This window comes from Bidens hawaiensis, unplaced genomic scaffold (assembly GCF_021521415.1).
Source record: "Bidens hawaiensis isolate Kalapana, Puna unplaced genomic scaffold, B.hawaiensis_p1.1 tig00037179_1, whole genome shotgun sequence".
Lineage (NCBI taxonomy): Eukaryota > Viridiplantae > Streptophyta > Magnoliopsida > Asterales > Asteraceae > Bidens > Bidens hawaiensis.
Window position 1 is genome coordinate 1 of NW_027505462.1, and position 72,089 is coordinate 72,089.

Genomic DNA, 72,089 nt, shown 5'->3' on the forward strand with positions numbered 1-72,089 from the left:
GGGGGGGGGGATTTAAGGGGTGTTAAAAGCGCCCCACTACACCCGGTCCTAATAATCGATTTGCAATCAGGAACAGATATAGTCATATAAGTTTAAATCAAGAATAATTAAAAATAAAAAGCAGCACCTCTTTTTGTCTAGCTCCAGTATCCAGAATATCAAGAACATCAATATCTGTCTTCAGATCATACTTGGCCATAACTTGCGGCTCACGAAACTCCACCAACGGGATCAACGCTAACCTCGTACACGAAACCAAGCCAATTATTATACTCACCAAAAAAAAAAAAAAAAACAGAACAAGTTATAATAATAATAATAAGTAAGAGATCGAGGTTACGAGAGCCATCAGTCTCCCAAAGTTTGTTCTTAGACTCGTTGTCGGAAGAAGACTTGATATGGATGATGTAAAACGTGTCTCCTTTGTCAGCTAAGTTATCGATCGCCCATTGCAAGGCAACTTTGCTGCTGCTTGAGAAATCCATGGCTATACCCACCTTACGATCCTTCACCATCGAGATTCAAAACTTTTACAACAACAGATCTTTAAGGGTTTGATGAGAGTTTAGAAAAAGTGAAAAACCAGAGAGCACTTCCCAAATGGGATGTCTTACTTTTTTGGTTTTTTTATAATATATAAGATGAGAATAGAATAATTTGATATAGAGACACACACGCAATTAACTGGCACGCGTTAATTAAGAATTATTATTATTATTAGTTTTATAATTTTATCTTAGTAGTTGTTTACGTAATATATCCGAAAGTAAGAAATACGTGTACGCAAATAAAAACTAGGTATAAAAGGTAATAAAGTTTCAATTTTTGTACTCATTGGTGACTTAAATCTTGTTTGTCTTAATTAGGTGACTCGACTTTCATATAATATGTTAATTATAGGTTTTTGTAACCTCTTACAACGAAAGCAACTCCGATTAATTACAAATTTATCACCACATCAGTTCTAGTCGTTAAATTAGTTGCTATATTATAGACTAGATCACTTAAAAATTTTACTTTCACTCAAAAGACTATTTTACTTTCACTCAAAGTACTTTATTCAAATCGTTTGAAAACTTGCTTTGATTGCTATCCTTTGATGTGCATAGCATTCAAAGTCCTTTATTCAAATTGTTTGAAAACTTGCTTTCATTGTTATCCATTGATGTGCATAGCATATGCGTCTTTGATGGAGATTAATGCAAATGATAGAATTAAATGAAGTTTTCAATTAAACGACTTTTTGCGAAAATGAGTTTGATTAGCACAAAATTAAATGAAAAAAAATGTAATTTAATCTAGAAAATATATATACAAAGATGTTAATATATAACAAAGGAAAGAATTTTCAAGTAAAGGAGATTTTGATAATTTCTGCATTAAAAATATAGTTAAGATTGATATAATAGCAAATTTTAAATATATTAATATATTTAAAATTGATCAGTTTTATTAATCAATTTGATGGAAAATTAAATATGTTTGAAAAGAAATATATTAATCATTTTTATTTTTTTTGAAAATTAAAATTGATCAATGCAATATTTTTAGTGTTTTATAGGGGTGTTTATGCCACTCGTCGACTTAGACCATCATTGTGGTAAGAATGAAATGTGAGAAAAATAGAAAAGAAAAAAGCCTATCACTTAGACTATTCGCTATGGGGCGCTGATGGTGGGTTTTTTGGGGCGCGGTGGGCGACAAACACCACAGTGGGGGGCCGTTGAAGGCTGGGCAGCGAGGGTGGGATTGTTTGATACGGCCAGCGCGGTTGAAGCTCCACTCTCTCACACACACATACATATGCACACCACACATATATATATAGCGACGCCTTTGGGCATTGAACCATAGTGAGACGTCTTTGTTGGGGCTTTGATGCCGCGATGCTTACGTGGCGCTTACGTGTCACGGTGGAGGGGCTTTGAAGCCCCTTTCCATAGCGGATAGTCTTATGCAATAGGTGGACCACCCCTGCCTCGAGCGCCAGGGGAAGGGGGTTGTCATTTTAGACTCTAAAACATGTGATGTGATATGATAAAATGATGGTGTGACAGTTGAGGTGGAGCTAAAATGCTTGGTTATATATTAAAGTAATAATAAAAAATCAAACAACTCGTCACACATGTGGTGACAAGCCAAATCCACCGATTTATCACAAACACAAACTTCTAAAATAATGAACGGTTAAACTTGGCTAATAACAAATAAGTGAAGAAATGTTATACCAGATTGAATTCATACACCATGTTCCTGTTACAGAAGATTAAAACATCATGTACAACACATAAAACACAATTTACAAATGCTTAAAACTAAGTGCATATTTAATGCGTCATGTACAATACCTTGTACATGAATTAAAACACCATGTTTAAAACTTAAAATACCATGTTTAGAATCTTAAACACCGTGTGTAGGCCTGTAAACAAACCAAATGTTTGGTGAACTGTTCGTAAAACCATCCGACGGAAAGTTCATTTATGTTCATTTCTTTAATAAACAAACGAACATGAACAAAAAAAATTGTGTTTGTTTAATTAAGCGAACAAACACGAACACATGTTCCGTTCGTTCATTAAGTTCATGATCATATCGTTTACGTTCATTTATGTCTAATTATTTATGTTTGTTTATGTAGTGATAGAAAATAACTAAGTATTAACCGATGAGTCATTTACTTAAATGCTTATATTTGTTAATTTGTTTTCATTTAAGTGTTTTCATTTATGTTCGTTTATGTTTGTGTTCATTTACATAAGTTCATATATGCATAATATGCTCATTTATGTTCGTTTATCTTTGTTCAGTTATAAAATATTTGGAAAAGGAAAGGATATGGGGCGTCGTTAAAAGCTTTGTCATTAGGGAAATCTCTTTCTACCGGTAATTCAAAAAGTTTTTTTATACGACAAACAAATAAGTCCTAAAATATCGGAATAATCAGAATGGATTTTACTAAAAATCAAAAAAAGTCTCAGTAATTTCTTAATGTCAAAGTCAATCTAAAATGAACAATTATTTTAAACAAACGGACATAAACAAACACTAAATGTTCATTTTTAAATTAACGAACATGAACATAAATATTTGTTCGATCAACTGTCGTGCTCGTTTAAAGTTAAATGAGCGAACACGAACATGCCCTTGTTTGTGTTCGTTTAATTCGTTTACAAGCTTTCATTATTCACATTGATGAATGCATCGGCTTCAATCTCTAGGCTTTATCGATTTTATTTGTGTTCATGAACCGTTCATGAACACATTCATTTCCTTAATTAACGAGCACGTCCATAAAATATCGTTCGGTAATTATTCGTGAACACATTATTACCTTAACAAACATAGGAAATGCCGTGTTTATGTTTGTTCAGTTCGATTCATTTACAGCCATAACCGCCATAACCGTGTGTAAAAATGACGGTGAAAAAGTGAATTTCAACTCTCAAAGCTGGCTAGAATATATGGTAGAACATGGACGGACGGACAAAGGGCACGTGGAATAGAAGGAAGTTTTGAGTGAATTTTAAGTACTCTTTTACTTTTTTATAAGCCTAAAAATGAGAAACGTTTATTCCTTTTTTTAAGTAAAATCGTTACGTTTAATTTTCAAGTGTGACCAAAATATATTTTTGAGAACGTTTCGGTTTTGTTCAAACCTCGAGATATATGTTGCAATTTAATATAGTAAATGTTTTCCTTCAAATTTATCAGGATTTTTTTAATAATTAATTCTTTTTTTTTCACCTTTCAACTCATATTTTAAATAAGACTAGAATTCATAATCATTTGACTCAAGACTTATACCTTTACTACAAGACCAAGTTATTGAGAAAAAAATTATTTGAGAAAAAAGAAGACATGTTAAGCATAAGAGATTTTTTTTTGTTTTTACACTTACCATTAGGATAAGAATCAAGGATATAGCCATTTTGTGTCACGTACCAAACCGATGCCGACAAAATACCTTATGTTTTTGGTTTCGGTGTGTGTAGGTTATATATTTACTTATGCAGTTTTCTTGATTGCCTATACATCAGGAAAATTTGGTTAATTTTTTAATTGAATGTTTTGTATCCGCGACAATCTCAACCATCACAGATCTTTACGGAACCAACAAAAGTGTTACGCTATATGCAAGGTTTGGAGTATTTTTAATAGAAACATTTGATTGTAAAAAAAATGTTTAAATTGGCTATTTATTAAAAGATTTTGTAGTTATGTTTTGTCCGATTTAAATTGTAAAAGGTCTTATTAACTAAAAGTTTCAAAAACTGAAGTATGAACTATAACTTTGAGTATTAGTTAGATAAATACTTACTGAAAATCTTACTCTCTCGTCCCCCACCCCTCCCTTCCTTCTATCGAGCTACCATATTACTTGATTTTTAAAATAATAATAAAAAATAAGTGGGTCATGGTTCTCATCAAATCCGGATAACGCTTAAACAGATTATAAAATCTCATTCATTTGCGAAACTCTTTCATCATCAAACAATAACTTTCATGGGCCATGGGACTCACCAAACTCGGAAAGCCCTAAAACGGATAACATCTCTATTATTTGTGAAATCCTTTCATGATTATATCCTAATTTAATTTCTCTTCTCTACATACTCTCCATCGCCGGTCTATCCTCTCTATCACCGGTCACCTTCCGATTTCCACCCACCATCGTAAATATCCCATCTCATGCATCAACCATCATCGTCACTTACATCAACTACCCCTTCTTTGTTGGATTTATCCTAAATTGCCATTATAAACAGTTCATTAACATAAACGAAACGTATACACACATAATTTTACAAAGGTACGCAATAAATGAACATGCATGAACAAACGTAAACGAGTATAAATTAACACGCTTAAATGAACACAATCGAACAATATAAAACATTAAGTAGATGATTCATTCAATGTTTTACCCAAAAATGAGCATAAATAGGCTAAAATAGGTCTAAGTATGTTACAAACTTCCTTACAATAAACTAAACTAAAATCCAAAAATATATATTCACAGTATTAGAAATGACAAATGTAAAAAGCGCCCTAATAAGAGAGATAAGCGAGTGGTTTAATAAATTAATAAACTTTTATTGTGATTTTTCTTCTCCAATTCAAATGTATGACACCAGAATCATAATTAGGTAGTGTGAAACGTGGTTTTTGTTTTTGAATGACATTTATAACACTTGACACAAGTGTGCACACATTATTTGTTTTAAAAATTTTGAATGATATTTTATAATTGTATTTTGAATTTTAAAGATATAGCGTGCAAAGATGTCTACACTATCAAAGAAGCGGAAACTGGAAGGATCTACATCTTCTCAAAACAAGTACAACCCAAATGGTTTGTATTTATTTTTTAAACTGTACAACCCAATACAAAAAGATATCTCTATTATAATTTATTTTGTAATGAATAATGCTATTATGTATATATTTAATAGAATAGTATGTTTTCACATGTAGTTAAATCTCAATGGTTACCATTGTCTTATATTTCAAAGAATACACACTCCATGACTTATCAAGCTACACCAATTATGTCTTCTAATGGATATTCATGTATCTACATCCCATATCCTGTTGTTGGTAACACTGTCCCAAGTATGTATTTATTTATTCCATACATTGGAAATATCATTTAAGTTTGTTGCTTTAACATTCACATTTTTAATACAGGTTATTCTAATATAGTCGGTGATACTTATCAATATAATATTCATGGTCTTTCTCCTATTCCAAAATCAAATACACATTCAAGTTATTCTTTATTCGCCCCTTGTGTCCGTGGTATGTTCATTTCACATTGTTACAGTTGAATTTCTAATATGTAAACTGTAACAATTAATAAATCTTCAACACTTTGCAAAATATTCCTGCATCAAGCCAAACGTTCACAATATGATAAAGAGAACGTTTGGGAAGTCTTCTTCTGTTAGATGGTCGTAACCTTAGTTTGTTCAACTCTATATCTACGACGCTGAAAACGAGATTTTAAATCATCAACGTGTTTTTAGGTATTTTAAAAAAATTGATAACTTTTCTTATTATTCAATTCATTTAAGTTTTTTAATGTATGTATTGTTATTTTGTTATAGTGAGTCTAAAGCAGCGGCCGTTGCTCAAAAAAAAGGATATAATTAATTATCTGAAGATGGTGTTAGATTCACAGAATCGTTTGGTTCAAACTTATTGGATGATATGAGATTGTTTTCAACAAAATCTACAAATGGATTTAAGTTTCGTATTATTGGAACAAGACAATATGATGCCGGGACTTATAACTTATCATCTGCTTTCGAAGTCGTTGCGTTAATCGTTGGTGATATTGGTGATATTAATAACATAGATAGATATAATTGTTGCAAAAAATCCGGTTCATTAAAGTATTTACTTTTGATGTTACAGAAAAATTTAAATTCTTTTGTAATATTTTTCTATATCTTGAATGTTGAATTTTATATTTGAATTAAAATAACTATGTAATGTGTTATAGTTCAAGTATAATATTCTTTTTTAAAATAAATATGGCATTTTCATTTTTTTTTCCACCTGTGTCTAACACGGGTCATTATCATAGTATGAACTATTAAAAGGTGCACAAAACAAAAGATAATTTATATGATAAAACATTATGATATCACCATACTATATTTGAATGAAGGGGCTTGAGAATGGATTAGATTTAGAATTCTTAAGATATTATAAAAAACAACTATATCTTAAAACATATTTAGGACAGTGGAAGATGATTATCGCATATGATATTGGATAGGGATTGTATATGATCGAGAAAGTGAAAATGTGGATGGTCGCCCGTACCTGGAAGTCGGAATGCCGCTATATAAATAGGGTTTTAAACATTATATTTAAAGTTTAAACTCAACCCGATTATTTAACCGGAACCGAACCGGGAACCATTTTCACCCAAATTTTAAAACTAGGACGAGATCTAAAATATAATAATACGGTTCAGATCTTGCAGCTCGGTTTCGGTTCCCGATTCTGACGGTTTGGAACCATGAGTTACTCTCCCCTAGGTGTGATACTATGATTTAAGCATTTATTACAAATTTAGATTTTCAAACAAGAAATTTGACAAACTTGTAACACACGAACATATAATAGTCATCTATGTGATGAATTAGAAAACACAATAGATCATTGATTCGAGCAAAATGATTGAAGAGGTATGTACCCGCCTCAACACCGAGCAAGGCGGGTCAACCCACAAGATAAAGACATTATGAAGGCACAAAGCCAAAACCTATGCGCATGGCGCATACAAAACATGCTTAGGCATCATATGCCCAGGCACACATATGCTCGCGCATCACATATGCGCGCGGCGCATCAGCGCGTGGCGCATATCACATGCTCGTGCATATCACATCTGCGCATGAAATATCTGCGCGTGAGAATAAAGAGAAGACCTCGCGCATCCTCAGGATTGGCGCATATCACACATGCACATAATCGACCTCGTCCTTATCCAAATCAGGATTAGGGCAACCTTGATTGTGCACGTCAGACAACCTTCCAAAAGGCATCTTTTTAAGGAGTAAGAATATGCTGATGTTGACAGCTGCCAAATGAAAGGTCGACAACTCAGCATGACACATGTGCTACCACGTGATTACAACCAACGAGAAAGCGCCAGGTGTCCCAGAGGACACGTGGCGCAGTGCGATTGGAGGAGGCCAACGAGGTTGAGCCCAATCAGTGGAAACCCTAGCACTATAAATACAGCATCAACTCCACTTTGATGGACACATTCATACTCAATCATTGACAGTTACAGGCAGTGATATCACATTCAATCATATTGAATTACATTCACTCACAGTCAGTTACATACAAACACACAGTCACACAATCATACAGTATTCAGCTATTAAGCAATACTCTTGAGATTCCCTTACTCTGACATTATTATCTTCTCCACCATATACTTATTCTCACGCCGGAGGGTTACCCCAAAGAGGACCCCTCTGTCCCTTTCTGAGGGGTAAGTTAACGGCGTTGTTCATTTTGGAGGTGGAAGAACACAGATCCAGAAGAACCATCGGTGAAATAGTACAATCGAAACCCGAGGAAAGTAGATCTGCTACCAGCGAGTAGATCCACGTTTCTTCATTGGCGCCATCCACTGTTACAAACGGCAATCAGATCTCATCAGATCTACATAAAAAAAATCAATCACCATGGTTTCTGGCGTTCGTAACGCTGATCAAGCTCTGGAGGATATTGAACGTGAGGGTGTCAATGAGGGACAGCAGTTTCTGAGGGTGCCGCGTGATTCTACGCGCGCCACCAGTAACCGTCCCTTCATCACAACCCCTCACGGCCAGACTGAAACTCCTCCAGACGATCTCACGTTACAAAATCTTGCCGGCGCGAAACTGAAAGGACCAATGGGTCCAGAAGAAGAAACAAATGATCCGAATGAATGGCTCATAAACGAGCAGCGGCGTCTAATGGAAAAGTACAATGAAATGGTCAAACAGAAAAAGCTAGCCGACCAAACACAAAGGCAAGCGTTTGATAAGCAGACTACAAAAAGGCCGCGCGCGCCGGAAGACGGACATTCTGTTCACAACTGCACACACTGAGTTCAGTGATGAAGAAGTGCATAGCATGAGGAAGACGCGAGATACTCATGCAGGAGGCTCACAACTCCGCGCGCCTGTGAACATGGCGCATGGAGCCAGAGCAGATCTGGATCTGCACATGCCGTACAGCCCGCCAGTGAGGGGGCAAGTGGACGTAACCACGCCGTACAGGCCGGCCATCTTAGTGAAGCACTCAAAATTTACTGAGCGCATCGCTAAGGCCCCCCATCCAGCACAAGACCAAGATGCCAAGTGGTCTGGGCAAATATGATGGCACAACAGATCCAGATGACTTTTTGCAAGGTTTCTATAACACGGGAAACCTGGAGAGCTGGACGATGCCAACATGGTGTCACATGTTTGCCCGCTGCCTTACGGGCGCGGCGCGTGTCTGGTTCGAGAGCTTGCCAACTGGGCAAATTGATGGGTTCGAGGAACTATTGGAAAAGTTCCAAGCCCACTTCGTACAGCAGCGCAGACACACGCGCGATCCTGATGACATCATGCACTGCGTGCGCAGGAATGATGAAACGATTGAGGACTACATCACTCGTTTCAATCAGGAGTCTCTGGCAATCGGGGGTATAACCGAGCAACTCCTGCGCGTGGCTTTTATACAAGGCGCGCGCAGTGATCAACTCCGCCGAGCTCTCGTAAGCAGAGATGGTATGCCCACCACTTGGGCAAAAACTGATGGAAGCATCGCGAGTCTTCGCGAGAAATGAAAAACAGATTGCCCAAGATAGGGCAAGAGAAAGAGCGCATCAGGCTGAATCACCGCGCAGCAAAGAGAAGAGGGCCAAACAGAACTCTGTATGGTCCAGGTTACAACCAACAAGTTTTTCTTCCGCAGAAAAGCAAACGCAACCAAGCTCACCCCAGCCCCAAAAAGATGTTCGTAATCGCGGGGAGGGTGACAAGAGGGAGGGCGGCAGAGATCTTAGCAGACCTCTGCCAAGAATATGGACTCCCCTCACTAAAACACCTTCACAGGTGTTAAGTACTGAGAATGTCCAATTCAAGCCCCCCAAGCAACTACACTACAAGGGACCGCAAAACAGTGGCAAATATTGTGAATTTCACAGGTCCCCGGGCCACAACACCGACGCATGCCATCATTTAAAGGATGCGATCGAGAAGGATGTAAAATCAGGCAGGCTGGCTCACTTGGTGAAAAACCAAAGAATAGAATATGAGCAACCGGAAGGAGCCTCTGCCAGCAAGAAATACAAAAGAATCTGTGTGGCTGAGGGGGGACGACAAGGGCAGACGTCAAAAAAGAGAAGCGCGCAAATCAGCGGAGATTGGCGCGAGCAGCAAGTTATCTTCCCAAGAATCAGGGGAGGCCCTTCAATCAGCAGCCCTCTCGTCATCACCACACACATTGCTCATTACGAAGTGTCAAAGGTCCTGGTGGACACTGGAAGCGAATCTGACATTATGTATGAGCAATGTTTCAGAAAGTTAGACCCGGCAGACCAAGCGCGGCTCGAGATGGTGAACGCACCAATCTGTGGTGTTTCAAATGAAATCATCCATCCCCTAGGTCAAATTCAGTTTGAACTAACTATGGGGGATGATGAGCACAAGCGAGCCGAAGTTGTCAACTTCTTGGTCTTGCCCACCACGTCATGCCACAATATGATCCTGGGTAGGGGAACGATTGCCCAATTTAATGCTATACCGTCGCCAGCGCACGGCGCATTGGGGTTCCCTACACCAACAGGCGTAACATTTGTTTACCACGATCGTTTGTGCGCAGTGACAAGTACGCCGCGGGAAGGGAGAATGAAACTTCCAATGGCGGACAATGCGCCAGAGAAGTGGATTTTAAACCCAAAATTCCCAGAGCAAACGGTCACAATTGGCGCTACCATTTCAGACGAAACGAGATTGAGAATGAAAAGGTTGCTCACAAAATACACGTCGGTCTTCGCGTGGCAACACTCCGATATGACTGGGGTCCCGCGAGACTTGGCGCAACATTCTCTTAACACGTTCAAGTCGATGGAGCCAATTGCTCAGAAAAAGAGAATCATGGGGGATGAAAAGGCGAAGGCCATGAATGAGCAAGTTGAGGACCTGTTGCGCGCAAACATCATCCGCCCGATCCGATACCAGACGTGGGTAGCCAATCCTGTGATGGTAAAGAAAAGCAACGGGTCATGGAGGATGTGTATTGAATTCAAGGACCTCAACAAAGCATGTCCGAAAGACTGTTACCCCCTCCCAAACATCGACGCAAAGGTGGACTCCGTGGCGCCATTCAAGCTCAAATTTTTCCTGGATGCCTACAAAGGCTATCACCAGATTCAAATGGCACCACAAGACGAAGACAAGACTGCCTTCAGAACCGACAAGGGTGTTTTTTGTTACACAAAAATGCCCTTTGGTTTAAAGAATGCGGGCGCCACTTATCAGAGACTTATGGATTCGGTTTTCAGTGAACAAATCGGAAGAAATCTAGAAGTCTACGTTGATGATTTGGTGATCAAGAGCAAGGAGGAGAGACAAATGCTCAAAGACATCGAGGAAACTCTTCAGCGCTTAACGGAAGTCAACATGAAGCTCAACCCGAGCAAATGTACTTTCGGCGCGGAAGAGGGGAAATTACTTGGTGTAATGGTCACTAAGGATGGTTTCAAGGTGAATCCTGAAAAGGTGGAAGCCATCCTTGACATGCCTTCACCATCCACCATTAAAGAGGTTCAGAAGCTGAATGGTAGATTGGTGTCAATCAACAGGTTCCTAGCGAACCATGCCAGCAAATCTACTCCATTCGTTAACACTTTGAGGAACTGCTTGAAGAAGAGCCAATTCAAGTGGACGCCTGAGGCTGAGCAAGCTTTCAGTGAGATAAAAGAATGTCTCATAAAGCTGCCCGCGCTCACAGCTCCACTTCCTGGCGAAACCCTTACATTGTACTTGTCAGCTGGAGACCGCGCCATCGGCGCAGTATTATTGGTGGATCGCAAGGGGATCCAAACGCCAATATACTATGTGAGTCGGGTGCTGACAGACCTTGAGACGCGCTATTCCATCATGGAAAAGTTAGTTTTGTCACTAACACACGCGTCGCGCAAGCTTCATAGATACTTCAATGGTCATCCTATTGAAGTTCTGACAGGTTACAACATCCAGCAAGTCTTGCGACGCCCCGCGCTCTCCGGAAGGCTGACAAAGTGGGCGCTGGAATTAGGTGAACACACGATCACCTATAAGCCCCGTCCAGCAATAAAGGGTCAAGTTTTAGCGGATTTCATCACGGAAATCCCAGAGGGAAAGATTGAAGAAGCTCAGCGCGAGGTAGACCCTCCGCGAGCAAATGATGAAGAAGATGTTTGGAGGCTATTCACTGATGGAGCCTCCAACAGCGAAGGGTCCGGCGCAGGCCTCAAACTGGTGGACCCTGATAATCATGAATATACTTATGCTATTAGGTTGGACTTCAAGAGTACCAACAATGAGGCTGAGTATGAAGCCCTGCTGGCTGGTCTGCGCATTGCGCGCAAGTTTGGAGTTAAAAGGCTAGAGGCCCATGTTGATTCTTACTTGGTAGCTGCACAGGTCAATGGCCTTTATGATGCCAAGGAGAACACCATGCCTCTATATCTAGAGCAGGCAAAAAAGCTCGTTGAGCAGTTTGACTTCTTCAAAATCATACACATCTCGCGCAGCGAAAACAAGTCCGCTGACGCGTTGAGTAAGATGGCATCAACTAATTTTGATCACTTTGGCAAAGATGTCAGGGTGGAAGTGATGAGCAACCCGTCAGTGCAAACGCAATCTGTCCTTGTAATTCATACAACCCCTTCATCCTGGATAACCCCAATAATGGAATTCCTGAAGGAGGGGAAGTTACCGGACGATCGCGCACAGGCGAGAAAGATAAGACACAAGGCGCAGAACTATGAACTACTTGATGGTACATTATATCGACGCTCTTATCTTGGACCGCTCATGAAATGCCTGGATGCTGAAGAAGCAAGCTATGTGATTAGGGAGATTCACGAAGGAATCTGCGGAATACACGCTGGCCCGCGCATGGTGGTTGCCAAGGCAATGAGCTCAGGCTACTATTGGCCAGGCATGTACTTGGATGCGCTAAAAGAAATACAAAAATGCAAGGCATGTCAGAGCTACGCGCCAAACACCATGCGGCCAAAGAACAACTTGATTCCAGTGACCTCCGCATGGCCTTTCCACAAATGGGCCATTGATATTGTGGGGCCCCTGCCGCAAGCGCAATGGCGAGTGAAATTTTTGGTAGTGGCGGTAGACTATTTCACAAAATGGGTTGAGGCCAAGCCACTAGCAAAAATCACATCTGAGGCGGTGAAGCAATTTATCTGGAGCCACATCATTTGCCGTTTTGGCCTTCCTATGGAAATTGTGAGCGACAATGGCAAACAATTCACTGACAGGAAGATATCCAGCTGGCTCAAAGAATTGCACATCAACCAAATCTTCATTTCGGTCTACCACCCTCAGGGAAATGGCCAAGTGGAGCGCGCGAATCAAAGTTTGTTAAATGGGCTGAAGAAAAGGTTGGAGGGAGAATCCCATTCTTGGGTCGAAGAGTTACCTAATGTCCTGTGGGCGCACAGGACATTAAGCAAAACTAGCAATGGCGAATCCCCGTTCAGCCTAACCTATGGGACAGAGGCTATGATCCCAGCAGAAATTGGATGCCCATCCCATAGGGCACTCATGATGAGCAAGACTGATAACGAGCGCGAAAGAAGATTGGACCTCAACTTGCTTGAAGGGCGCAGAGAAGCGGCTATCATCAATGAAGCCAAATACAAGAAAAAGCTGGAAAAATATTATAATCAGCGCGTTAAAGAATGCCACTTCAAGAAAAATGATTTTGTCCTTCGAAACAATGAAGCTAGCCGCGCAATACCCTCAGGAAAAATGTCCCCCAATTGGGAAGGACCTTATCAAATCTCAGAAGAATTGGGGAAAGGCGCGTACACTTTAAAAGATTTGAATGGAAAAAAGATACCGCGCGCGTGGAACGCAGCACAGCTTAGAAAATGCTTCATGTAAAAATTCAAATATGTAATCAAGGCTTTTAAGCCATCATGAATGATGATTCGCGCTATCTTTCAATATTTGTTCTATTACCTTTGCATACATGTTTCACACTTCCTTTATTAATTTGGAGCAATATGACAACACTATATTGACTTCAAAACAAAATAAAACGAAGTAAAACATACATGCGCGAGCCTTAGCTCAAACGCGTTAACGAGTCTTAACTCTAAAAACGTCAGGGCCTTAGCCCAAAACAAAGAGCCTTAGCTCAAAACACTCACAAACATCCATCTTACATCCCGCGCAGCCTGATCATAAAAATCCCTAAACACAACTAAGGCAAAGTACATGCCAAATCATAGTTGTTAAGGTCTCAGGTCGAGGTCGCGCGCGGAATCATAGTGGATATCTGAGTAACACATGCTGACATGTAATGGCTAAAACTCATAATTCCATATAAAAAACGCGCGACAACGACGCGCAAAAAAGGAATAGTGAAAAGTCATCGCGCGTGTCAGCATAAACAAGATACTGCGAAACCACTTACAAAATAGGATTATGGTTAAGTAAATAATTTCCTTACAACCTTGTTCTTATTTTAACGTGCAAGCATATCTTATATCTATACAAGCAAACATGAAGAGATGAATGGAAATGCGCAAGATGTGAAAAAGGGAAAACAAATTTCATTCCATAGCATTGAAATTTACAAGGGTGATGAGTTACAAATTACAAGTATAACAAAAAACAAAAAAAAAATTAGAAAGATAAAGGGCTTCTCAAGTCTCCACGTCGACGTCAGCCACTTCATCACCCTCATCATCTCCCGCAGCATCTGACGCGGCCCGCTCCTCATCTCCAAACTGACCATAGTCAAGTTCTTCCTCCTCAATGGAGTCTTCTATCACGACGGTGTCAGGAGCAGATTCTTTCGCCGCGCCAGAGCCGCTGGCAGGGGCAACATCCCCCGCGCCACCAACATCGCCACCAGCCCCCTCGCATTCATCGAGCAACTTCTTTAGCGCGCCGAGGTCGGGCTGGTCAGCAAGCGCAGCTATCTGCAAATCATTAGAAAAGTATTGAGTACAAAACACTTGGAAAATTAATCAAGAAAAACTCATTAAGGTCAAGGTACCTGCACAAGGATGGGGATGGGAGTATTCATATACTTCTCCCCCACCGCGGCCATGTCCGCGCAGGCCGCGTCGCTCTTGTAAGGGTACTCGGATGGGTTCTTCTTCAACATCCCATATTCATACCCATCCGTAAACCCTTCAGCTCGACCCACCAAGCGCGCGGCAGCATTGCAGTCCATCACAAGGGCCTGAAACTCGCCAGAATATTTCATCGCCAAAGCGCAACGAGTCATGCCCTGTGACACCAGCCATTGGCGATCCTGCGCGAGGCCAGCAACAGACGTCTCGAGGGCAGGAACCTGGGAGTTTAATAACTCAACAGTTTCCTTGGTCTTTTTTAGCTCCTCCTTATCAGACGCTGCTGCCGCCAAAATTTTTTCTTTCTCCGCCTGCGCAGCAACAAGTGCTTCCTGGCTAGACGCTGCCGTCGCCAGGGCCTCATCTCTATCGGCCTGCGCGGCCGCCAAATACTTCTTCAGGCGCGCAACCTCGCTCTCCAATGATGATTTCTCAGTGATATTCTGGACGATAGCTTGGTCACGCGCCTCCGCCTCCAGTTCCAAGTCACGCACTCTCCGCGCGTACTTGGCAACTTCGGCCTCCGCCACCTGCTGCTTCTCCCGCGCAGCTTGGAGCTCATGCCCGTGCTTAATAAAGGCGGTGTTGGCACTTGCTCGGTTTTCACTGAGCTCCGCCTGGAGTTTCTCAGCTCGTGCGCGAGCATCAGAAAGGTTCCAGGCAGCCACCTTAGCCTCTTGCTGGGCTTCCACAAGAGCATCGCGTACTTTAATATAATCACGATGAAGCTCTTGGGAGGCAGCAAAGAAAGCCGACCCAGCGAAAATGTGATCGTTGAGCAAGTCAGCGCGGGTGCGCTCCTCCTGATACCTCCTTTCAGTAGGAGGCACGGCATGAGCCCAGAAGTCCTCGCATACACCCATGGATTGGAAGGAACTGTCTTCGTTAATATTCCATCTCGGGCGGTAAACGCGGTCACCTTCCTGCAAAACACAAGAAATGTTCTAAGTCATAAAAACATACTTATATGAAAGTACGCGCAGCGGAGCAACAAATTAAAACATACCTGCGGGGATGAAGCAGAAAAGTCAGCGCCAGCCCCACCAGAAGTATGCGCTGCGAAGTCTTGTGGCATCGCAGGGCTGGCACGGACTCCGAAGGAGTCTTCAGCTTGAGCTCCCTCATCCTCCTCATCTTCTTCAATCGGCCTCTTCTCCTGCGACCTGGAGGGCTCCAAACCAGCCTCGCGGAGAGGGCTGCGCGTAGTAGGAGGCGAGGGAGGTCTCGACGCCGCCAGTTCGGCGCGCAATACGGCTTCCTGCTCCTTTGTAATCCCAATAAGGGGAGACTCAGCACTAGCAGGAGCAGGAGAAGGAGCAGAACCAGCGGCGCCGGCAACGGCGCCAGGAGTGTCACCAGCAGCTTGTACGCCAGCTACAACTCCTATGAACAAATCAACAACATAAAATGGTTTATGATTTGATCAAAACAAAAATACAGAAGACAATGGCGCAAAACATACCTTCGCGCAATTCTGTTCGCGCGGCGAACATCGCCATAAAGTTCATTTTACCCTTTTCTGAGGGTAGAACAGGGGACTTCGAAGCAGCCACCGGCGCAGCCTCAGCACCTTGTTGCGCCTGCGGCTGATCTGCTACCGTCGCCGGTCCTGCAAACATTCAAATGCGAGAAGATTTAATCAGAATCGCCCTCATTGAACCATTATGGGTAACCAAAGTATACCTTTCGCAGGCGCGACACTGCTTCTCTATTCAGCCGCGCGAAGGGAGGAGGTCACGCCACCATACCTCAAGTGGACAGGAGGTCTGCCCACTTTCACAGGCAGGGAAGCTAAAGAAACCTTGGTGGTAAACACCTGGGTTTCCTCAGGTCCCTTCGTTTGAGCATGGGGATGAGCGACAGGGGTGTCGTCTTTTTTCTGTCTCTTACTGCCCCCTGCGCCGGATTTCCCCTTAGCTTTGCGCTTTAGTAGGGGCGCCTCCTCTTCCTCCTCCTCCTCCTCTTCCGCGAGCTCCAGCTCGTAGTTCTCCAGCGCATCTACAATACATGCAACACAAGTGTTAGCAAAATTTGGTATTCTAAAGGAATAAGCATAAGTGCGAAGGCTTACCAGGCGCGTCGCTATCAAAGTCAAATTCCAGATCCACAGGGATGAACATGTCATCGAAGCGATCTGGGAAGCCCACCTCCCCAGCGCCCAGCGGGACGGAGCCACCCTCCACTTGATCGTCGTATGCGGCGTGGACAAACTCCTTGGTTACTGCGCAAAAACAAGACAAATAATATCAGCAAAGGCAAATTTTATTAGCGCGGAAATAAAGCAATGCGACAACTTACGCAAGCCGTCCACTTGGATGACAGGCTCCGCCGCGCTTTCGGCCCACAGCTTACTCATGCCGACCCCCACCAGCGCCTCCTCGCGAATTTTCTTGGCGGGGGATGGTTCGGCGGTCAGTTTCTTAACCCAGGCGCCGGTTGGGTTCTTAATAACATCCGCATCTTTTTGGGACTGGGGTGAGCTTGGTTGCGTTTGCTTTTCTGCGGAAGAAAAACTTGTTGGTTGTAACCTGGACCATACAGAGTTCTGTTTGGCCCTCTTCTCTTTGCTGCGCGGTGATTCAGCCTGATGCGCTCTTTCTCTTGCCCTATCTTGGGCAATCTGTTTTTCATTTCTCGCGAAGACTCGCGATGCTTCCATCAGTTTTGCCCAAGTGGTGGGCATACCATCTCTGCTTACGAGAGCTCGGCGGAGTTGATCACTGCGCGCGCCTTGTATAAAAGCCACGCGCAAGAGTTGCTCGGTTATACCCCCGATTGCCAGAGACTCCTGATTGAAACGAGTGATGTAGTCCTCAATCGTTTCATCATTCCTGCGCACGCAGTGCATGATGTCATCAGGATCGCGCGTGTGTCTGCGCTGCTGTACGAAGTGGGCTTGGAACTTTTCCAATAGTTCCTCGAACCCATCAATTTGCCCAGTTGGCAAGCTCTCGAACCAGACACGCGCCGCGCCCGTAAGGCAGCGGGCAAACATGTGACACCATGTTGGCATCGTCCAGCTCTCCAGGTTTCCCGTGTTATAGAAACCTTGCAAAAAGTCATCTGGATCTGTTGTGCCATCATATTTGCCCAGACCACTTGGCATCTTGGTCTTGTGCTGGATGGGGGCCTTAGCGATGCGCTCAGTAAATTTTGAGTGCTTCACTAAGATGGCCGGCCTGTACGGCGTGGTTACGTCCACTTGCCCCCTCACTGGCGGGCTGTACGGCATGTGCAGATCCAGATCTGCTCTGGCTCCATGCGCCATGTTCACAGGCGCGCGGAGTTGTGAGCCTCCTGCATGAGTATCTCGCGTCTTCCTCATGCTATGCACTTCTTCATCACTGAACTCAGTGTGTGCAGTGTGAACAGAATGTCCGTCTTCCGGCGCGCGCGGCCTTTTTGTAGTCTGCTTATCAAACGCTTGCCTTTGTGTTTGGTCGGCTAGCTTTTTCTGTTTGACCATTTCATTGTACTTTTCCATTAGACGCCGCTGCTCGTTTATGAGCCATTCATTCGGATCATTTGTTTCTTCTTCTGGACCCATTGGTCCTTTCAGTTTCGCGCCGGCAAGATTTTGTAACGTGAGATCGTCTGGAGGAGTTTCAGTCTGGCCGTGAGGGGTTGTGATGAAGGGACGGTTACTGGTGGCGCGCGTAGAATCACGCGGCACCCTCAGAAACTGCTGTCCCTCATTGACACCCTCACGTTCAATATCCTCCAGAGCTTGATCAGCGTTACGAACGCCAGAAACCATGGTGATTGATTTTTTTTTATGTAGATCTGATGAGATCTGATTGCCGTTTGTAACAGTGGATGGCGCCAATGAAGAAACGTGGATCTACTCGCTGGTAGCAGATCTACTTTCCTCGGGTTTCGATTGTACTATTTCACCGATGGTTCTTCTGGATCTGTGTTCTTCTACCTACAAAAGGAACAACGCCGTTAACTTACCCCTCAGAAAGGGACAGAGGGGTCCTCTTTGGGGTAACCCTCCGGCGTGAGAATAAGTATATGGTGGAGAAGATAATAATGTCAGAGTAAGGGAATCTCAAGAGTATTGCTTAATAGCTGAATACTGTATGATTGTGTGACTGTGTGTTTGTATGTAACTGACTGTGAGTGAATGTAATTCAATATGATTGAATGTGATATCACTGCCTGTAACTGTCAATGATTGAGTATGAATGTGTCCATCAAAGTGGAGTTGATGCTGTATTTATAGTGCTAGGGTTTCCACTGATTGGGCTCAACCTCGTTGGCCTCCTCCAATCGCACTGCGCCACGTGTCCTCTGGGACACCTGGCGCTTTCTCGTTGGTTGTAATCACGTGGTAGCACATGTGTCATGCTGAGTTGTCGACCTTTCATTTGGCAGCTGTCAACATCAGCATATTCTTACTCCTTAAAAAGATGCCTTTTGGAAGGTTGTCTGACGTGCACAATCAAGGTTGCCCTAATCCTGATTTGGATAAGGACGAGGTCGATTATGTGCATGTGTGATATGCGCCAATCCTGAGGATGCGCGAGGTCTTCTCTTTATTCTCACGCGCAGATATTTCATGCGCAGATGTGATATGCACGAGCATGTGATATGCGCCGCGCGCTGATGCGCCGCGCGCATATGTGATGCGCGAGCATATGTGTGCCTGGGCATATGATGCCTGAGCATGTTTTGTATGCGCCATGCGCATAGGTTTTGGCTTTGTGCCTTCATAATGTCTTTATCTTGTGGGTTGACCCGCCTTGCTCGGTGTTGAGGCGGGTACATACCTCTTCAATCATTTTGCTCGAATCAATGATCTATTGTGTTTTCTAATTCATCACATAGATGACTATTATATGTTCGTGTGTTACAAGTTTGTCAAATTTCTTGTTTGAAAATCTAAATTTGTAATAAATGCTTAAATCATAGTATCACACCTAGGGGAGAGTAACTCATGGTTCCAAACCGTCAGAATCGGGAACCGAAACCGAGCTGCAAGATCTGAACCGTATTATTATATTTTAGATCTCGTCCTAGTTTTAAAATTTGGGTGAAAATGGTTCCCGGTTCGGTTCCGGTTAAATAATCGGGTTGAGTTTAAACTTTAAATATAATGTTTAAAACCCTATTTATATAGCGGCATTCCGACTTCCAGGTACGGGCGACCATCCACATTTTCACTTTCTCGATCATATACAATCCCTATCCAATATCATATGCGATAATCATCTTCCACTGTCCTAAATATGTTTTAAGATATAGTTGTTTTTTATAATATCTTAAGAATTCTAAATCTAATCCATTCTCAAGCCCCTTCATTCAAATATAGTATGGTGATATCATAATGTTTTATCATATGAATTATCTTTTGTTTTGTGCACCTTTTAATAGTTCATACTATGATAATGACCCGTGTTAGACACAGGTGGAAAAAAAAATGAAAATGCCATATTTATTTTAAAAAAGAATATTATACTTGAACTATAACACATTACATAGTTATTTTAATTCAAATATAAAATTCAACATTCAAGATATAGAAAAATATTACAAAAGAATTTAAATTTTTCTGTAACATCAAAAGTAAATACTTTAATGAACCGGATTTTTTGCAACAATTATATCTATCTATGTTATTAATATCACCAATATCACCAACGATTAACGCAACGACTTCGAAAGCAGATGATAAGTTATAAGTCCCGGCATCATATTGTCTTGTTCCAATAATACGAAACTTAAATCCATTTGTAGATTTTGTTGAAAACAATCTCATATCATCCAATAAGTTTGAACCAAACGATTCTGTGAATCTAACACCATCTTCAGATAATTAATTATATCCTTTTTTTGAGCAACGGCCGCTGCTTTAGACTCACTATAACAAAATAACAATACATACATTAAAAAACTTAAATGAATTGAATAATAAGAAAAGTTATCAATTTTTTTAAAATACCTAAAAACACGTTGATGATTTAAAATCTCGTTTTCAGCGTCGTAGATATAGAGTTGAACAAACTAAGGTTACGACCATCTAACAGAAGAAGACTTCCCAAACGTTCTCTTTATCATATTGTGAACGTTTGGCTTGATGCAGGAATATTTTGCAAAGTGTTGAAGATTTATTAATTGTTACAGTTTACATATTAGAAATTCAACTGTAACAATGTGAAATGAACATACCACGGACACAAGGGGCGAATAAAGAATAACTTGAATGTGTATTTGATTTTGGAATAGGAGAAAGACCATGAATATTATATTGATAAGTATCACCGACTATATTAGAATAACCTGTATTAAAAATGTGAATGTTAAAGCAACAAACTTAAATGATATTTCCAATGTATGGAATAAATAAATACATACTTGGGACAGTGTTACCAACAACAGGATATGGGATGTAGATACATGAATATCCATTAGAAGACATAATTGGTGTAGCTTGATAAGTCATGGAGTGTGTATTCTTTGAAATATAAGACAATGGTAACCATTGAGATTTAACTACATGTGAAAACATACTATTCTATTAAATATATACATAATAGCATTATTCATTACAAAATAAATTATAATAGAGATATCTTTTTGTATTGGGTTGTACAGTTTAAAAAATAAATACAAACCATTTGGGTTGTACTTGTTTTGAGAAGATGTAGATCCTTCCAGTTTCCGCTTCTTTGATAGTGTAGACATCTTTGCACGCTATATCTTTAAAATTCAAAATACAATTATAAAATATCATTCAAAATTTTTAAAACAAATAATGTGTGCACACTTGTGTCAAGAGTTATAAATGTCATTCAAAAACAAAAACCACGTTTCACACTACCTAATTATGATTCTGGTGTCATACATTTGAATTGGAGAAGAAAAATCACAATAAAAGTTTATTAATTTATTAAACCACTGGCTTATCTCTCTTATTAGGGCGCTTTTTACATTTGTCATTTCTAATACTGTGAATATATATTTTTGGATTTTAGTTTAGTTTATTGTAAGGAAGTTTGTAACATACTTAGACCTATTTTAGTCTATTTATGCTCATTTTTGGGTAAAACATTGAATGAATCATCTACTTAATGTTTTATATTGTTCGATTGTGTTCATTTAAGCGTGTTAATTTATACTCGTTTACGTTTGTTCATGCATGTTCATTTATTGCGTACCTTTGTAAAATTATGTGTGTATACGTTTCGTTTATGTTAATGAACTGTTTATAATGGCAATTTAGGATAAATCCAACAAAGAAGGGGTAGTTGATGTAAGTGACGATGGTGGTTGATGCATGAGATGGGATATTTACGATGGTGGGTGGAAATCGGAAGGTGACCGGTGATAGAGAGGATAGACCGGCGATGGAGAGTATGTAGAGAAGAGAAATTAAATTAGGATATAATCATGAAAGGATTTCACAAATAATAGAGATGTTATAATCCGTTTTAGGGCTTTCCGAGTTTGGTGAGTCCCATGGCCCATGAAAGTTATTGTTTGATGATGAAAGAGTTTCGCAAATGAATGAGATTTTATAATCTGTTTAAGCGTTATCCGGATTTGATGAGAACCATGACCCACTTATTTTTTATTATTATTTTAAAAATCAAGTAATATGGTAGCTCGATAGAAGGAAGGGAGGGGTGGGGGACGAGAGAGTAAGATTTTCAGTAAGTATTTATCTAACTAATACTCAAAGTTATAGTTCATACTTCAGTTTTTGAAACTTTTAGTTAATAAGACCTTTTACAATTTAAATCGGACAAAACATAACTACAAAATCTTTTAATAAATAGCCAATTTAAACATTTTTTTTACAATCAAATGTTTCTATTAAAAATACTCCAAACCTTGCATATAGCGTAACACTTTTGTTGGTTCCGTAAAGATCTGTGATGGTTGAGATTGTCGCGGATACAAAACATTCAATTAAAAAATTAACCAAATTTTCCTGATGTATAGGCAATCAAGAAAACTGCATAAGTAAATATATAACCTACACACACCGAAACCAAAAACATAAGGTATTTTGTCGGCATCGGTTTGGTACGTGACACAAAATGGCTATATCCTTGATTCTTATCCTAATGGTAAGTGTAAAAACAAAAAAAAATCTCTTATGCTTAACATGTCTTCTTTTTTCTCAAATAATTTTTTTCTCAATAACTTGGTCTTGTAGTAAAGGTATAAGTCTTGAGTCAAATGATTATGAATTCTAGTCTTATTTAAAATATGAGTTGAAAGGTGAAAAAAAAGAATTAATTATTAAAAAAATCCTGATAAATTTGAAGGAAAACATTTACTATATTAAATTGCAACATATATCTCGAGGTTTGAACAAAACCGAAACGTTCTCAAAAATATATTTTGGTCACACTTGAAAATTAAACGTAACGATTTTACTTAAAAAAAGGAATAAACGTTTCTCATTTTTAGGCTTATAAAAAAGTAAAAGAGTACTTAAAATTCACTCAAAACTTCCTTCTATTCCACGTGCCCTTTGTCCGTCCGTCCATGTTCTACCATATATTCTAGCCAGATTTGAGAGTTGAAATTCTCTTTTTCACCGTCATTTTTACACACGGTTATGGCGGTTATGGCTGTAAATGAATCGAACTGAACAAACATAAACACGGCATTTCCTATGTTTGTTAAGGTAATAATGTGTTCACGAATAATTACCGAACGATATTTTATGGACGTGCTCGTTAATTAAGGAAATGAATGTGTTCATGAACGGTTCATGAACACAAATAAAATCGATAAAGCCTAGAGATTGAAGCCGATGCATTCATCAATGTGAATAATGAAAGCTTGTAAACGAATTAAACGAACACAAACAAGGGCATGTTCGTGTTCGCTCATTTAACTTTAAACGAGCACGACAGTTGATCGAACAAATATTTATGTTCATGTTCGTTAATTTAAAAATGAACATTTAGTGTTTGTTTATGTCCGTTTGTTTAAAATAATTGTTCATTTTAGATTGACTTTGATATTAAGAAATTACTGAGACTTTTTTTGATTTTTAGTAAAATCCATTCTGATTATTCCGATATTTTAGGACTTATTTGTTTTTCGTATAAAAAAACTTTTTGAATTACCGGTAGAAAGAGATTTCCCTAATGACAAAGCTTTTAACGACGCCCCATATCCTTTCCTTTTCCAAATATTTTATAACTGAACAAAGATAAACGAACATAAATGAGCATATTATGCATATATGAACTTATGTAAATGAACACAAACATAAACGAACATAAATGAAAACACTTAAATGAAAACAAATTAACAAATATAAGCATTTAAGTAAATGACTCATCCGGTTAATACTTAGTTATTTTCTATCACTACATAAACAAACATAAATAATTAGACATAAATGAACGTAAACGAATGATCATGAACTTAAATGAACGAACGGAACATGTGTTCGTGTTTGTTCGCTTAATTAAACAAACACAATTTTTTTTGTTCATGTTCGTTTGTTTATTAAAGAAATGAACATAAATGAACTTTCCGTCGGATGGTTTACGAACAGTTCACCAAACATTTGGTTTGTTTACAGGCCTACACACGGTGTTTAAGATTCTAAACATGGTATTTTAAGTTTTAAACATGGTGTTTTAATTCATGTACAAGGTATTGTACATGACGCATTAAATATGCACTTAGTTTTAAGCATTTGTAAATTGTGTTTTATGTGTTGTACATGATGTTTTAATCTTCTGTAACAGGAACATGGGTGTATGAATTCAATCTGGTATAACATTTCTTCACTTATTTGTTATTAGCCAAGTATAACCGGTTCATTATTTTAGAAGTTTGTGTTTGTGATAAATCGGTGGATTTGGCTTGTCACCACATGTGTGACGAGTTGTTTGATTTTTTATTATTACTTTAATAATATAACCAAGCATTTTAGCTCCACCTCAACATGTCACACCATCATTTTATCATATCACATCACATGTTTTAGAGTCTAAAATGACAACCCCCTTCCCCTGGCGCTCGAGGCAGGGGTGGTCCACCTATTGCATAAGACTATCCGCTATGGAAAGGGGCTTCAAAGCCCCTCCACCGTGACACGTAAGCGCCACATAAGCATCGCGGGCATCGAAGCCCCAACCAAAGACGTCTCACTATGGTTCAATGCCCAAAGGCGTCGCTATATATATATGTGTGTGTGTGCATATGTATATGTGTGTGAGAGAGTGGAGCTTCAACCGCGCTGGCCGTTCAAACAATCCCACCCTCGCTGCCCAGCCTTCAACGGCCCCCCACTGTGGTGTTTGTCGCCCACCGCACCCCAAAAAACCCACCATCAGCGCCCCATAGCGAATAGTCTAAGTGATAGGCTTTTTTCTTTTCTATTTTTCTCACATTTCATTCTTACCACAATGATGGTCTAAGTCGACGAGTGGCATAAACACCCCTATAAAACACTAAAAATATTGGCATTGATCAATTTTAATTTTCAAAAAAAATAAAAATTGATTAATATATTTCTTTTCAAACATATTTAATTTTCCATCAAATTGATTAATAAAACTGATCAATTTTAAATATATTAATATATTTAAAATTTGCTATTATATCAATCTTAACTATATTTTTAATGCAGAAATTATCAAAACTCTCCTTTACTTGAAAATTCTTTCCTTGTTATATATTAACATCTTTGTATATATATTTTCTAGATTAAATTACATTTTTTTCATTTAATTTTGTGCTAAATCAAACTCATTTTCGCAAAAAGTCGTTTAATTGAAAACTTCATTTAATTCTATCATTTGCATTAATCTCCATCAAAGACGCATATGCTATGCACATCAATGGATAACAATGAAAGCAAGTTATCAAACAATTTGAATAAAGGACTTTGAATGCTATGCACATCAAAGGATAGCAATCAAAGCAAGTTTTCAAACGATTTGAATAAAGTACTTTGAGTGAAAGTAAAATAGTCTTTTGAGTGAAAGTAAAATTTTTAAGTGATCTAGTCTATAATATAGCAACTAATTTAACGACTAGAACTGATGTGGTGATAAATTTGTAATTAATCGGAGTTGCTTTCGTTGTAAGAGGTTACAAAAACCTATAATTAACATATTATATGAAAGTCGAGTCACCTAATTAAGACAAACAAGATTTAAGTCACCCAATGAGTACAAAAATTGAAACTTTATTACCTTTATACCTAGTTTTTATTTGCGTACACGTATTTCTTACTTTCGGATATATTACGTAAACAACTACTAAGATAAAATTATAAAACTAATAATAATAATAATTCTTAATTAACGCGTGCCAGTTAATGTCTCTATATCAAATTATTCTATTCTCATCGTATATATTATAAAAAAAACCAAAAAAGTAAGACATCCCATTTGGGAAGTGCTCTCTGGTTTTTCACTTTTTCTAAACTCTCATCAAACCCTTAAAGATCTGTTGTTGTAAAAGTTTTGAATCTCGATGGTGAAGGATCGTAAGGTGGGTATAGCCATGGATTTCTCAAGCAGCAGCAAAGTTGCCTTGCAATGGGCGATCGATAACTTAGCTGACAAAGGAGACACGTTTTACATCATCCATATCAAGTCTTCTTCCGACAACGAGTCTAAGAACAAACTTTGGGAGACTGATGGCTCTCGTAACCTCGATCTCTTACTTATTATTATTATTATAACTTGTTCTGTTTTTTTTTTTTTTTTGGTGAGTTATAATAAATTGGCTTGGTTTCGTGTACGAGGTTAGCGTTGATCCCGTTGGTGGAGTTTCGTGAGCCGCAAGTTATGGCCAAGTATGATCTGAAGACAGATATTGATGTTCTTGATATTCTGGATACTGGAGCTAGACAAAAAGAGGTGCTGCTTTTTATTTTTCATTATTCTTGATTTAAACTTATATGACTATATCTGTTCCTGATTGCAAATCCGATTATTAGACCGGGTGTAGTGGGGCGCTTTTAACACCCCTTAAATCCCCCCCCCCCCCCACCCAAAGCATCGTTGGGGAGCTTTGGGCATTTTGGAGGTCGGATGGGGGAGCGCTTTCCACAAAGCGTTGGGTGGGGGAAGAAGCTTATTTTTTATTGGTGGGTTGGTTTATCTGTATTATTTTTAATAAATAATAATGAGATAACTCCATCCACTACACCCTTTTTTTTTCAAAAAATCCCTATGGTGACGTGACACCACATGATGCAAAACGTCTCATAGAGAGCTCCATCTGCTACACACGGTCTTAGAACTTTAAAGTTCGTACGATGCTTCTGTCAATCAATCAGAACCAGATTTGTATACAGGGTTTAAGGATATAGGAACAAATTTAAACTATATGTTGCGGAAGTTTATTGTTGATTTTTTTGTGGACAATCTAATTAATGAAAAGGGTGTACGTTAAAGAAATTTGTGGCTTGAATTTGTAGATCGTTAAACGGTTCAGTGAACTGTTTGGGGGAAGTTCGTTTATTTAGTAAGTGAGTGAACATAAATTACAACTTTTGGTTCATTTATTTAAACAAACAAACATGAACATGTGCGATGTTCATTTGTTTACGTTTGTTAATATATTCATTTGATTTTTTAGGCTTGTTACAGTTAGTTTATTTTAATAATTTTAATATCCAACACGTTGTTCACATTTACTTTTGATTGATTTTATTTTAGTTATGTTTGTGCATCTATATGTTCACTTGCGTTTGTTCGTTTACTTTCGTGATCCGTTCGCATATACTGTTAATGACCGAACGTAAACGGACACGTTCATTTTCTTAATGAACGAACACAAACAAGAAACCTCGTTTGTTTGATTTAATGTTTGTGTTTTGTTAAAACTTAGGAACGGACACAAACATTCCTTTACATGATTAGTTGAAAATTGAAATGTGTTTGATACTTTGATTAGATTCAAATTGTGACGAAATTGTACTGGGGAGACGCGAGAGAGAAGCTGATTGAAGGGATTGAGGATCTAAAGCTGGATACACTGGTCATGGGTAGCAGAGGACTCAGTACCATCAAGAGGTATCTTCCAAGTTTTTCTTCTTATTGTGCCTTATTCTACACATATCTTCCTTAAAACTCTCTAAAATATATTCCTAGAATGACGGTTTTTACCGTTGACTAGGAGGATCGGTTAACCAAGTACTAAAACCGTCTGATTGGGTATTTGCTGTAAGAGATAACCTTAATTTGTGTGTGATTGTAATATTGCAGGATAATACTAGGAAGTGTCACAAACTATCTGGTGACTCATGCGCCTTGTCCGGTCACCATTGTCAAAGACAAGCACTGATCTTGTCTGGCACTATCAATAATGCGTAACGTATTACTATTTCATGCAGCTGCCTTTCGCTTTCATTTATATTTATTTCCAATTTATGTAATGTGAAGCCAAAACTCATTTAACATATTGTTCAAGTTGCTTTTAAATAAATTACATTGGACAACAAGTTATAAAAACAGGGCTTTCATTCTTAAGAAAATGGGTTGATATTCACATTGCCACCTCTAGTTTTATGTATTTAGTATATGAGAAATGGTTTTGTAAAACAGGATCAATCTTGTAAGTTTTAACCTTAATAATTTCTGAGTTGTATAGTATATACCCGATAACGATGCTCAATCTCAAATTCTCAATCTCAATTCTCATATGGGAGCAGGTGTTGGGCTTGGCCCACCTGCGAGCTGCGAGCTGCGATCTGCTGGGCTTGGACCTGCATGCCCATTAACAAATGGTGTTTACTGTTTAGGCTTGATCTAAGTTTCTATAAACTAGCAAAGCTAAGTTTTATCCATATCTATACTATATATAATGCATGAGTGAAGGACCTTTTAAATTTTAAGAGGTACAATTATTATTGCTTAAAGTATAATCATTATTGCAATCAATTTTGAAAATCTAAGGGTAGTATAGTTTTTACATACTATGATCATATACAGTTAACAATTTACTTTCAAGCATACTTACATTTATGGTCCTTAAACTTAAGGGTAAGTTTTGTTAACTTATTAAATAGTTACATGATAACCCCCTTATTCTAAACCAACAACCCCATGGAGTTTTAACGACCATAACTCTTTTACATGTTAATACTTTTTTTGAAAAATTACACCATAAAAACGAACATTTTATTCTCTTTAATTTGAGTATGATATTGCTATACTTTTTAAAAATTTAAAAATGCAATTAGGGCCGCAACGGGTCTGGTGGGCTTGGGTCATGTTTCAGACCGAGTCACCCGTTCACCGACGAATGGTCACACATCCGACGCCGCATTACATGCAAACTATAGTCAGGCTACGTGCGTACTATAGTGAGGTCACCGCTTATGCGTTCGATGTTGTGTTTGAACGTGTACATCGCCGTATCGCGCGGGCACCAAGCTAGTTGAATTAAACTAACGGACTCCGTTGGTCCGGTTAGAGAATCCCGTTAAATCGAAGGAACTTAAATATAAAAATTAATCCCTATTAACTCTGTTTAAAATTTTTAGTTAGTTCGCACTCCCTTAGCTCTAATTAAATAAAGTTAGCAAAATTAAAAACTAAAATGGATCTTAATTAACGTGGCTGGTTAATTAACTAACTTAGTTAACCCCGTTAACTTGGTTAAGTTAAGCTAACTAACCATGCTAGTCAAGATGGTTTTGTTAGATCGGTTAACTAATATGTGTACAATATAACAGTTAACCGCGCTTAGTTAAAGAAAGAAATTACTATTGATTTGGAACGCCACATGATCTAGGTAAGTTTCTAGCCCCTGTTTACTCTTAAATGTTTTGGGGTTGTATACATACTTGTATTTGAAGAAATTGATATACGTGATTTTAATTAATAAAGTATATCTTGAAAGAACATGTTTATATATTACTTTATTAATATATACTTGTATGTTGATAGAACAGAAAGAGTTAGGGAGCCCTATTAACACTTGTGAAGAATGTTGATATGATAGAATATACTGAAAGAGTTAGGGAGCCCTATTAACACTTGTGAAGAATGTTGATATGATAGAATGTATATTCGTATGCTTGTTTATTGTAGAAGCATGAGTATGTGTTCATGTGTAGAGCCTTCGGGCCTCATGCGTGCACAACAAGTTAGGATGACAAATCCCGCTAACTTCAAATGGCTCGGTTATTAGCAAGCATAGATGGCTCGGTTATGACCAAGCATAGACGGCTCAGTTATGAGCAAGCATGGACGACTTGGTTATGAGCAAGTATAGGAGGCTCTGTTATGAGCAAGTATAGATGGTTCGGTTATGATCAAACATTGATGGCTCAGTTATGAGCAAGCACATATCAATCTAGTTATGGATCGATTGATAGACCGACATGGAACAAGTAAATGATGAATGAGTAATGTTAAGTTATGTATGAATGTTTGAAAGATGTGATTTTATTATGAATCGTATTTTATGAAAAGAAATAAAAAGAAGAGCCCATTGATTACGAAACTAGAACTCACTTAGCGTGTAGCTGACTGTTAGTCTACACGCGGGCATTGTCACTAATAACTATTTTTAACCTAAATTTTGTGATAAAAACCAAACTTCATTTAAATACACTCGTTAAACGTAATCTTTCATTAATAAAATTTGTTAGTTTCATGTAAAACCTCAAGTAGAGAACCGAACCTTTGAACCTTTCTACTCGTTATTATAGTTCTTTTGAATTTCATAATAAACCTAGATTATTTTTATAATCTAAAATTACTTGTCGAACCGAACCAAATCGGATCACTCGCTTGATTCATCTTTTTGCTCATACTCGTACACAAACGCTATCATGTGAGTTTATCATAACCCTTTTTCCACAAAGCGTTGGGTGGGGGAAGAAGCTTATTTTTTATTGGTGGGTTGGTTTATCTGTATTATTTTTAATAAATAATAATGAGATAACTCCATCCACTACACCCTTTTTTTTTCAAAAAATCCCTATGGTGACGTGACACCACATCATTTGCCGTTTTGGCCTTCCTATGGAAATTGTGAGCGACAATGGCAAACAATTCACTGACAGGAAGATATCCAGCTGGCTCAAAGAATTGCACATCAACCAAATCTTCACTTCGGTTTACCACCCTCAGGGAAATGGCCAAGTGGAGCGCGCGAATCAAAGTTTGTTAAATGGGCTGAAGAAAAGGTTGGAGGGAGAATCCCATTCTTGGGTCGAAGAGTTACCTAATGTCCTGTGGGCGCACAGGACATTAAGCAAAACTAGCAATGGCGAATCCCCGTTCAGCCTAACCTATGGGACAGAGGCTATGATCCCAGCAAAAATTGGATGCCCATCCCATAGGGTACTCATGATGAGCAAGACTGATAACGAGCGCGAAAGAAGATTGGACCTCAACTTGCTTGAAGGGCGCAGAGAAGCGGCTATCATCAATGAAGCCAAATACAAGAAAAAGCTGGAAAAATATTATAATCAGCGCGTTAAAGAATGCCAATTCAAGAAAAATGATTTTGTCCTTCGAAACAATGAAGCTAGCCGCGCAATACCCTCAGGAAAAATGTCCCCCAATTGGGAAGGACCTTATCAAATCTCAGAAGAATTGGGGAAAGGCGCGTACACTTTAAAAGATTTGAATGGAAAAAAGATACCGCGCGCGTGGAACGCAGCACAGCTTAGAAAATGCTTCATGTAAAAATTCAAATATGTAATCAAGGCTTTTAAGCCATCATGAATGATGATTCGCGCTATCTTTCAATATTTGTTCTATTACCTTTGCATACATGTTTCACACTTCCTTTATTAATTTGGAGCAATATGACAACACTATATTGACTTCAAAACAAAATAAAACGAAGTAAAACATACATGCGCGAGCCTTAGCTCAAACACGTTAACGAGTCTTAACTCTAAAAACGTCAGGGCCTTAGCCCAAAACAAAGAGCCTTAGCTCAAAACACTCACAAACATCCATCTTACATCCCGCGCAGCCTGATCATAAAAATCCCTAAACACAACTAAGGCAAAGTACATGCCAAATCATAGTTGTTAAGGTCTCAGGTCGAGGTCGCGCGCGGAATCATAGTGGATATCTGAGTAACACATGCTGACATGTAATGGCTAAAACTCATAATTCCATATAAAAAACGCGCGACAACGACGCACAAAAAAGGAATAGTGAAAAGTCATCGCGCGTGTCAGCATAAACAAGATACTGCGAAACCACTTACAAAATAGGATTATGGTTAAGTAAATAATTTCCTTACAACCTTGTTCTTATTTTAACGTGCAAGCATATCTTATATCTATACAAGCAAACATGAAGAGATGAATGGAAATGCGCAAGATGTGAAAAAGGGAAGACAAATTTCATTCCATAGCATTGAAATTTACAAAGGTGATGAGTTACAAATTACAAGTATAACAAAAAACAAAAAAAAAAATTAGAAAGATGAAGGGCTTCTCAAGTCTCCACGTCGACGTCAGCCACTTCATCACCCTCATCATCTCCCGCAGCATCTGACGCGGCCCGCTCCTCATCTCCAAACTGACCATAGTCAAGTTCTTCCTCCTCAATGGAGTCTTCTATCACGACGGTGTCAGGAGCAGATTCTTTCGCCGCGCCAGAGCCGCTGGCAGGGGCAACATCCCCCGCGCCACCAACATCGCCACCAGCCCCCTCGCATTCATCGAGCAACTTCTTTAGCGCGCCGAGGTCGGGCTGGTCAGCAAGCGCAGCTATCTGCAAATCATTAGAAAAGTATTGAGTACAAAACACTTGGAAAATTAATCAAGAAAAACTCATTAAGGTCAAGGTACCTGCACAAGGATGGGGATGGGAGTATTCATATACTTCTCCCCCACCGCGGCCATGTCCGCGCAGGCCGCGTCGCTCTTGTAAGGGTACTCGGATGGGTTCTTCTTCAACATCCCATATTCATACCCATCCGTAAACCCTTCAGCTCGACCCACCAAGCGCGCGGCAGCATTGCAGTCCATCACAAGGGCCTGAAACTCGCCAGAATATTTCATCGCCAAAGCGCAACGAGTCATGCCCTGTGACACCAGCCATTGGCGATCCTGCGCGAGGCCAGCAACAGACGTCTCGAGGGCAGGAACCTGGGAGTTTAATAACTCAACAGTTTCCTTGGTCTTTTTTAGCTCCTCCTTATCAGACGCTGCTGCCGCCAAAATTTTTTCTTTCTCCGCCTGCGCAGCAACAAGTGCTTCCTGGCTAGACGCTGCCGTCGCCAGGGCCTCATCTCTATCGGCCTGCGCGGCCGCCAAATACTTCTTCAGGCGCGCAACCTCGCTCTCCAGTGATGATTTCTCAGTGATATTCTGGACGATAGCTTGGTCACGCGCCTCCGCCTCCAGTTCCAAGTCACGCACTCTCCGCGCGTACTTGGCAACTTCGGCCTCCGCCACCTGCTGCTTCTCCCGCGCAGCTTGGAGCTCATGCCCGCGCTTAATAAAGGCGGTGTTGGCACTTGCTCGGTTTTCACTGAGCTCCGCCTGGAGTTTCTCAGCTCGTGCGCGAGCATCAGAAAGGTTCCAGGCAGCCACCTTAGCCTCTTGCTGGGCTTCCACAAGAGCATCGCGTACTTTAATATAATCACGATGAAGCTCTTGGGAGGCAGCAAAGAAAGCCGACCCAGCGAAAATGTGATCGTTGAGCAAGTCAGCGCGGGTGCGCTCCTCCTGATACCTCCTTTCAGTAGGAGGCACGGCATGAGCCCAGAAGTCCTCGCATACACCCATGGATTGGAAGGAACTGTCTTCGTTAATATTCCATCTCGGGCGGTAAACGCGGTCACCTTCCTGCAAAACACAAGAAATGTTCTAAGTCATAAAAACATACTTATATGAAAGTACGCGCAGCGGAGCAACAAATTAAAACATACCTGCGGGGATGAAGCAGAAAAGTCAGCGCCAGCCCCACCAGAAGTATGCGCTGCGAAGTCTTGTGGCATCGCAGGGCTGGCACGGACTCCGAAGGAGTCTTCAGCTTGAGCTCCCTCATCCTCCTCATCTTCTTCAATCGGCCTCTTCTCCTGCGACCTGGAGGGCTCCAAACCAGCCTCGCGGAGAGGGCTGCGCGTAGGAGGAGGCGAGGGAGGTCTCGACGCCGCCAGTTCGGCGCGCAATACGGCTTCCTGCTCCTTTGTAATCCCAATAAGGGGAGACTCAGCACTAGCAGGAGCAGGAGAAGGAGCAGAACCAGCGGCGCCGGCAACGGCGCCAGGAGTGTCACCAGCAGCTTGTACGCCAGCTACAACTCCTATGAACAAATCAACAACATAAAATGGTTTATGATTTGATCAAAACAAAAATACAGAAGACAATGGCGCAAAACATACCTTCGCGCAATTCTGTTCGCGCGGCGAACATCGCCATAAAGTTCATTTTACCCTTTTCTGAGGGTAGAACAGGGGACTTCGAAGCAGCCACCGGCGCAGCCTCAGCACCTTGTTGCGCCTGCGGCTGATCTGCTACCGTCGCCGGTCCTGCAAACATTCAAATGCGAGAAGATTTAATCAGAATCGCCCTCATTGAACCATTATGGGTAACCAAAGTATACCTTTCGCAGGCGCGACACTGCTTCTTTCTTCAGCCGCGCGAAGGGAGGAGGTCACGCCACCATACCTCAAGTGGACAGGAGGTCTGCCCACTTTCACAGGCAGGGAAGCTAAAGAAACCTTGGTGGTAAACACCTGGGTTTCCTCAGGTCCCTTCGTTTGAGCATGGGGATGAGCGACAGGGGTGTCGTCTTTTTTCTGTCTCTTACTGCCCCCTGCGCCGGATTTCCCCTTAGCTTTGCGCTTTAGTAGGGGCGCCTCCTCTTCCTCCTCCTCCTCCTCTTCCGCGAGCTCCAGCTCGTAGTTCTCCAGCGCATCTACAATACATGCAACACAAGTGTTAGCAAAATTTGGTATTCTAAAGGAATAAGCATAAGTGCGAAGGCTTACCAGGCGCGTCGCTATCAAAGTCAAATTCCAGATCCACAGGGATGAACATGTCATCGAAGCGATCTGGGAAGCCCACCTCCCCAGCGCCCAGCGGGACGGAGCCACCCTCCACTTGATCGTCGTATGCGGCGTGGACAAACTCCTTGGTTACTGCGCAAAAACAAGACAAATAATATCAGCAAAGGCAAATTTTATTAGCGCGGAAATAAAGCAATGCGACAACTTACGCAAGCCGTCCACTTGGATGACAGGCTCCGCCGCGCTGTCGGCCCACAGCTTACTCATGCCGACCCCCACCAGCGCCTCCTCGCGAATTTTCTTGGCGGGGGATGGTTCGGCGGTCAGTTTCTTAACCCAGGCGCCGGTTGGGTTCTTAATAACATCCGCATCCGCGGGGGCAGAATCGATCGCGCGCATCGTCATGCGGATGGGGATTACACCAGCCCTGATGTTGAAGAACCTCTCAGACCAGTCATGAAGGCTCTTGAATGACACGGTGCTGCACTTAACCTTCTGACTGCGAGGAATAAAGGAGATCCAAGAATCTTGGATCTTGGGCTTGTAAAAAAATTGAAAGCGCCGAGGGGTGGGCTCCTCGCGCTGTGATTTGCACATGAACTCGAAATGAGTCATGCGCACAAGTCCAAACGGATGGACTTGGGATATATGTATCCCAAAAAACCGTAACACCGCGCCTACAAACCTTGTCATCGGAAGACGAAGGTTGCAGTGGGTGAAAAAATGGGTGTACAGTGAAATATAGCCGGGAGGCGGGTCCGCCGCCGTTTGCCCGGCCACAGGCAACATGCAGCCAAACACAGGGAGAAAACCCTGTGACGAGATGAGGCTGTCGAGATCGGCCTGCCTCAGTTTGCAGGGGATTTCATTCCACCTTTTCGTGGCCTTGGTCCTCCCTACTTCCTCCGATGTGGTCTCAACAACCCTCTTCCCCTTGCCCTTTTGCTTCAATGTCGACATCACCACAGATTTCACACGACGTCTTCGAGAGGCAATAGAGGTGATTGAGGGGTTAGAGGAGTCTGAGCTATCAGACATACAATAACAACAGCAACAGATAACAGGGTATTAGGAAGCAATAACCAGAAAATCGGAAAGATAGAAGCTTTGGAGTACACAACAATGAAGATGAAGATAAAAATTTTTGCTAAGGGCCTGCTTTTATAGGCCCAGGAGAGAGAAAAGTGGCAACTGATCGGATTTCACGCGCCCCCACTCGCAGGTGTAAGCCAACGAGGGCGCGGCACGTGTCCCTAACACTGTTGAGGGGACATAAAAACGTAACGGACCTGCCACGGAGCAGAGACGCGCCCCCACTCGCAGGTGCAAACCAATGCGAGCGCGACACGTGTTCCAGACAGCTGTGCGAGGGGACAAGAAAGGCAACTGTAGCACCTCGAGCACACGAAACGTTTGACACGTTTACGGCGCACGTCACCACCAACCAACCACGTGTTTGGACCCTTCGTTTCAACCAAATGGATAGAACTTCGCAAAACGATGGAAACAACCAAGAAAACGACAAAACCCCATTAAAAAGACCAAATCAGTAAGTCTAATATCTATCTTACCGCGCTAGCGCGAGATAAGACACACATTAGACTGGGGGGGCTTGAAGAGGTATGTACCCGCCTCAACACCGAGCAAGGCGGGTCAACCCACAAGATAAAGACATTATGAAGGCACAAAGCCAAAACCTATGCGCATGGCGCATACAAAACATGCTCAGGCATCATATGCCCAGGCACACATATGCTCGCGCATCACATATGCGCGCGGCGCATCAGAGCGCGGCGCATATCACATGCTCATGCATATCACATCTGCGCATGAAATATCTGCGCGTGAGAATAAAGAGAAGACCTCGCGCATCCTCAGGATTGGCGCATATCACACATGCACATAATCGACCTCGTCCTTATCCAAATCAGGATTAGGGCAACCTTGATTGTGCACGTCAGACAACCTTCCAAAAGGCATCTTTTTAAGGAGTAAGAATATGCTGATGTTGACAGCTGCCAAATGAAAGGTCGACAACTCAGCATGACACATGTGCTACCACGTGATTACAACCAACGAGAAAGCGCCAGGTGTCCCAGAGGACACGTGGCGCAGTGCGATTGGAGGAGGCCAACGAGGTTGAGCCCAATCAGTGGAAACCCTAGCACTATAAATACAGCATCAACTCTACTTTGATGGACACATTCATACTCAATCATTGACAGTTACAGGCAGTGATATCACATTCAATCATATTGAATTACATTCACTCACAGTCAGTTACATACAAACACACAGTCACACAATCATACAGTATTCAGCTATTAAGCAATACTCTTGAGATTCCCTTACTCTGACATTATTATCTTCTCCACCATATACTTATTCTCACGCCGGAGGGTTACCCCAAAGAGGACCCCTCTGTCCCTTTCTGAGGGGTAAGTTAACGGCGTTGTTCATTTTGTAGGTGGAAGAACACAGATCCAGAAGAACCATCGGTGAAATAGTACAATCGAAACCCGAGGAAAGTAGATCTGCTACCAGCGAGTAGATCCACGTTTCTTCAATGATGATCAAGAAATTTATGTGAAAATTTGAATCTGAACTGAGAGAACAAAGAAGTGGAACGACAGAAAAGAGCATTTAATTTCTAACGTAGTATGTCATAAGGATAACAATGAGCTTAAAAGCCAACAATCATAGGACAAGAAGCAAGTCATCATGTATAAAAGATAAAACGGAACAACTAGTATATTATAATTCAATCCATCATATCCAATAAACTCTCACTTAAAAAGTAGGGTTTGTGAGCATTTAAATGGAGGCATTACCTCTATTCTATGGGATAAAGAGGTTGACAAGTTGCTTCTAGCGAGACGCCACAACTCCCGTGATGTAAGTAACAAAGATGAGGTAAATAAAAAACAATAAAACAACAATTAAAAACTTGCATGTAAAAACACATAAACAACACATCAAAATTTGTCAGTAGCGAAAGGTAAAATGACTGGAATACATACAAAGACATGCATTAATGAAAAACTAAAGAATTTTAAGACACCCCATAGTTTACGCATTCTCCCCACATAGAGATAGACCTAATCAAAATATGAAAATATTTGTTAACATGGCTATCTATGTGACATTCGTCAATTTAGGGTCTCGGTTATATTCATTTGGTAATCATTATGTAACATGTCGATTTCTTTGCGTTTTATTTTAATAAGTTATACTTCGTAATGGTGGTTAAACTTGTAAATCCGAACTGTCAAATTATCAAACCATTGTTAATATAACTCTAGCGTGTGCGAGGTTTGTCAAATACAGTTATTTATAATTTATAAGCTAGGTTAAGTAAACGTTAGGGACTAAAGTGGATTTCTTTAAAGTTATAAAAGTTTTAAACCAATTATAACTAAATACCAAACTTGAGGGGCCAAAAACGTAACATTTATAACCTACCTATAAAAGAAACAAACCCTAATCCTAATATCATTACACCCAGCCGCCTCCTTCTTCTTCCCTTTCATTTTCCGGCGACGTCCGACCACCCACCTTCGACCACCACCTCTCACCGCACCACCACTAACCTTTCTTTCCCCTCTGGTACGCAAACCATCACCCGCAGCCACCACCACCACTCTTTTCCCCGTTTTTCCGGTGACCTTCGGCCGCCGTGGCCTCACCGGAAAACCAGCCCCGCCACCTCTCTCTCGCCGTCTCTATCTTTCTCCCTCTGTCTCTCTCGCTGTCTCTATCTATCTCTCTCTGTTTCTCTCTCCGTCTCTATCTATCTCTCTCGCCGTCTCTCTCTCGCCGTCTCTCTCTCTCTCTCTCTGCCTCGTCTCTCTCTTTCTCTCTCGTTGTAACTCTCTCTCTGCTCTCTCCCTCTCTACGGCTCTCTCTCTCTCTTTTTCCTTTCCTCCCTCCCTCGGTTGCGGTTTCCATCTCCGACTACCTCGGGAACATATATTAGGTACAAGTTAATTTGGGTTTTGTTATTATTAATTTTAGTATATCAATCAGTTTGAAATCGTTAATTATCGGTTAAATACTTTGAAAAGGGTTGGATGAATATTGGTGTTATTTTGAATTGGGGGATAAGATGAACATCGGGTTTGGTTAGCTAAGACGGAATACACCCGAGTTACTAACCACTTAAAAATCGATCTTGGATTTATGTTTAAAAATAAATATATATAAATGTTATAATATTATTTTAGGTTTAATTCACATTGTTACTATTATTATTACTATTACTATTAATATTATTAGTATTAGAATTATTATTAATGTTATTGTTATTATAAATATTAAAGTTGTTAATATTATTCTTAAAGATCATATTATTGTTATTTATTAAAATTATATTTGATAATTTATTATTATCAATAATATTATTACATTTATCTTGTGAACTCGTTTAGAACTCGAACCGACACCGAGGATGGTATTATTATTTACTATCAATATTATTTGTTATTATTATTATTATTTTTGTTATTTTATCAACAACGCTTTAATTAATACTTGAGGTTTTTATTCTTTAACTATTATTATTAGTATCATACTATATTAGTATTATTATTAATAATTATTGAAATTATTATTATCATCGTTATCTTATACATACATATATATATAACATATTTTTTTAGATTTATTATTATCATTACTATCATTATCATTAATAATATTATTATAAGCTATATTATAAATTCATGTTATGAAAACCAAACTCTCGATTTAAAACCCGTCTTGTTTCTATTTAATATTGGTTTAGTTATTTAAAAGCCCAAATAAAATAATATTATTTTATTTTAAATTACCAATTAAGTATGAGTCCCTAACCATTAACAAATTAACTAATAATCCGATTTACAACCGAACCTTCTCGTCCAATGTTTCCAATATAGTTTCATTAAGGTTTCAAGTTCATTAATATATATTACATTATTTATTTTAGCCAAGGTCTTTATCGTTTCAAGTCGGATCTGTTCGTTTACCGTTCGAGCTTCATTTATTTGTCTATTTATTTCTCGGTTCATCAATCGAGGTGAGTACATTTCATCCCCCGTTTTCACTTTTATCTTTTGGGGGTAACATGCATACTTATTCAAAACAAGACTGATTTATTATACACGTTTCTCAAACCACAAACTTTAGGGTATATGATACTTGGAATACTTACTCTTTTGTGTGTTATATGCCTGATATGCTTTACGTGCGCGAGTGTTTATTTTTATGTCGTTGTTGAGCCTCATTAAGTATGATCATACGCTCCCCTAACTACTTAGCCTTGTGCTAGTAGAATAGGGCCTCATTATCCGAGTATGTCGGTTGTTACCGAGTAGAAAGGATCCTCATTTACATATGTTTTATATGCCACGATTGATGCTTTTATTTATAGTCTCTTATACGTATGTGAATTTCGCTCATATTATATATACTCAAACTATGAAATTGCTCACCAACATACGTGTTGACAAAATATTATTTTATGCATTGTTACAGGTTTGACTTTTATCGACATTGAAGACTTGACGAAAAACGTTACCAAGACTATTAGGATATTAGTAAAACGAACAATATATTTGTTTACTCGTGTTCAATTTGTTGTATGACCAAGATGTGTTGTTTATTGATTTGTGAAGTAAATGAGTTGATTAAATATTGTCACTTTAATAGTGTCTTGTGTATTTGTCCAATCACGTTGCACCCCGGCATGTTCCGCCTTTGGTCGGGGTGTGACAGATTGGTATCAGAGCCACAAGACTATAGGATAGGTGGTTAGACGTAACGACCTAGTATAGTCTTTACTTTAGGGTCCTTATGCGTGTTGCCTATATGTGTTTACCCTACTTGATTGTTCAATACACTTGTTTATTTATATACTTATTTGTTTCATCAAATCGTATATATACACAAATACTCGAAACATACTACGGTATCCTTACCTTACTTTTGTTTAATTTTATATACACATACACACTTTCATAGTACTCCAAGGTATCCTTACCCTAAAACGCAAAAACATTAGCTTTTATTGTGTGTTATGGATCACGAGCTTAACTTGGATCCCGCTGTTTCAAATCTCCTTAAAGATTGTCTCATATGAGATGACCACTTTAAGTAGTCGAATGCGAGCGTTCCGCCCGCCATCCTAACTTTCGGTGTTAAAACAATAGAACTACGGTGATTTCGTGGACTAGTGTTTTGACATGACGTTGTATTCTGATTTATTATTTTTGTTACAATCGTTATTTGAGTCGAAGACATGAAAAAGACGCGGTGGTACGTACACATGTTTAGACCCCAATATGGTATTTTTTTTGTTATAAAGGTTTTTAGTGTCGGAATATCAAGTCATGGTGGTTCATGCACGATTTTCCCGCCTTAAAATCTTAAAACATTATTATTACATTTCAAGAATTTAAACCATTTTACCTTCATTTTGTTATAAATCTTTATCACAAGTCTTTATTTATAAATGTTATAAATTTTTTTTTCTCTTATTGTTAATAATTCTTTTGTATCTCGATTTATATGGTAAAGTTTACACCAATTTTCCCATTTTGATTTCACAATGATTTTTATTACAAATTTCGTTCATTATGATCTCTTTGATATAAGTTAAAAATATATGTATATATATAGCTAGTTCGATCCATCCTATTCATAATGATTTTTAATATGTCATTTATTTTTGTAGGTTCCCAGCCGGATCTACACGGAAGTATCTCATAGTACGTAGGTGCGGAATCCCTACGTAAGACGATACGAGCGTAGGAGACAATATACGTTAATACCAAGTACAAAGACACGTTACAATACTCAATAGACACGTTGTATTGCAACTCTTTTAACACATGATAGCCAAATCACAATTACACGTACTGAACAACCGTTCTACAAAAGAGCCGTAGCCAAGCTTATATGGTTATCGACAACTTCGCCTAACATGTTAAGCGAAGTTGTTAATAACTTCGCCTGTTCCACAAGTTCGCTTATAAGAGGCGAACTTGTGAGACAAGTTAACAAAACATTGATACAAATCTAAATAACACGATTACAGACACTAGATACTGAACTACTGACATCATGTACCAACAGACTCCCCCTTGGCAGTAGCTTCATATCTCTATCTTCAATCACGTGTCTTGTAATCTCAAAAATCTCGAGTCACTAGTCTTCAAGCATGAACTCCTTCTCTGACACAAACCGAAACTACTCTTTGATATTTCTTGACTTCTTCTTTCCAAGCAGGAATGTAAAATATCTTTTTCTAGTTCAGCACCTGCAAGTCTGCTTGAGACAAATTAACCAAGTGCATAGGATCATACACTCTCAGCAACTCTTGTTCATCTTCATCCTCCATCACTGCTTCAGCCGTATCACTATCAACATACCACCATTTCAAATCCTTTAGCACATCCTTAGGCAATTGTTTCATCGGCACTTCTTTTAAGCACCGGATCGGCTTATACTTCATTATCATCCAAGGCTTGCCATCTGCTCTCATTCCTCTGTCTTTGTCTTCAACGAGCTTTCCTTTCTGCGGTTTCAACAGCTCGAACTTTTTCTCCTTTATGCTTTCTTTCCAGACTATCTTTCCAATAATCCTAGCCATGTTATCATCACTCTTGTTTATCAACCCCAACTTGGCTAAATCCTTCACCTCACACTCAGGTAACGTATTCAACGATCTCAATAACCTCTTGAAATACTGAACCCTATCATACCGTTTAATCACAAAGAGTTTCAACTGTTCATCATATAACCAGCATATTATCCCCTTTTTCGATTCAGCATACCCTTTGATGTTGTAACTTTTCTTGAACATAGTAGGGACCGCCGGTTTCTTAGTCTTTACGAACCACTGAGCGTAGCCTTCTTTCCATCTTGGCTGCTCTTCCCATTCTGTCTTATCACATCCCGTATCTTGACCCAAATCTGAGTTTTCAACTTCTGAAATTTCATGTTCAACGTTATCCTCCACAATCTCTCCCTCTTCAACTTCATTGTCAATCACAATCTCAGCCCCTATCTTCTCGATCTCCTCCATCGGTAACACATCATCATCACCTATAACATCATCATCCAATACCTCCTCAACATCCACTTCCACCACATCATCACCCCCTGAACCACCAGCTGCACTCGTTGACTCCCCCTGAGATGTGGAAGCCCCAAGAGCTTGTTCAGTTCTTGGCAACTCACCACCTGCATCTTTCAGTGCATTGGGATCATCGTCTCGATCATTTCTCTTCTTCGTCCGCAGCTCGTCACCTTTACAGCTCGTCTCCCCCTGAGATGCCAAGAACTGTTTCAAGGCATCAAATATTTTACCATGCTCGATCAGGAGGGACGACTGAATTTGATTCTCTGCAACGAGGCGCTGAATAGCATGAGTCTGGATCAGATTTACTCTTGACTGTTCTGCCACGACTCTTTCAAGAGCTGCTATTCTTTCTGAGTCAGATAGAGTTGCATCGAAATCAAACCTCATATGTGAAATGTATTGAGCGTATGGAGGAGGGATTCCCAAGGTAACCGGCACATCAGAAACAGGTGGAAACGTAACCGCAGGTGGTATCGTAACCGACAACCCTGCAGTGGCAACAACCGTCGACTCAATAAATCTTGCAACGACCTCCGATGGAGTAAGAGTTGGAGGTGGCAAGGACACAATCTCTGGAGCCGAGAGTTGTAATGTAGTGGGTGGTATGCCGAAGGAAGATGAGGTAGTCAACACTGGAACATCCGCGGTGATCGATCCTGTAACTGTCAACGATGTAGGGACCATAGTCATACCTGATAGTGCGGGTGGAGAAAAACGAACCACCCTTGAGCTCTCACCAGCTCCAGAACCTGCACCCGCTCTTTCCCTTCTCGCTCTACGAACCAACCGATGTAAATCTTCCTCAAAATCCGAATCACTGTCATCGGTGTCTCTCTTTCTCTTCCCATGAATTCTTTCTTGAGTAATCAAAATCTGTCTAGCTTCAGCAACATCATCATCTGAGGAATCAGAATCAGCCTCAGTCGTAGCTGCCATCGACACATCCACACTAGAAACCTGTGCAGCCGAGACCTGTACCTCTTCCGCTGGATCAACACGTTCCATATCGAAAAATCCTTGACCGCCAAAAGCAGCTTCAAGGTCGACGTGTTCCTCCGGTGCCACAACAGGTGTAGCAGGCGGAGATTGTTGTACCTCAGGTGGTGGTTGAGGTGCTCCAGCCTGTTGTGGTGCCGGATCCCGAAACTCGTCCCCACGAGCTGCAACATACTCTGGATTGATCAAGTACCCAAACAACGGAGTATGTCAAGGACGGAGCTCTGGTTTACTTCTCGCACTTGATGATCTACACTGGGCGAAGATTCGCTTGCTGACACTTTCCACATACCGAATCGGACGGCGCTGAGGTAACGAGGGAGCCACGTGATTCAAGATCATTTGAAGGAATCTTGGGTATATTAAGAATCTCTCACGCGCCACCGCTCGTCTTTGACGGTCTATCTCGTAGAACACCATCTGACTAAAGCTATAACCCTTATTGTAAGTCAGTGCTGTCATCGCCGACTGCATCGTCGCACCCATTCCATCCGTACCAGCCTTTCTACCCGACATGCACACGATCATCACGTGCATGAGAAAGCGCCATTGATCTAACAAGAAACCCTTGCGTCTCTGTGTATCCCCCAATGGACCAGAATAGCCCATCCTTAGAAAGGCACCATCCTTGAATGGAGCCACGAAGTCTGTAGGATCATCTCTTGTTTCAGCCCCAAACTGCAGAGCAACCCTTATCTGCTCAGAAGAGAACTGCACTTCCTGATTGTTAACCGTTGCACGCATAAATGGAGGCTCTACTCTGCAATCATACTCAACCGTCTGCCAGAAATCTTCTATGTTAGGTAACGAGATGGGCAGGGTTGTAGTAATAGCGTGGAAGATACGTGAGCGGATAAGAAAAGTTATGATCTCGCGAAAATCATCAACACCGCTCGCATCCGGGTCCAAAGTAATATACAAATTATGCCCCGGGAAAAACTGACGGTTGTTATCTCCTCCATCATCACCACCAGCACCACCGGCTCCCGCTACTGCTGCCATATCTGCATCACAAACGGTCTAGGTTAGAGAAATGTCGAGTCAAATCACAAGTTCGCCTATTACCATGAGCGAAGTTATGATTTATTCTGTATAGGCGAAGTTAGGGGTGGGGCGAAGTTGGGAACAACTTCGCCTTAACTTTAACTTCGCCTGATAACAGTTAATTAAAAATAAATAAAGGGCCAGGCGAAGTTGATGATAACTTCGCCTAACCACAACTTCGCCTCTTATTCTGTTAAACAATTAAATCAACAGGCGAAGTTAAGCGTTAGGCGAAGTTAAGGATAACTTCGCCTAAACTGTAACTTCGCCTGAATCTGAAGCGGCAATAGATTAGACGGCCAAACGACGTGTATGTGGTGAATTTGGAGATTGAAGACTATACAAAACATTTATTTAAGGAGATCTAGACGATCAGGTTGATTACGACCACGTAAAAACAAGTTTGAAAATCAGGGGTTTAAGGTTCATATGAATGGGGTCCTAAAACGGACCAAAACGACCTCTAAATAACATGATCAACGCGAATTATACGTTACCCCGACCCTACACACCTTTAACGCGGATTGAATTTGAGAAAGATAACCATGTTTGATTCACGGGTTAACTTCGCCGAGAGTGATAAGGATAAGTTCGCTGGTTTATGAAAATAATAAAGTGTTTGACCAGAAAAATCCTTTATATAGGGTCAAAGTTATACAGGCGAAGTTAGGGTTAACTTCGCCTATCCCATAACTTCGCCTGTTTAAACAACTTCGCCTATACCAAACTTTACAAAACAAACCCTTATAATTTGAACATTTTGCAATTAACTTTTAAACTTCCTTTAAAGAGTTAAATGATACGATCAAAGACCAAGTAACCAGGTATAAAATCATAAAACGACACAAGTAGAATAAGATTTAGAAATAAAGTACACGGGATCAAATTTCAGTCTCGACAGGGACTACCAAGTTTTAGAAAAGATCCGAACATGAATCATACTAATTAAGTGACTGTCACACAGATCCATGTTCAGCTGTATTATGACATAAAGAGACAGGTTGTAAGCAGGTAAACAAACTTAGTATGGTTTTCATCGCTTCTGTGATACGGAATAGGTTCAATTAAGCTCAAAACTTAAATGGGCAACACATCAGAGATTATGATGTCTCCTATCTATTCTCAAAGCGTTTTTGGCTTTCCCCAAGTCACCCCGAGTTGACCTCGACCCGTAGTGTCTGATTAAATAGTAAGTACTCTTCGATCTTTAGACTCTTCTTCCCGTTCTCTTTCTTGCCTCTTGATGATAAGTATAACACTATAAGCTTACACCTTTTTTTTTTTTTAATAATAATAATGATTTACATAGCTTCAAACCGTAGACGACTGCAAGTCCCGAATCTGGATCACTGCAGTTACTTGACACACTATCTTCACGGGAACCAGAACACTCACGGGCTCGTTTATAACTGGGTAATCGCTTTTCTGCCTATAATTCGGAAAGATATATATGGAGACATACACAACTCTTAATGAGTTTCCACTTAAAATCGAGGAATTTTAGTTAGTATCACTTCTACTTTTACGCACCATAAAAAGCTACCATAACATACAATGACTGTTCTAAAGTCTTTTAGGCCTAATAACTTCACTAGTTAAGCACACAGAAATAGTTTGTGTATCACTTTCCAAGGTTGGATCAATTTTCATATAAACATTTTATAGACACTTCTTACGAGGTAGAAGACTTGAAAAAGTATTTCATCTCCCCTAAAAAAAATTTTAATTCTATCGCCCCGTTCAAGTCAAAGTCATCAGGTAAACGGCTATCCTGAAGATCCAATGGATCGGCTGGACCGACCACATACGAGTATGCGTCCTTTTAACTGAGTATGAACGACTAATTTTCAGCGAAAGAGTAAAAACACATCACAAACCGCCCCGGTCACTTTCAGTCATCTGGTTAATGGCTATCCTCATACTCTACAGGTAGAAATGAGGACCAAACATATTCGAAGATATGTCCTTCAAACTGAAGCAACCGACATAATTCTAAGCGATAGTGACGTTTTTTTTAAATAAAAACGAAAAACACGGTTACTCGAGATTGATCATCCCATTTAGCTCAACAAGGTTTTGAAAACGATTTTGTCAAACGCTTTAGTAAACAAATCAGCGAAATTATCTAACAAATCAACCTTTTCTAGCACTATTAATTTCTTCTCAGCACAATCCCGTATAAAATGATGACGAATGTCAATGTGTTTAGTTTTGCTATGCTTTAAGGGATTGTTAGTTACTGAGATAGCAGCAGTGTTATCTATGTAGATAGGAGTATGAGTGAAATTCAGACCGTAATCGCGCAATTGCTGTTGTATCCAAAGAACCTGAGAGCAGCAGTTCGATGCTGCCATGTACTCTGCTTCACAGGTAGAGATGGCGACTGAGGTCTGCTTCTTGCACTGCCATGACACTAATCTGTCTCCAAGAAACTGACATCCCCCTGTTGTCGACTTCCGATTCTGATTGCACCCTCCATAGTCAGAATCCGTGTAAGCGACCAACTCTAAGTCTCCCCCTTTCGTGTACCACAACCCCAGCTTAGGCTTGCCCTTGAGATACCACAATATCCTCTTCACACCCTTCATGTGAGATTCCTTAGGGTTTGCCTGAAAACGAGCACAAAGACAAACTGCAAACATAATATCAGGTCTAGACGTAGTTAAATACATTAAAGAACCTATGATTGCCCGATATTGGGTTGGGTCCACGTCTGCATCACTGTCTGAATCACCACCCAGTTTGTGGTTGACGCAAATTGGAGGATCAAATGGAGTGCTCTCCTCCATCTTGAAACATTTTAGAACATTTTGGACATATTTAGTGTGATGGATGAACATCCCATCCTTCTTCTGATCAACCTGCAATCCTAGAAAGAAAGTTAGCTCACCCATTGCACTCATTTCAAACCTCTTCTTCATGACTTCTTCAAATTCTTGACACATGGCGACTTTTGATGCAGCAAAGATGATGTCTTCCACGTAGACTTGAACCAGAAGAAATTCTCCTCCTTTTCTCTTAACGAACAGTGTGCTATCGATCTTTCCCCTTTCAAACTCATTCTCAAGCAAGTAATCGGATAGAGTTGCCTACCAGGCACGAGGGGCCTGATGTAGCCCATATAGCGCTTTACTTAGCTTGTACACGTGATCAGGAAAGTCTGGGTCAGGAAAACCCGGAGGTTGCTCAACGTACACAACCTCATCGACTTTACCGTTAAGAAACGCACTTTTCACGTCTAACTGGAACACCTTCATCTCCTTGTGTGCAGCAAATGCCAAAAACAAACGAATCGCTTCCAATCTCGCCACATGAGCAAACACTTTATTGTAGTCGATCCCTTCTTGCTGATTAAAACCTTTTACAACCAGCCTTGCCTTGTTCCTGATAATTATCCCTTTTTCATCTCTCTTGCATTTGAAAACCCATTTTGTGCCAATCACATGCACATTCTTCGGTTTTGTAACCAATTTCCAAACCTCCATCTTCTCGAACTGGGCTAACTCTTCTTGCATGGCTTCGACCCACGAGCTGTCCTTTAGAGCCATTTGATAGTTCTTTGGTTCAATCTGGCTAATGAAGCAGGTGTACAAGCACTCGTTAATGATACCTGTTTCTTTGATGCTTGCGTAAACACAGGTGTCCTCACTCAAGCTTCGTCTTGTTTTTACACCATCAGACAGATCACCTATCACGTTCTCTAAATGGTGATTTCTGTGAACTCCAGTAGTAGGAACCGAACTGACTTGCAGATTGTCTTCCAGGTTCGAAGATAGTTCATCAATGGGCGATTGTTGTTGAGAGTGAAAAGGATTGAAGAATTCGTCTTCAGTAGAGGCAGCAGGGGTGTCGACAGCAGTTGACGAGGAAGGTTGACATTCATCGTACTGCGGTCGTTGCACAAAATTCTCTTCCTCATCATAAAGAATCTGCGTAGCTATTCTCTCATCAACTTCTGCACAATCCAAGTAAGGTAAATTAAAAGATTTAAAAAGCTTATCATAGTCGAAAGCCTCAGCGGGTCTCGTGCTTGGTTTTGGTGGTTTGTAACTTGTGATGTCAGTGTTACACACCACCTCAACCTTGCTGGTCGATAGATTAAAAACTCGTCTGTTGGGTGTCCCAACAACATATCCGACTAAAATACCTTCGTCGGCTTTTTCACCAAATTTTGAGTTCGTCTTTAATATCGAACACGGGGACCCGAATGGTTCGAGACCATTCAAGTTAGGCTTTCTACCATGCATAAGTTCATAACAAGTTTTATTTAATCTTTTAACAGTTAAAACTCGATTAAGGATATAACAGGCTGTTGCAACAGCTTCAGCCCAGAACACCACAGGAAGTTTAGCATCAGCCAGCATGGTTCTGGCCTCTTCAATTAGCGTCCTGTTCTTCCTCTCAGCCACCCCATTTTGTTGCGGAGTATTCGGGGCGCTGTACTGGTGGTCTATCCCTTTCTGTAGGCAAAACATCTTCACCTGATAGTTTTTGAACTCTGTTCCATTATCACTCCTGATGTACTTTACCTTTCTCCCCACAATATTCTCAACCTTGGTAATCAAGTTAATTACCAACTGAACCGTTTCATCTTTTGTCTTTAGAAAGTATTCCCAAGAGTATCGAGAGTAATCATCAGTTATTATCAAGCAGTATGATGTTCCTCCTAGACTCTTTACATTCACGGGGCCGAAGAGATCCATGTGAAGTAGGTCTAGGGTACTGACTATTGAATTAACCTTCTTGGTGTGATGAGATTTCTTGTGTTGCTTTCCCTTCTTGCACGATAGACATTGGTCTTCAAAGTTGAAATTTTTCAAGGGAAAACCCAGCACCAGCCCATTCTTGACAATGTAGTTCATTTTTCGAAGATGTATATGCCCCATTTTCGATGCCATAACTCGGACTCCGATTCAGTTGCTTTTGACAGAAGACATGATTCTTCTGTTGCCATCTCAGTCGACCTCATGTCCATAACATATGTATTGTTTTCCTTTGGAGCCTTCATTACTATCCATGCCTTTGGTATCTTGAAACCAGGATACAGTACAATCGCTTCATTTTTGGTAAAGTGCACAGTGTAATCTTTGTCACAGATCTGAGACACACTCAGCAAATTATGCTTCAGCTCTTCAACGAAATTCACCTTTTCTAGCTTCATTTTACCATTTGTCAACGTCCCAATTCCAGTAATTCTACCACCACTCTCTCCAGCAAAACTTACTCTACCTCCCTGAACAGGTTTCCACTCTTGTAACAAATTCTTGTTACCAGTCATGTGCCGGGAACAGCTGCTATCCACAACCCATAGATTGTTTGCAGCCCTGTTCAACTGTTCCTGCACGATTAAAGCAAAGGATTAAAATTTGGGGACCCAAGACCTATTGGTCTTGGGTCGATTAAATCTGTTAAAAGGCATCCCATACTTTGGCTGTCCAAAGTTAGTATTAGAATGATTTCTGTAAGTCCTAAAAGGATACCATCTTGTAGATTGACTATGAGGCCATCCAAACCTTCGTGAATTAAATGAATTATAACTAGTGGTTTGGTTGTTAACAGGGAAAAGCTGAGATCGATTTCTTTGAAAGCCTGGATTAGTCTAATATCTGAACTTTGATGAGTTTGCATTCTTACCATTATAGTAATTACTGTTAGCTCTATTCTCAGTTTTCGGAGGCCTCATACCTCTGAATCTCTGATTCAGAGGGCAATCAGCAATCAGGTGTCCTATTTGATTGCATCTGAAACAGCTCCTGTGTTCAACCTTCGTCTCAACAGTTGTTTCAGATGTTGAGGTTGCATTACTACCCGTTTGCCTAACATATGGTGGGACATACGGGTTTAGAGGGGAATTCTTTTCAGTAGGTTTAAATTCCTCCCCACGTCTTAGTAACACTACCTCTTCTTTTGTCTCACTAGATTCGGATGTCTGGTCCGAATTTGATGAAACAGAACTTAGAACAGAAATCTTAACACTCGAAACAGGCTTACTCGTTTCCTTTTTACTCGATTCAGGTTTTTTAATTGAAACTTTGACAGGAACTGTCTGACTTATCTCAACATCAACGGATTTCTGATTACTAGGATCATAAGTATAGTTATGATTATAAGGTGGTGGAACTTCAGAATATCCAATTCCTCCCCTTTTAACTGGGGAACGTTGATCACTTACGAGGTGATCAAGTATTGCAGAGGAATTTCTAAATTGCTCAAGCTTTCTGTTTAGTTCCACCACTTTCACCTGGTAATCAGCTATCTGTTTATCCCTTTCAGCAATTAGTTTGGTTTTCTCTTCTAACACTTCATAGCTAAGATCAATTACTTTTATTTTTTCAGCAAGACTTGCTTTAAGACTTCTGATATCTTTTTCACTAGCCTTAATCTTTACTGAATAACTACTTTCTCTAGTTTTAGTGTAATAATGATCTTCTTTTAACGTTTTAAATTGAGAGTCCAAACTAACAAACTGATCAGTTAATGTTTTCAATTGTTCAGACAGATTTTCACATTGCATACAAGGGAGTTCAGAACTTACCTCAGAGAGCTGATCATTCACCTCTGCCATATAAGCTTGATCTTCTCTTGTCTCTTTGTCGTTTCCTTCAGTTTCGATGTTAACCAAGTTGGCCTGTTCGAACACTTCCTCAACCTCCAGATTCCAATTGTATCCCCCGTTCTGTCTGGATACCATCGCCCTATTCTTATTACTTCCCCCATTCGGTTGTGCTGTCATGTTCTGACTACGTTCTACCCTTTCATTTGTGCATTCTTTAGCAAAGTGGCTATTCTGTTGACAGTTATAACACCGGACATTTGACTTATCAAAACCTGGTCTTTCGCCAACGAATTTTCTACCAGTCTTCTTCATAAACCTTTTAACTCTTCTTACTATCATTGCCATCTGCCACTGCAGATCCATCTCTTCCAGATCATCAGCATCGATCTGATCATAGTCTTCGTCTAAAGTAGCAGTGTCGACTATTTTACCTTTGATGTAATTTTCGTAAGAAGCAATGAAAGATGCATAGAGAGCAAACTGCTGTTCAGCAGACTTAACACTCATGGGCATCTGAGAGTAGTTGTTGTTCGGAACCTTTGAGGAAAAACTACCAATTGGTTTAGAAGAATTTGTTCCACCAGCTACGAAACACACATCACCATCCATGTTGAGAGTTACATGACCATCTTGAGTTGAGTTAGCGCTTGAGTCTCCCTTTGAGTAGTAAGCAGATGATTCTGACTTTGAACTTGAACTTGAAGTAACTTTCGCACCATACATTCCCGGATCCTGAACCTGATCAGTTGGTGTCTCTTTTCGAACCATGTTAAGTTCAAAAGTTCGTAGTTTATTGACTGCTGTTTCCAAGTCGATGTTTACAAACTCTTTATCTTCTCTCATCAAGACAGTGTACATCTCCCATTTCGGTGGGAGAGCATCAAGAAGATTTTCCACGATCTCTTCTTCTTTATAGTCAATTGAATAGTTTCTGAGTTCGGTCATCAAGTGATAATACCTTGTGATGATATCATCAAGTGACTCATTCTTCAAATATTTGAAGACCGAGAATTGGGTTTTGAGTAGCTTTATCTTGGAGGCACGTATCCCCACATTACCTTCATATCGGTTTTCAAGCGCTTCCCATAGCTCTCTGGCGGTTTTATATTTCCTAAAGGTGTGAAGAATCTCTTGTGAAAGAGCCATTGTTATCGCAGCATGAGCTTTGCTTTCAGCCTCATACATCTTCTTTTCTTCCTCTTCCATCTTATTGTATTTCTTAATTTGTTCACGACCCTCAAACAAAGCCGTTGGTGGAATATATCCATCTTGAATGCACACCCACATCTTAGCATCTTGATATTTAACATATTGTTCAAACCGATCCTTCCAAGCCACGAAATCAGTACCCTTAAGCATTTTCGGAGCCTTAGTAGCTGAACCTGCTTCCACCTCCATTTTTACCAGTTCCGTAATATTTATGGAAGTCATCTTTTATAGAAGTACGAAACGAAAACACAAAGAAACCCAAGAATTTTTTTTTTATTTTTCTGAACAGTACCCGTTAGGCGAAGTTATGATAACTTCGGTTAAGTCTTAACTTCGCTGGATTACACAACTTCGCTGAAATTCTTAACTTCGCTTCTTCTCAACTTCGCTTGATTAGACGAAGTTGTAGATAACTTCGCTTAAGTTAAGAGAACTTGTGAGGTAGGCGAAGTTGTTAATAACTTCGCTTAAACTTATATCTTCGCCTAAACCCTACAAACAGTGGCGGCAACTTCGCCTGATGAACACAACGTTTTTGCAGGTTTGATTTTGACGTTTTGCGAGGTATGCGAAGGTGTAATGGGTTGTTTTTGGTGGAGTGAGGTGAGTAGGACACAAAAACTCGGTATTCCAACGTAAACTCGTCCCGCGAATAGTCGAACGAAACGATTTCTACACCAGTGTGATAATCCCGAACCACACAATCACGAGCAAATGCTCTGATACCAATTGTAGGTTCCCAGCCGGATCTACACGGAAGTATCTCGAAGTACGTAGGTGCCGAATCCCTACGTAAGACGATACGAGCGTAGGAGACAATATACGTTAATACCAAGTACAAAGACACGTTACAATACTCAATAGACACGTTGTATTGCAACTCTTTTAACACGTGATAACCAAATCACAATTACACGTACTGAACAACCGTTCTACAAAAGAGCCGTAGCCAAGCTTATATGGTTATCGACAACTTCGCCTAACAATTTAGGCGAAGTTGTTGATAACTTCGCCTGTTCCACAAGTTCGCTTAAGAGGCGAACTTGTGAGACAAGTTAACAAAACATTGATACAAATCCAAATAACACGATTACAGACACTAGATACTGAACTACTGACATCATGTACCAACAATTTTCATTAAGTCTATTTACAAACAAAATTTTTATTATATGAATTTCATTATATTAAGAAGGTTTTATGATAAATTTCACCTCAACTTTTCAAGTAAATTTCTATTATACAAATTTAAATTGTCTTTAAAGTTCTTGTACCAAAAATCCTTATAAAATTTTATTTTTGTAACAATTCTATTTATTTTGAACGATCATTTCAAAATTTTAATTATTTAAACTTCTCACGACATTTTTAATTATACTACATTATATAATACACGTGGTAAAAAAATAAATAAATTTCGCTACCCAAATTTATTTTCATAACAACTTTCATCATGCAATCTTTGGTTAATTATAAATTTTCGGAAATAAAAATAAAATAAAAAAAATTTAAATCATACGATTTTCCGCGTTTTAAAATTTTTATGATAGTTTTGCCATGATCTTCCATGAAAGTCACAAACTTATAGCTTGTAATCTTCTTGAAACTCATAGAAATTTTACTTAAAAGACAAAAATCGTTAACTTGTGATTTCTCGATTTACAATGCCGGTCATTTTAACTTACCATGATATTCTTCATTACACGATATTAAATAACGAACTTGGTAAAAAAAAGGATTTCATTTCGCAACTTTATATTTCCAAAACGACATTCATCATTTAATATTGAGACCTCATAACAAATTTTAACATTCAACTTACGTATTTTAAATTTCCTCATAAGCAAATTTTATTTTTTTTGTAATCTTTATAAAAAAAAAATTGTGATTCACACGCTCGGATCTCAAGAATTTTATTTATATAATATATATTCATATATATATAAACTTGAAATTATTTATTATTGAAATCTTCATGGATGCTTCAAACATTAATTATAAATTATGATATTTTCAAAATTAATACTTATTACTTGTCAAAAAAAAAAAAAAATTTCCCTATACGCAACCACGAGCTTCCAAACACCCGTATCTCATCTCATACTACCATCCTAAATCAAACCATCCTTATATTTCAAAAGTTTACCCCGCACTCAATATTTCCTCAATATGAACGAAAGCTAACACATCAACGTTATACCCTCACCTACTCAAACCCCATGCAAAATCCAAGATGTACAACATTAACCCAACAAAAAGCCTTAAATACCGACACCTTTACGTCACGAACACCTATCAAACTCACTATCCAAATACTTTAAAGACACCGACAAACACACCCACAAAATACCTTGAACATACAATAACCAAAGCTTACCCAACTATGACTCAAATCCTTCGACCCCTGCTATGTCAATTCACCAAACCATATCGCCACACCGTTCACATCCAACCATAGAGTTTGATATCAAAATAGAAATCCAAACACTCCTTACTAAATACATGTATACACCGAATCTAAACCCAAACTAGTCAAGGTCGACTTACCCAACCCATCAACTTACCCGAACTCAAATAAGCAGGCATCATCCTAATAGCCCAACCACTACTCACACAAATCATCCAACCTTAACCCACTCAAAAGACCTAAACTCAACAAACCCCATCGACTCCACTCAAGAAAACTCCACTATCCAAACGGACCTAAACACTCACACTTACCACACAAAAAAAAATTATATATATATAGCTAGTGTATTTATAACAACCTCATGTGTTCAAATAATCACTTTTAAATTATAAACTCTAAAATATATATATGGTACTGTCATGACAATAACAAATTTATTATGAGGATTTGTTTTCGAGGAGATTATTAAACGATCATATACGTGTTTTCAAGATTATAAATATTGTCACCTAAGGCGATAAATCTCTTAATAACTTTATAAATATGAGGTTTCATTTTGAATTTCAAATTCGAGATTTATTCAATAACAAATTACAACTTTTTACCATCTTGCATGAACTCAATGACCATGGCTTTGCAAATCTTTTTGGGACGCATTTATAAATGCGTTATACTTCATACACGAACTATTACCTCTTATTATCTCAAACATCATTTCTTCATAAATTATTTTCTTCACAACAGCTTTAAGTATACAAATTCCTTTAACAACTCGGCTTACAAGATTTACATTTGATAATGATTTACACCTTTCTCTAATTACACATTACCGCGATGTTTGTTATTATATACATTTTCTGGGAAGCAATAAAAACGACTTTACTTGAGACTTCATTTTCGATGTTATTCTTATATTTTCAAAGAGCATATAAAACGTGATTTACAAATTTAATCATTAATTGAGTCACACGATTATTGCGATATTTTTTTTCCATTTATGAGATGTTTCGATGGTAACTTTATGCACATGAAATTTCATTTTGGTGTTTTGATTTTGACCGAATTCAAGTTATTCTATGACAATTTGTGTAATACTTTTGAAATCTCAAGCTCGTTAAAATTTTGTTTATTTTTCAAACGATAGTTCATAAATTTTGTTATTCATATTTGAGCATTTGTGCTTTTCAAGCAAGACAAGATTCTATGCATTACTTTACATCATTTCATCTAATCCATTCACGGCCTATGTGTGGCTGTCTACAAGTTTTGGCGCTATTAGAAACCGTTATTATAATGACGATTATATAAATGGTTTCGCAATAGTGGTCGTTTTCACGTTTTATCACGTTTTATCGATTGCTGTGATTGTTAATCAAATACTATTTTATTTATACTGATACACGTATGCGTCACCCCAAAGAAACTCTCCTCATTTCTCATGTTGTTACATTTCATGTAATCATATCCTAATTACTTATAACCTCGAGTTTGTTCACGTATGAAGCTCATTGCACGACATTATTGAAATTGTAACGTAGTTTACCCTTACCTCATGCACTCACCTTTTGGGTTTCTCATTTTCACTTTTTGGATCCTCGTTTTACTTATTGGATTTTTCTTATTTTTCACTCATCGAATTTTATACGAAATTTTAGTGTCCCGACGTACAACCATGGAGCTTAAGGATTTGTTTATTCTTTTCACATTGAGGACATTTAACTTCAATTCTTGTTTCGTATTTGCCTACCCTGGTTGTTATTTATTCAATCGTCTTTACTTATTTAAACCAAAATAGTTATTTTCACCTTGATTATACTATAAAAATTTAATTGTTTCAATTATGTACCCCATTTTCCTACTTATTAAAAAGTCAATCCCGAAATTTTCAACTGCAAGTACTGTTTTGTCAATATTGGGAAAATTTAACAAATTTATTTACACATTTAATAGTTAAAAATTTCAAAATAAATATGTCTTTTAAACCACGCAATGGAACGAACCATGTGGACCATACGACGATCTAAATAATTATGGGTGCACACTTAATTATCAAAATCCCCGTATGGAAGTCATGGTAAGTACGGTTGTGTGCGATAACTCAGACCCGAGGATGATGGCAGAAAAACGATAAAAATGCGAAATCATGATTAAGGGCCTGGTGGATACGCCACTAATACATCCGATATATAAGTGCCTTTATTATGTTTCTCATTTGTAGCGTTTTTTCAAATCATGCAAGGATTTGACGTTATTCTTTTGCTTAAAGTTTTCTTGCAAATTATCTTACTACAGATAATATTAATTAATAGTTACTTTTTCTTTGACTTTATTTTAATTTAGAGACAAAATTTCCAAAAAGTTGGGGATATTGTGACATTCGTCAATTTCGGGTCTCGGTTATATTCATTTGGTAATCATTTTGTAACATGTCGATTTCTTTGCGTTTTATTTTAATAAGTTATACTTCGTAATGGTGGTTAAACTTGTAAATCCGAACTGTCAAATTATCAAACCATTGTTAATATAACTCTAGCGTGTGCGAGGTTTGTCAAATACAGTTATTTATAATTTATAAGCTAGGTTAAGTAAACGTTAGGGACTAAAGTGGATTTCTTTAAAGTAATACAAGTTTTAAACCAATTATAACTAAATACCAAACTTGAGGGGCCAAAAACGTAACATTTATAACCTACCTATAAAAGAAACAAACCCTAATCCTAATATCATTACACCCAGCCGCCTCCTTCTTCTTCCCTTTCATTTTCCGGCGACGTCCGACCACCCACCTTCGGCCACCACCTCTCACCGCACCACCACTAACCTTTCTTTCCCCTCTGGTACGCAAACCATCACCCGCAGCCACCACCACCACTCTTTTCCCCGTTTTTCCGGCGACCTTCGGCCGCCGTGGCCTCACCGGAAAACCAGCCCCGCCACCTCTCTCTCGCCGTCTCTATCTTTCTCCCTCTGTCTCTCTCGCTGTCTCTATCTATCTATCTCTGTTTCTCTCTCCGTCTCTATCTATCTCTCTCGCTGTCTCTCTCTCGCCGTCTCTCTCTCTCTCTCTGCCTCGTCTCTCTCTTTCTCTCTCGTTGTAACTCTCTCTCTGCTCTCTCCCTCTCTACGGCTCTCTCTCTCTCTCTTTTTCCTTTCCTCCCTCCCTCGGTTGCGGTTTCCATCTCCGACTACCTCGGGAACATATATTAGGTACAAGTTAATTTGGGTTTTGTTATTATTAATTTTAGTATATCAATCAGTTTGAAATCGTTAATTATCGGTTAAATACTTTGAAACGGGTTGGATGAATATTGGTGTTATTTTGAATTGGGGATAAGATGAACATCGGGTTTGGTTAGCTAAGACGGAATACACCCGAGTTACTAACCACTTAAAAATCGATCTTGGATTTATGTTTAAAAATAAATATATATAAATGTTATAATATTATTTTAGGTTTAATTCATATTGTTACTATTATTATTACTATTACTATTAATATTATTAGTATTAGAATTATTATTAATGTTATTGTTATTATAAATATTAAAGTTGTTAATATTATTCTTAAAGATCATATTATTGTTATTTATTAAAATTATATTTGATAATTTATTATTATCAATAATATTATTACATTTATCTTGTGAACTCGTTTAGAACTCGAACCGACACCGAGGATGGTATTATTATTTACTATCAATATTATTTGTTATTATTATTATTATTTTTATTATTTTATCAATAACGCTTTAATTAATACTTGAGGTTTTTATTCTTTAACTATTATTATTAGTATCATACTATATTAGTATTATTAATAATAATTATTGAAATTATTATTATCATCGTTATCTTATACATATATATATATATATATATAAATATAACATATTTTTTTATATTTATTATTATCATTACTATCATTATCATTAATAATATTATTATAAGCTATATTATAAATTCATGTTATGAAAACCGAAATCTCGATTTAAAACCCGTCTTGTTTCTATTTAATATTGGTTTAGTTATTTAAAAGCCCAAATAAAATAATATTATTTTATTTTAAATTACCAATTAAGTATGAGTCCCTAACCATTAACAAATTAACCGATAATCCGATTTACAACCGAACCTTCTCGTCCAATGTTTCCAATATAGTTTCATTATGGTTTCAAGTTCATTAATATATATTACATTATTTATTTTAGCCAAGGTCTTTATCGTTTCAAGTCGGATCTGTTCGTTTACCGTTCGATTTTCATTTATTTGTCTATTTATTTCTCGGTTCATCAATCGAGGTGAGTACATTTCATCCCCCGTTTTCACTTTTATCTTTTGGGGGTAACATGCATACTTATTCAAAACAAGACTGATTTATTATACACGTTTCTCAAACCACAAACTTTAGGGTATATGATACTTGGAATACTTACTCTTTTGTGTGTTATATGCCTCATATGCTTTACGTGCGCGAGTGTTTATTTTTATGTCGTTGTTGAGCCTCATTAAGTATGATCATACGCTCCCCTAACTACTTAGCCTTGTGCTAGTAGAATAGGGCCTCATTATCCGAGTATGTCGGTTGTTACCGAGTAGAAAGGATCCTCATTTACATATGTTTTATATGCCACGATTGATGCTTTTATTTAGAGTCTCTTATACGTATGTGGATTTCGCTCATATTATATATACTCAAACTATGAAATTGCTCACCAACATACGTGTTGACAAAATATTATTTTATGCATTGTTACAGGTTTGACTTTTATCGACATTGAGGACTTGACGAAAAACGTTACCAAGACTATTAGGATATTAGTAAAACGAACAATATATTTGTTTACTTGTGTTCAATTTGTTGTATGACCAAGATGTGTTGTTTATTGATTTGTGAAGTAAATGAGTTGATTAAATATTGTCACTTTAATAGTGTCTTGTGTATTTGTCCAATCACGTTGCACCCTGGTATGTTCCGCCTTTGGTCGGGGTGTGACAATTTATCCAATCAATATACGAAAAGGGGCGTATATATAAAGAGACTTTCGATGCTTTTGGTCTATATTTAAATCTGTATTTATTAACTATTAATAATTGTGTTTGGAGTTTGAACTATGTATAACTATTATAGTAGACGTCTAGACGGTGGTTATTTAATGATGGAGATATTTGTATATTAATAAGTTAAATCCATAATTAGATAGTAAGATCGTGTACATCACAAGGTGTGTAGAATGTTATCTAGCTTTATATTTGAACACATGATAAGACATTTTTAATTACTTGGTAATAGAAGAAGTAGATATGAAAGTAGCCCAATTAAATTCGAATTAAGATGATATCTTCAAAGAAATTGATTGTCTATTAATATATTTAAGATTTGAAAACTAACTTACGCTTAACTAAATACCACGTGTCCACTTTTAACTATATAATGACATCATAGTTATTCTTTTTATAGATAAACTATATCTTTGAAATTACATTTTAGCTTTTTTTAACTGGCCAACTAAAACTCTTTTAAATATAAAACTCGTTTACAAGATTACCCAGTAAAACCACACTTGCACTCCCACAATAAACTAGATCGCCTTGATTAATTATTCACCCATATATAACCAACTGTCTTTTTTTCCCCTCCACACTTGAAAGTTGTAGCGGTCTCCCGTTTAAAATCAACTTATTACTAGCTTTCCAATTACTCCAAACCGTAAAGACAAATTGCGTGGAATACCTTATTTTTCCATTTGAGAAGACCCAATACATATACAAGTCCAACAAATCACACACACAAAAAGCATGCACCGAATGCGAACCACACCATGAAGAGATTATGTGCAAAACATCTTGTGCGAACCTACAAGATATGATTTCTATACATATTACTAGCTTAGAACTCCCATACCACAAGGGGTAAAATTATCAATATATTAATTTTGTAAATATTTATATACATCTTATGAGTGAAAAAATATACAAAATATTTATTAACGATTTTAGAAAAGATATTCGAAAATATGTAAAAGTTAATATATAACCGTGCCTCGAAAAATATGACTTTTATTTACTATTTGATTGAAAAAACAAAAATAAATACTTAGATTTAAAATTTCCTTAAAATAACGTATAATTTAAAATAAATGTGTTTAATTAGTATAATCAGTATTTTCTTTAAAAACAAATCATTATTAAAATAAAAGGTGTATTAAACAAGAGAAAGATGAAAAATAATGGTGAGATTGGATATTAAGGTAGCCTGAGAGATTCACAAATGAGCTGATTATGAAGTGGTAAGGAAGAGACTTGATGTTTATGTTTGATTCGTGTCTCCATCATTTAGTTTTGATTGATACTTGGTGATGATAAGAGACTAGGCGAGTATATAGCCTTCATTAGTTAGATCCTTGAACTGAACGTGTTTTTATCTCACCATACTGTCGTGCCTTCATGTGAGTGATCACGGGCGTTGGCATTTGGTGAGGATTTTTCCCCGATCGGAAGAGGAGTGCATCCCGATGTGGTGTTAGCCTGTAGGCTAACTGAAGGATTCATTGGATATTAAAAAAACATGAGAGATTCTTATTTATTAAAGAGTATGGATATAAATATAGATATATCACGTACCACCACATAGTTTATGATTTAAGGTCCACTGGCATCAATTGAGGTGGATAAGACTATGTTGCTTCAAAACTCTCTTACTTTCATGTAATTTATTTTTGTGATGTTTGGTTAGTTTTTTCTAACAATCATCTTTTTATATAAGATTGACTATTAAAAAAGAAAAGACTTTGTGACCCTTGTCTTCACAAGTTCGAATCCCGTTTTTAGCACAAAAAATCTTGTTGTCATTAACAAGAATGTCATTCAGCTCTCAGACATAGACAAGTCATAGGATTTTACGTGTTGTCAGTTTTCTCCTAAAATAGTTTGCACCATCCTCGAGCATCATCTATCGATGGACAATTGAAACATGTTTGATGATAGAAACACCTAGGCTATGAAAAAACATGCTAGTGAGCTTGAATTGCCATCATCATTAAAAATTAAAAAAGATAAAATCATTTCTGACTGTTAATCACCTTTAATTATAACTAGTATCAAGTATCCACTGTGGCAAATCCTTTTTTCATATAACATTATTTTTTATATTCTTAAGTTGAATTATATTATAAGGTCAGTTTATTTATTTATTATAAATAATTATAAGTACTTGTAGAATTTATAGTTGCCCAAAACTACTTTATTTATTTATTTATTTATTTTTGAGTAATTTAATTAATTTAAAAACTATCAAAGAAATAGATCATATCATTTGGCTTATTGTAGAGAGGGTGAAATAGAATATTGTTGTATTTGAATTTGGGTAAATTACCTTTGATGTAGAAATTAGTTTAGGAATTTAATGTAACTTATAACAAAAAACATATGATATATATTTATAATAAAGTTTTATAACCATTAATATATTATAACATTTAGGATTTTTTTACTTGTTCTCTTAATGACATGGACAATTATCTTAATTAATCTTGTTGCTAAAAACATAACCGGAAGATTTTAGGAGGATATACACTACAACGCGAGTTACTTCCATCGACATACATATCTATCCATGAAGGCGGGTATTGACGATAATCCGTCGATTATATTTTTCTTTTTTTAATCACACACGATATGTCGGTGATAAGGCGTTCGTGATACTCATTTGTGTAGTTTTGATAGCATTATTCAAATTTTATATAATATTCTTCGTTCTTGTTTTATAATCTAACTGCTTAATTACTAAAAAACAAAAGAAAGAAAACGTTACAAACATTATTAATTTGTTTTTAAACTAGAATGACATATTATTACAACAATTCTTAAATGCAACCAACACCAACTTTTTCAAAACTTTCGCAACTTACACAAAACACCTTAAAGTTTAGATACATGTTCACATGTAGTCCAATAAACATACAACCAACACAAGTTGATGTAAATTGATTTTAAATAATCCCAATTAAGCTTTATTGGTAAATAAAACTCCCAACTAAAGGAATATTTGTTTCCAACGGTTCATGTGTAACATCCTACTTTTTGGTTATTATAATAAAATAAATTTCGTTATTTTATAGTGGGTCGTTATCGGTGTAGATAAATAGAATACGAGTTGGGCTAGTGTTGGGTAAATGAATATGGACTATGGACTTGGGTTAGGAAAGAAAGAAGGAAAGACCATGGGCTTAAGCCCATGATCCATAAATATATAAACTATAATCACCACTTAATTCCTCATTTACACATATTCCATACACCACCAAAACACACACTTAAGCCTTCTCTCTAGTTCTTCCCTTTTCTCTAGCCGAAACCAAGAAAGAATCCGAGCACCGACCCGAGGTAATGATAGTTTGATATTGTATGAACTTAAACCATTAGATTTAGTCACGAAACGACGAACCGACACCGTTAAACCGTTAAGTTACGAGATCCGGGTATTATCGGGTATAAACCGAACCTTAGATAAGCTTAGGGGTCACCCTAGCTCAGATCTGGATCAAACGAGACGAAAAACGGTGCTGAAACACGTTTTTCCAGCCACCGCCTGGTTTTCCGGCACGGCGGCGCCGGAAAGGCGGCTGAGTATTTAAGGATGTCAGAGAATGTTTCTGACATTCTCTGACAAACCCTAACCCTAGTTCGTCAGCGAGCATAACGAATTAGCAGGTGATTCGTGTGTTGATTTGCTAAGGAAAGATTAACGAACTAGCTTTAGTTCGTATCCAACTCGTTAAGGGAAAAGGATAACGAATTACCCTTGATTCGTTATAGTCATTCGCTAACAGAGACAACGAATTAGAAGGTCCAATTCGTTACCTAGACTGATTCGCTATGTGGACTGGTTCGTTATATGAACTGATTCGTCAGAGGCCCTGTTCGTTAAGGGTTCAATTCGCTACATGGACCAGTTCGCTAAGATAAGTCAATTCGTTAAAGACTGAATAACGAACTAGAAAGTTTAATAAAATGACAGAACAGTCCCTGGACTTAGAAAAAGAATGAATTAATTACAATTAAGCCCTTGAACTTTTGAGTTAGCGAATTAATTAATGATTCGAAATTGTAATGGAAAATGTGTTACGACAGTTAATGGAAATAAAATTTTTCCAAGCTGACCTGGCAGCTCGACCCCAGCCAGGGGCTCTGTCCCTTGGACTTTGCTAGGGGCTGCCGCCCCTAGACCCCGCTGCCAGGGGCGCTGCCCCCAGACCCCCGTTCGTTGTGGGTTATAAAAAAAGATAGAAATACGATATGAGATAGAATAGTTAATTGATACATGTAAATATTATACAGTTAACCGTGCACAGCTCAAGAAGGGAATTACCATTAACGGTGAACGTAACCGACTTCAGGTGAGTTTCTAGCCCCATTCCTTGTTATGTTTTCGGGGCTGTGTGCATACTCGATGTGATTAGTTAATGCACTTATCCTAAGTGATAAGTGTATGCCATATATGTATTATGTGAAATGTATGAATGGTTTCTTGTTGATACATGAACGATCTTCGGAATTGCATGTATTGCCAGGAAATGGTTGATGTTATATGTATGATGTAAGATGAAGAATGAATGATGTATGTATGAAACTTGCGATTATGTATATAGAAAAATGTGTTAAAAAGGTATGGAAGAAAGGGTACCAGACCCTAATAATATCCGAGGATGAAGGGTACCGGACCCTAATAATATCCGAGGATGGAGGGCACCGGACCCTAATAATATCCGAGGATGGAGGGCACCGGACCCTAATAATATCAGAGGTATGTAGGGCGAATGCTCTTTATAACGTAAGCTTAGTTATGTATGTGTATGAAAGATTGATGGACAGGTTAAGTATGAAATGCGTACCTTCGGGCACGTATATGTGTAAGTAAAGTAAGTTATGTGATTAACTAGAACTCACTCAGCGTAGCTGACTTTTAGTATGCACGCAGGCAAATAGGTTGAGGCAGCTAGCATAATTGAAGACACATGGCATGGAATCGAAGATACTGGCATCTCGAAGAAATGTTGTGATGTTTTAAAGACTGTGTTTTGTTTTAAATGACTATGAATGTTTTATAAGACAAGATGTGAAGGTTATGTATTATATTATGGTTGAAGTTTTAATATTCCGCGAATGTTTTAATTAACTCTGATATTTAGAATTGCGTTTATGAGTAAATCCAACACCAAATGTAGGGCTACCGATAACGGGGCCTTACATCATGACTAACGAATGGTTAATTTTGTTAGTCTGATGCTAGGGTGACACGCCTTGTTTTCAAAAAATCATTATGGGGCGTTATCAGGTGGCAAAAAGTGTGTAGTTGGAACTGTTATTTTTTTAACATGGTATAGTTGGGACTGTTATTTGTCACATGAAGATTTTTTTTTACAACAAGGTGTGCCACCTGAGCAATTAGACTAACGGAGTTAACTATCCGTTAGTCACGGACCGTTGAAAACACACAGGTGTTAAGTTTACACCATTACTTACCAATAGAACATTGTCTGGATTATTTAAAACCCATTTACCACAAATTAGAGACCACTTTATCCTTTTAATTTATTTTATTTGTTGATACTTTCTACTTTCATATGATATTTAACTATTTATAATAGAACTGGCAATTGTTAACACAAGCCGAACACGAAATGAAAAGAAAAAAACAAATTTGATTCAGCTTACATGATCCCTTTTCTTAAACATGTCACACGAACATGACTCATTTAAAAAATTAGCCAACCTAAACACGACCTGCTAAAGAAGTTAATGTTAGTTTTCCAGATGAAAAGTGTTAAAACTTTAATTAAATATTTCTGTTTTTAATTACTCAATTATTAACTTTAAACTTGAAATTAATTTCTCATTTGAACATTTTTATTTTTTAACACCTAAATTTTTGCACTCAATAGAATTTGAACCTACGACCTCTTATTTTACATCGTAAATACTTTATCACCCCATCAAAATGAAGATGGCTTTCAACATTTTTATCTACCTTTATTTTCAACAATTTATTTTAAAACTTCTAATAGTTCATTGTTTATTCTCCTATTAAACTCATTCACTTATTTATCTAATCTTAAAATAAATATATAAACCCAAGCTTATTAATTCTGAATTAGAGATTACAAATAAAAAAACAATTAAAATAACTCAATTACAAATATTATAAAACAAAAAGTTTCACATGAATTGAAGTAATTAATTTGTGTTGGGAAATTCAACCCACTAACCCGACACGATTTAAAGATAAACCGTTATTTATATAAAAGCGTAATAACTCAAGGACTGAAATAGCATTTAAGAAATAGAACAGGGGCATGTTTGCAAGCTTTTTCATACATGCATAAACACATAGTGCCTTAAATTCATGACAACATCATATATACATATAAGGTGGCATTTAGCTTCTAACAAATTGTAACGTCGATTGCATCATATTTTCTTTTCCTTTATTTCTAACTACTTGAATTCTCTCTCTAGATCGACCAAAGTAAGTAGCTAATTATACCACATTCGATCCGACTCAATTTCTGCTAAATTTAGTTGTCGGTCAAGTTCTAGTGTTCATTGTTTTCTTTGGTTTTGATTAAAATTGCAGGGCTTTGCATGATGAATAGGGGACAAAGTAGCGGTACCGAACCCGTTATTGATCTGGACAGTGATCTTCCTATGGATCTCGAGACATTGATTAATAATTATATCTCATGGGATGATTTAGATGTTGGGTAAACTTTTTATTATCTTTGTTTTGTTTAATGTTTTTGTGGTTTGATGTAATTAAGTTTATTTGTGAGTTAAAGTAACGTTTTGCACGTTTGAGCAAGATCGGGGACTTTCGATGATCTGTTCGGCAAGCTATGTTTGTCGTAGTTAATGCCTGAATTGGTTTAATTTATTGTTGATTGATAATAATTTAACAATCAATATTTAATATTACTTTTTGTTTGTATAAATTTCAGTAATTCTTTTTAGGTTTTCAAGAGGTCAATATTTATTCTTGATTTCCGGAAAAACGGATTTGTTATTTGTACAAAAATTTCCCCCAAATCATCAAGGGTTTGTTTACTCCAAATAAATTATTTGTAATTTTAATTTTTAGTTTTTAATCTTTAATTTATAACTTATAATTTTTATTTTGTTTATTTTAGTTTTGATATAATTTTTATTTTTATTTTTAATTTTTATGTTTAATTAATTTATTTTTAATATATACTCCATGGGTGTTTGTAAGAAGTTGTCAATTTATCATATTTTGGTGTTTTTAGCAAGCATTTATACTAAATTGTAATTATTTTACATTATTATGTACGCGTCTAATATCAGTACTAGTATATGTATCTTGTGGTTGATTTACTTCCCAAGATTGTTGAATCTATGGTGCTAGGATCGCGCAGAAGCCGTTGAATGATATATTCATGGTCTTAATTAACAGTGGTGTCATGGCCAAAGAAAAAAGTTATTCATTAGGTTACGCTTATTAATTTCATGAAGAAGCATAATACTAATATTTGATTAACGGAAGAGACTTCTTATACAATCAGTTATTTTAATAAAATTTGAAAAAGCTTATTTTGAAGGAAGTCATATATAGCATAAAATGTTTTAACTGTCACCAAAAGGTCACAAGTTTAAGGGATCTGTGATAAAACAGATTTTTCATTAATGTTAATTAAACAAGTGTTATAACCAAGAAATTTTCCTAAATCTTTATGGACATGTAATTGAAAAGGTATTATGAAATGCAGTTTTGTTGGTTTGTACACTGTCGATTAATTGTTATTAAGGACTAGAAGAGGTAGAAATTCCCCGACATAAATGTTTATATGGCGGCGGTCTTTTGTCGTTTAGTTGTGCATATATAGGTACCCCCCCCCCCCGGCATAAATGTTTATTTGGCGGCGGTCTATTGTCGTTTAGTTGTGCTGAAATAGATATAACCCAATTAGCTATCTTCATTTTAATGTTAGTAAGGACTAGAAGAGTTATAAAGACCCACGACCTAGTTTATGGCGTGGTCTGTTGCCGTTTAGTTGTGCTTAAATAGATATAGCCTAATTAACTATCTTCATTTTATGCCTATACGTGTCGTGTCACCTTATAACACTCTTTTTTTTATGTTTTTCGTATCCACATCCACATGACTGATCAAATCTAGAAATTCCTCAATTGTGAACATGAAACATTCTTTGCTTGCTCGCGTGTTTGTGTATTTATGTGACGTCAAGGTCTCCGCGTGAGCATGCCAAAAATAACCTGAAATAAATATTTTTATGTGGTGTATAGGGCTAATACTTGTATATTTGTGAAACAATGTTAACATATATGTCAAAAGGTTGATATTGTTATGGTAAAGATAATTATTTGTTGTTTTAGTACTTATATATGTTTCTTTAATTGGTTACAAATTTTGTAAGCAAGATCTGTGTTTAGAGTTGAAATGAGAGTAATTAACTTGGTAATGATTTCCAGGGCAACTGCGGACGATATGCTCATAAATCCTAATCTCATGCCAGTTGTAGACGATACGACTATGAATCAAAATTATCATGGTCAGCCACTCATGCCAATTGCAGACGCCAACACAAACTTTGGAGAAGGCACATCGAATGTGGTAAGCTGATATTTCTTGATTCAGTCGTTTATTCATGTGTTTCTTGATTTGCTTTCGCATCAAGTTGTTTGAACGTACCCCAACTATTTAACAAGGAAATAGATCATCAAGAAAGTCTTGTGATACATCAACTTGGACTTCACAAGCATAATACCATCAAGTAACTGTACCAACAAATGCTCTTCTGATATCCACAAAACTTTCCATTTGAAAAACTGGTTCTTAAACATAAATAAATATTATATACTAAAAGACTAGGATCATGATATGTAATTCATGAAATCACTTTAGGAACTTTGAATGTTAAATATTTGATTTGTCAAACATTAAGACAAAATTTGATCTATCCATTTAACAAAACTGGTTTGGTGAAGAACAAGCTAACTTCTACCTATACAGCCTCTTCCCAGTACACTGCTATGGAATGCTCATGAGAGAGATCAGACACCGTGGGTACATATGCGGCAGCCCATAACCCAAAAGCAGGTACACTTACCACAAGTGACAAGGACCTTAAATGGTCAATGGGAGTTAAAAGGTAACTAAGAAATAAATGTTATAACACAGAAGATATAATTAACCTATGATATTAATTATATTGTTATGTTGTGAGAACAAATTCTTAATGATTTTAATATGGCAGCCCCCCAACAGTTTTCTTCTTCTCCTGAGTATCGCGAATATGTCGCGAGCCAGGTATTTATCCTAGTTTTGCCTGATGTTAACGCTTATTAATATTTTTAATTTTTCATAATCTTTTGCTAATCAAAGATATTGAATGTTGTTAGATAATTCCTGTAATGAGAGAAAAATACTACATCAAACTACAAGATATGTTCAACAACGAAACGCTGCAGTATGCCAAGGTTCAACTCAATCACCATTTTTCAACGCATAAACATCGTTTAAATTCATCTTTTATTGATTAGAAGTGCTTCAATTCTCCTTTGCAGGCACGGACATTGGAAGATTCGAAAAAACACAAAGCTATGATCAATCACATGGAAAGGATGCTAAAGTTCTTGTGCATCACAAAAGCAAGCTCAATTCCTGGAAATGACCGGTCAGTGTCTAACTATGTGAACGCACTTGCCAAATTTATGGAGAAACATATGGGAGACAGGTCTGGTGGCTCTTCTCAAAATTGTGAGCCCGTGAATGCACCATCGATGCAGCTACCTAGTCAATCTCAAATGGCTGCAAATGTAGGAACCAACGTGGCAAATTTTAATCAGAATTTCAACTCGAGGATACCAGTGACACAACAGTCAAGAATGCCTAGTTCACTTAATAATACTTCTTCTCAGATAGGCATAAAACGAAGACCCGAAAATCCAAGTAGAATTGGTCCATCCATAGTTTTACCTTCAACTGGTTTGATCCCAAAACAACAAACAAACTCAGGGCCAAACACCAGTACTGTTATCGGATCAGGTTCTCCCATCGGTTTTCTTTCAAATCCGGCTGCTGCTATTCTTCCATCTCAGCCAATTTACCGGCAGCCACAGTTTTCGAATTCAGACAAAATGAAACAACCTATGCATACAACAAATAAATATACACGTCCAAGAGTTCGTGCGGGGTTGTCTCCTCTGGGTTCAAGGTTGGTGAACCATTATCCTCCCAATCAGTTACCGGTTCCTTCAAGTGTGAAGCCAGATAGCCAGCAAACATTAATGAGATCTCAATCATTTAATGTAAACAGTATGCTGACTCTTCAAGCAATAGCTAGATCACCATTTTTACTCTCTTCTAGTTCAACCGCTCCATCTGGCACACCCTTATTGACGACGGATGAGAGTCAAAAGCTTCCAGCACCCACCGGTACCGCACACCAGGAGCCACGAACTTCAAAAGATCCGATTCATCATTTAGCTCAAGTGGTTGATTTGGAACACCTTTTCCTTAGTGAAACAACATTGGCTAATGATACTAATAACTGTTTTGCTGTTTCAGGTTAAATCAGTATCACCACATACTTTGAGTTCTACATTAACCGACATCAGAGTAATGGAAAAGGTGGAGAATACCATACCAGAATGTACACCTACAAATCTTTTTGGCCAATACATAAACATCGAAGACACTGGCAATGAGACACGTCCATGTAAGAGACGTCCATGTAAGAGACGAGAAGTAAGTATTCCATCGATGTTAAACCAACAGTTTGATCTTCCAGAAGGATCAAGCCAAACAACATCAAACCAAAAGCTAAAGCTTGAGGTAATTTTTACTAAATAAGTTATTTTACTCTTGATGTTTTCTTTGCGGTGTATGCTACTTTTCTGAATATTCTATTTCCGCTTATGAATCTTATTTTAATTTTAATCTCTCTAAAATATACGTGACTCTTTAATTAACAGAACGAGCGGGCACTAGTGGAGGAAATAGAAGAGATTAACAATAAACTATTGGAGACAATAGTTTATGAGGTCTTAGACTCTTCTAAAGATGATATTATCTTAGTTGGAGGTCATGACGGAATTATACTGAAGTGCTTGTTTAGGAATGTGCGTTTCCGGGATTTACTCAGCCCGGAGGAAAGTACTTCAACTGAAAAGGTATAATTTTAACTTGGGCACTACTATAAAATCTGTTATACGATGAATACTGCAGTATTGTTCTGGATTGGAAATTGTTGATATACATAGAGAGAAAAAAAACACTTTCAACTGTCAAAATACACAGCACACGTCGTATGAGTTTTCAACACTAGTTCAAGATCAAACTTGGTTAATATTACTTGCACCAATGCAAATATTGGTACTAGAAAAGGAGAAGAGCATATTAACTAATTGAGCATTTATTATTTTAGGAATGCTTATTAAAACTTATTGTGTTTTCATACAAAGTGTTTGTGATTAAAATAAATTGTTTTTGAACAAGTAGTTTAATTAATTATCTTTAATCTAATGTATATGTTGGCTCCTTTACTAAAAAGGTTCTTTAATTCTATATTTGTATAAACAGATGTCGGAGTTTGCCATACTGTTTCTTCTTCCCTTCGATTATCCAGAGTCTTCAATCAGAGTCTTTGAAGCGGGGCGGGATCTGTTCAAGTAAGTGATCCTTATATAATCTTTAAAAATGTTATATAATAAAACTAACAAGTATGCATCTTATTGTAATACTTGATCTGGCAGTTGTGGAAATAGATGGACGTTGTATGAGGACATGATTACTAAATTCAATACTGTGACCCGTGGAATCCGTGGAAAACTGTGTGTTAGAGAACTGGCAAGTATTTGGGATGCTAGTGCCTGTGCTGTAATGTCTCAATTCTCGCAAAAAGTGGGT

The 72,089-nt window shown here is 38.3% G+C and overlaps 2 protein-coding genes across 2 annotated transcripts; one reads left to right on the forward strand and one right to left on the reverse strand.

The window, feature by feature from the left end:
• Positions 1 to 97: 97 nt before the first annotated feature.
• Positions 98 to 597, reverse strand: LOC143613345 (universal stress protein PHOS32-like). Its single transcript, XM_077087073.1, has 2 exons — positions 341 to 597; positions 98 to 237 (listed from the first exon to the last, which is right to left on the reverse strand). The coding sequence occupies exons 1-2, from the start codon at positions 513 to 515 to the stop codon at positions 98 to 100; spliced, it is 315 nt and encodes a 104-aa protein (XP_076943188.1). The 5' UTR covers positions 516 to 597.
• Positions 598 to 26,256: 25,659 nt separating this feature from the next.
• Positions 26,257 to 28,316, forward strand: LOC143613342 (universal stress protein PHOS32-like). Its single transcript, XM_077087070.1, has 4 exons — positions 26,257 to 26,513; positions 26,618 to 26,727; positions 27,770 to 27,888; positions 28,081 to 28,316. The coding sequence occupies exons 1-4, from the start codon at positions 26,339 to 26,341 to the stop codon at positions 28,157 to 28,159; spliced, it is 483 nt and encodes a 160-aa protein (XP_076943185.1). The 5' UTR covers positions 26,257 to 26,338; the 3' UTR covers positions 28,160 to 28,316.
• Positions 28,317 to 72,089: the final 43,773 nt, after the last annotated feature.

Coding starts and splice junctions, on each gene's coding strand:
- LOC143613345 (XM_077087073.1), bottom strand. CDS start 515: ATGGTGAAGGATCGTAAGGTGGGTATAGCCATGGATTTCTCAAGCAGC. Junction 238..340: donor TTGGGAGACTGATGGCTCTC/GTAACCTCGATC, acceptor GTACGAGGTTAG/CGTTGATCCCGTTGGTGGAG.
- LOC143613342 (XM_077087070.1), top strand. CDS start 26,339: ATGGTGAAGGATCGTAAGGTGGGTATAGCCATGGATTTCTCAAGCAGC. Junction 26,728..27,769: donor CTGGAGCTAGACAAAAAGAG/GTGCTGCTTTTT, acceptor TACTTTGATTAG/ATTCAAATTGTGACGAAATT. Junction 27,889..28,080: donor GGACTCAGTACCATCAAGAG/GTATCTTCCAAG, acceptor GTAATATTGCAG/GATAATACTAGGAAGTGTCA.